The 51,611-nt window shown below is 40.2% G+C and overlaps 2 protein-coding genes across 5 annotated transcripts; one reads left to right on the forward strand and one right to left on the reverse strand.

The window, feature by feature from the left end:
* Positions 1-7,384: 7,384 nt before the first annotated feature.
* On the forward strand, positions 7,385-15,070 carry MNS1 (meiosis specific nuclear structural 1). The gene is made up of 10 exons (XM_058811084.1): positions 7,385-7,429; positions 7,554-7,736; positions 7,940-8,067; positions 8,583-8,685; positions 9,506-9,735; positions 10,476-10,692; positions 10,771-10,878; positions 11,619-11,876; positions 12,765-12,890; positions 14,491-15,070. The coding sequence occupies exons 1-10, from the start codon at positions 7,385-7,387 to the stop codon at positions 14,587-14,589; spliced, it is 1,497 nt and encodes a 498-aa protein (XP_058667067.1). The 3' UTR covers positions 14,590-15,070.
* Positions 15,071-15,679: 609 nt separating this feature from the next.
* TEX9 (testis expressed 9) lies at positions 15,680-37,617 on the reverse strand. 4 transcript variants are annotated; one of them, XM_058811227.1, is made up of 12 exons: positions 37,547-37,617; positions 37,374-37,459; positions 36,498-36,561; positions 35,280-35,350; positions 31,513-31,561; positions 30,465-30,550; positions 28,787-28,965; positions 24,828-24,910; positions 22,344-22,517; positions 18,419-18,553; positions 17,799-17,933; positions 15,680-16,169 (listed from the first exon to the last, which is right to left on the reverse strand). In XM_058811227.1, exons 1-12 carry the CDS (start codon positions 37,589-37,591, stop codon positions 16,092-16,094), a joined length of 1,185 nt encoding a protein of 394 aa, XP_058667210.1. In that variant the 5' UTR covers positions 37,592-37,617; the 3' UTR covers positions 15,680-16,091. The 4 variants fall into 4 exon arrangements, with proteins under 4 accessions (XP_058667210.1, XP_058667211.1, XP_058667212.1 ...); XM_058811228.1 differs by lacking the exons at positions 35,280-35,350; positions 36,498-36,561; positions 37,374-37,459; positions 37,547-37,617 and adding an exon at positions 33,080-33,227; XM_058811229.1 differs by lacking the exons at positions 28,787-28,965; positions 35,280-35,350; positions 36,498-36,561; positions 37,374-37,459; positions 37,547-37,617 and adding an exon at positions 33,080-33,142.
* Between the last annotated feature and the right edge of the window lie 13,994 nt (positions 37,618-51,611).

Raw genomic sequence — 51,611 nt, forward strand, 5'->3', positions numbered from 1 at the left:
AGAAATCATGTACCATGGGATTCACCTGACTACCACACATTAAAAGAACCTGCAAAGAAGAGATGAAGCAGTTTAAGAGACAAGCTTCTATGTTGGAGGGGCAATGAAAAATCTCATTTAACTTAGATACTGTGTTAGTCATACTTTTTGCTTCTTCTGTCTGCAGAAATCAGATCTGAACAGAGCTCTTGGATCCTGGAGAAACCTGAAGAGAGATGTCATTCCAAACCCACTGACAGAGAAGGAAGACGAGTAATAGTACTCACATGTAAATGAAGTGAGGCAAATGGAAAATGCTTCACAACAAGAGGAAACATTGAGGAATTAGGAGTGCCCAAAAGAGTGATTTGTAGTACAGACACCTGTGGGATGGGAAGAAAATACTAAACAGGTAATGGAGATCAGAGAGGGTAGAGATAATTCCTCTGAAAATACTACAATGAGGTCCTTGAACTGCAGTTGTTCCTCTAGTAAACATCTGAATAAATATGGAGTCAGGAAATGGTTATTTATAAGCTAAAGCAAAAAGTCCATGGGTATTGCTTTTAAACATATAAACTATCTAAAGGACAAGCCTGTGTAAAATGTTTTCCAAATGAACTTTAAAATTTCAAAAGTATGGGTGGTTGGGAATGAGAATTTCCAGCATATCTGACAGTAGAGGAAAAGTAGAAACTGCTCATCTTAACACATCTTGTAAAATTCTATAGGTCACCCAGTTTCAGGTTGTGTGCCCTTATTAAAGCACCAAGCATGTTTCTGGACTAATTACAGTAAAAGCACAGTTGTTCAACAGTGGTTTTTATCTGTTAGTTCAGCATAGTGATCACTGATTCTTGCATGAGTGACAGAAAGGTTAAGTTAGAGATCTTCTGAAGGAGGACTTCATTAGCCATAGGGGACAAAAGGAGGGAAAAAAAGGACTGACAAAGGTTGTATACAAAGAAACCTTTAATGAAGATTTGCCATAAGGCAAGATAATAGTTCTTGAGTGTTATGAACTGTAGAAACTGCATGAACATATTATATTTTAAACAATCTGTTTTACAAACTATGTACATTCTTCTGCTAAATAAGATGAATTGGAATTCAAGAAGCAGCACATCCTGACAAATCTTCTCCTGAAGGCATCCATTAATATAAATCAACAGTAGCAATTTTGTTTGATCATTTATTTGCAAGAATCATTAAGGTTTATTAGCATAATTATTCCCTGTGGGACTTCATGTCACATAAATGAAAAATGGCATTATCAATATTTAAAAGATAAGTATGTAATGTTCAGAGTACTTAAACAGTACTCTGCAGGTGGTGTCCAGCTGTAGCAAATTAGATTAGGTTTGATTTCTAAATTCTAGAGATATAACTAGAGACTAAACTAAGCTCCTTATTGTGCAAGGCATAAGCAGGCAGCCACACTCTGTAGTTATTCATTACTGTATAACTCTGTGTGTAATACTGTTTCTGATCTCAAGAAAGCAACCTGTCTTAAGATACCAAGGGGAAGTAAATATTACTCACTGATGGAAATCCTCCTATAATCTTGTCTTTCTTATTTTTAACAGTTCTATATGATGACCTCCAATTTTCTCAATGAAACAAGACAACTTTCTCCCTCATCTCAGTGGAGACATGGAGAAAGGCCCTGCTTTCCTGCAGGAGCTCTGAAACCAAAATCAGCTGGTGCCTCTGTACGAACTGTGATCATCTCAGTACTACCAATGAGCTTGGCTTACAGGAGCACTGTTTGAATGAGACATGAGGATTGATGCACAGCAAAGCCTGTGGGTGATGCTGTGGTGGGAACATTTCACAGACACAAATCTGTGGGCTTTGTGTGGCCCACAGCAATGCAGAGCCAATTCACCACTTCACTGAGGGATTTTTGTTGGAGCACAAAATTGCTATTTTAGGCCAGCAAAATCAGTAACCACTGTGTTCTCTTCTCCTCTCTAAAAGCTCTTGAATAAAACATCAGTGATTTTACTAAACAGGCCCCAGGACTCCTCCAGACACGTCCCTGTGTGGGGCAGGGAAGCAGAGCCTGCACCAGCCTGGGGCTCATCATGATGCTCTGCCAAGGCTGCTGGGCAGGAGGAAATGCCAGCATAAGAGATGGATGCAGGCAGCAGAATGACTTTCACCTTGCTCTCAGCCTTTCTGGGACTGATGTTTGTTTTCTGTTATTGCCCTTCAGTTGCCCTTTCTGTTGGTTGGCTTGAGGTTATGGCTGCAGATTAATTTGTTTAATACTCTGTTGTTGGCAGCAGACATCTTTTTTCTTAGTATTCTGCTCTTTGCTAAGCTCCCCTTTGGAGCTCCTCAGCTTTTTAATTATTCACAAAAGCTGAACTGAACTCTTTGCAATTAATTGTGTTTGGTAGCAGGTTGCAGGAATGAAGGGGTTCTGCTTACTTCTAAATACATTTCCTGGTGCTTTCAAGTCTGCACTCAAGTTAGAACACCTGCCAACACCTGGTTTTGTGCTTCCCAGGAGTGGGCAGGAAGCATATGCCATCTCACCCTTTTGCTCAGTGGATGCTTTTTGTGGGTGCTGCTATGGGAAGAGTAGTAAAGCTTAGCACTTAATAGCTTATTTACAATATGTCATTCAGCCTTGGAAATTACACATCTTCCTTCCAGAGGTGCATGTTCTGGTGGCATTGCATGCAAAATACTGAAAAGGAAACCATGTTCAGTGCTTAATTCCAACCAAAATCAGCTGTGGGGATGATCACTGGGTGGAGGCCATAACTGGTTTTAGTTTTCCCTCTGCCCATTCAGTTGGGCATTTTGGCAGACAAGCTTGCAGGCTGGTTACTCAAATGCCTCCTCTACACCATCACAGAAAAGACAAGGATGGGCTAGAATAGAAAAAAATCTAATCTTTCCTTTCAAATGAAAAGCTACAAATGAAGCTTGTTATCTTGAAGGGCACTTTTTGACAAATACTTGTATAAGAGGTCCCATGTCAAAATCTCAGTAAATAGATACTTTTTAAAAAACCTTTTACAAACAGAACTTTCATACTCTTAAACCTTTAGATTCTTTTCTAAAAATAATTTCCATTCAGTTTCCTAAGTAAGGACTCAGTCCTTTTGTTTGAACTTAGGATACCTGGTCTCTTTCAATGGTTATGATAGGTAAGTGGATAAAGGTCTTGCTGCAAAAAACACAAGTGTCATTATAGCAGTGTTTTACAACATTCTTTGCAGAAGAACTGTATTTGCTGTCCCCAGAGCAGGTAATTCTTAGAGGTGAAGCAGAAAGCCTGATATTCTCAGCAGAAAGCACTTGTGTGCTCCCCTCAGAAAAGTGAGTCCTACAAGTAAATACTTATTAAACCTGCATTTGTCTCATCAGAAACAGATGTATTTTTGTTCCTTGTAATATTTTAGTTTAGAGTCCATATTGTCATGAGTAAAAGATTGCTTCTGCCTACTGCTGCTATGGGTCATGTTTTCCCTATTACTGCAGGATAATTAAAAAAAAAAGTGCTAAGGCTTTGTTGACAGTGATAGCCCCTTAGCTGCTAAATCTGCTGTCCCATCCATCACTAATCTCAAGCAAAGCAAGCAGTAGTTTCTCTGTGACTTATCTGGGTCCTTAGTAGATCAATAACAGAGCTCAGATGTTTCAGTCTCTTCCCTGTTAATTCACATTTATCTTTTCATCCAAAGAAGGTAAATTACCTCACAGAGAAGCTGTGTTTTCCCCAATAGTGGTTTATAATGTTGCAAAGTCAGCATGACCCACATATCTTATCTCAGCTGGAATGCATTTGTCACTGTCTCATGTTATGATCATCTGGTAAAATGCCCTAGAAAAGAGGTAAACCTGCAAAATGGCTTCACCATTTTCATTTAATGACCTTTCCTGCTATGTGTTCCTGTATCACCTTCAACTGAAACTGCTACATAAAGGGAACTTAGCTTTTCCCTTTAATGCTCCATTTCATCATTTTTACCATTAGCATTTCTCAGCAGTCTTCACTTTGTAGTCAGGAGTTCATCAGTGGGTGCTGGTACTGAGTTTAAGAATTGACTCATTAAGATGCTGTGTTAACCCTGAGAAAGGACTGCAGAGTTTAACTCTACATTTGTACAGTTGGCTGCTGATTACCTAAAAGCTTTTCAGGCTCTAGGAAAGTTTAATGCTCTTAGGAAAAAGAAATGAGAATCAGGTCACTGACCTGTAGCTGTAACCAGGCTGCTGCAAGAAGAAATGCTCTGTGAGTTTGATAGCAGTTATGCAGCTGTGGCTCATTCCTTTCCATACTACAGGAAGGTAGATATCTCATTATCTGTTACTCTAAAATCTCCATAATGGAAAGAAAACTTAAATATAAACACACTGGATTTCTAAGAAGTCTGACATAGCTGGTTGCTAAACCAGTGCATTTTTATTCTCCTTCTTTAGAAGAGCAGAACAACACTGCTCTGCAAGTGTGAAATTCTTAGGTGTTTAACGAAGAAATTAATCAGTGCCATCAAGGAGCTGTGCTTTTTGGCATGAGGAGAAGGTAGGTCTGTTTTCAGCACAGTGCTCAAATTCTTCCCAAATAAGCAGGTGAGAGGGAGGCCCCTCCAGGGAGCAGTGACCTGCTGCGACTGCACAGCTGGGAGGAGCAGCAGCAAAACCAGGTGCTTCCCTCCCAGGTGCAGGAGACCTTGAGAGGAACAAGAGGAGACCAGTGAGATGACCTTGAGGAGGATGAGGAGGAGAACAGTGCCAAGGGGCCCTGGCACAGAAAGGCTTGGCCAGGGGCAGGTGAGAGAGAACCACCAGGGAGGTGCAGCCAGAGCTCAGGGCTGGAGAGCAGCCGTGGTTACAGACTGAAATGGGGAGCTTCTGGCTGGATGTAAAGGGAGGAACAAAACAATTAAGATGTCCAAGCTTTAGGACAGCAACCTGCAGTGCGGGGGATGCTCTTAAGAGGTGAAACCAGCAGTTGTGTCTAAGTGGAGGGAAACAATTGTTTTCCATCTCTTACATATTCCATTTAATGGAAGAACAAGGCAAGAGCAATATTGAGTGTTGCTGTGGAGTTTCTGGGTTGTTTTCCCCTCCTTGTTCTCTATGTGGAGTCACTATATGCTGGAAGTTTACTTTCCTTCCTTTGGAAATCTGCAGGCACAGTTTACTGAGCTGTCCCTGTGCTTAATTTATGTTGGGGAAAAAAATCAAGACATTAAAGGTAAGATATTCTGAGCACAAACTGCTATAAGGTAATGAGGATAAAAGTATTCTCTGGTTGCATTTTGTTTTTCTTCTTTATATTTTAAATACACTTCAGCAAATGTGAAATGTATGGGAAATAAAAGAACAGTAAAGGCTCCAAGGACTGGAAACCTCAAAATATTTTTTCCATTGGGAATTTTTCAGGATATTAGCCCTGTGTTATGTCTCTTCTGTGAAAGATACACTGCTAACAAATACTTTACATGCAAATACAAGCCACCTCTTAATTTTAAAAATAACTTTGTGAACTGACCCATTGGTTTCTGGTATATATTTTGCTCAAGCATTTTTACTCCCACTTTTCTGTCAGTGCCCTGCTCTCCTGGAGGCTGACTCAAGGGATGTTTGTGCTCTGCTTTTAGAGGGTTGCTGTTCCAAAAGGAGGATGTCACGTGAACAAAGATGACATTTTACATCTCAAGGTTATTTGCTCCTATTTCCTGAAGTGAAGGGTAGGACTTTATTTTGTTCTTTCCTTTGGTAAGAAAGAAAATTCTGTTTATTTCCAGTGAGGCACATCACTGTTCACGGAGAAGGGACAGCAAAAATATCTTTTGCATCTTTATTCCCCCAGTCCTGCCACCTGCAAACCTTGAGCATTTAAAGTCACTGCTGTGCCAGAGTAGTTAAAAGATTCCTCCTTTCTAAGTCAGTGCCTTGGAATCACTGGGGGGCGTTGACATTTACTTGTTTCCTTGCCTAATGTTGAAAAGAGAAGTGCAGTGGTGACACCACTTGCAAAGACGAATTAGGGAACATTAATGATCTTTTTGGTCTCATCCTCTCCCTGCTTGTATCTTTTAAAGACAGTCTCCTGTAGTTTATTCCTCCCTTCCCCAAGTGTTGTTGGAGAACACTTTTCTCCTTAGAAAGACAGAATAACAAAAGCTTCAGAAAGAATTCCACCAATTTGGGAAAATTTGGAAAAGATTTAAAATAATATGTGTTCTCATCCCAAGAAGATATAGACACATTTATAGACAGCACTCCATCAGTAGAAACAATCACACTTGTTACCTAATTCTCAGAGGTGTGCTTCTCTTAAGCTTTATTAATTTTAATTAATTTTACAAAGTAGGTGACGCTAATTAATTTGAAGTACTGCTTTAAATAAGCTTAAATGTCATTAGTTTTATGCAACTATGTGGAAAAGAACATTAAGGTGAGGAGAGTTTGGGGAATTGGGTGCCACAAGGTTGATTTCCTTCCTCGATCAGAGTCAGTCCGGGAAAAATGTAGGTAGTTGTGCTCTGTATAAGGTCTCTCTGGAATATGGAGGGCTGCGTTTTCCTAAATAACGCATATTCTGTACCAAGTAACCTTATCAGAATCATCTGTTTTGGTGATCATGGGTCTTGTTCTGGCTCTTGTGTTCTGCCCTGTCCCTCTATCTCCCATACCTGCTGGAGAGCCCTCGTCATAGCTGTGAAGGAGATAAATTCCTTATTAAACGCTGCCACCTGGGGTTTGTGTTTAGAGGTGAGCCGGGTGCATTCATTTAAAGTCACGATTCAAGAAATGCGTTTCAATATCACCTTTCCAAGTCACCCCTCGCGGTGACGTCACGCTCCCTTGGCCCGGCCCACTTAGCGACGACGCGTCGGGGTCGGGTCGCCATCTTGGCCAATCAGCGAGAGCGATTCCCCGGAAGTGAAACCGCGTCCTGGAGCCCAGCGGCGCCGCGCGTTGCCACGGCAACGGCCTGCAGGATGGTAAAGGGGGGGCAGTGAGGGGAGCGAGACTGGGGGCGGCAGGGGCAGTGGGACCGTGAGGGAAGCGAGACTGGGGGCGGCATGGCGAGTGGGACCCTGAGGGCAGCGAGATTAGGGGGGCATGGCGAGTGGGACCCTGAGGGGAGTGATATTGGGGAGCCATGGCGAGTGGGACCGTGAGGGGAGCGAGACTGAGTGCCGCATGGCGAGTGGGATCCTGAGGGGAGCGAGCTTGGCGAGTGGGATCGTTAGGGGAGCGGCATGGGGAGTGGGACCGTGAGGGGAGCGAGACTTGGCGGGGAGGGGGGCATGGGGAGTGGGACCGTGAGGGGAGCGAGCTTGGGGGCCATGGCGAGTGGGACCCTGAGGGGAGTGACATTTGGGGGGGGCATGGGGAGTGGGACCGTGAGGGGAGCGAGACTGGGGGCGGCATGGCGAGTGGGATCCTGAGGGGAGCGAGCTTGGCGAGTGGGACCGTGAGGGGAGCGAGACTGAGGAAGGTTCTGGGACCGTGAGGGGAGCGAGACTGGGGCGGGGGAGACTGGGACCGTGAGGGAAGCGATATTGGGCGCGGCGTGGAGAGCGGGACCGTGACGGGAGGGACCGAGGAGGAGCGGGACCGTGAGGGGGGCAGCATGGGGAGCGGGTCCCCGCGGCTGTCCTGCGCCACCGCCTCTCCCTTGTTGCCCGCAGGCGTCCGAGGAGCGGGAGTGGGGCAGGCGGGCGGCCCGGCTGCGGGCCGAGCTGGAGCGGGAGCAGCGGCTGGATGAGGAGCTACGGGCGGTAAGAGCTGCGGGGCGGCCGCCCTCAGGGAGGGGGAAGGCTGAGGAGAATAGTTCGCCTGGCTTTACCTTTGCCTGTCAAAAGTTTTCTCCATTAACAGTCATTTACTGACTCGGAAAGTCTTGCTTCACTGCACAGTCTCCTTGCCTTCTCCCAAATGTGCGTGTGCGAGAGGTGGTACGGAAATTGTTTGTTCTCATCAGGCAGAAGAGAGCAGAAAGCAGAGAGCGCTGCAGCTGGAGCGAGAGCAAAAGCTGGCGGCTGAGCTGGCGAGGCGGGACCTCGAGAAAACGAGAGATGAGAAGATCAGGCAACAAGTCAGAGCAAACAGGTAATTCAGAAATTTCCCAGCTGTATCAAATGGGCTGCTCCTGTTATCAGATTTGGGAAAGCTGTAGCAGGAGTGGAGACGACTCAGACATGGAAGGAAAAGTTACTTTGAGATCGAAGTATAATAAGTTAATTTTAAGCAAATTTTGTCAATAAAAAAGTTGATCCACAAAATTTTCATTTTGAATATATTTACATGTACTAATATATAAATATGTATGTTTATATGTATGTATTTATACTTGGGCATATCTGTGAGCATACATGTGTATGTACATGTACCTGTGCTTAGATAGTTAGAAGTGAAGTATGCAGAACTGTTGATAGCACATGTAGAAATATAGGTTCCTCTTGTTTTCAAATGGATTTTTTTCTTTTTCCACCCTTTAACTAGAGCAATATTTTTCATCAGGGTTGCCCCAATGAAAAGTACTGTGTTTAAATAGTGATGGAAACACAATTTCTTCCCCTAGATACCTACCCTCTTATAATAGGATATTTTTTTTTCCCCTCCAGTCTTGAACTTCGAGAGTTAGAAAGAAAGCTGAAATCTGCTTATATGAATAAAGAACGAGCTGCACAGATTGCTGAAAAAAAAGCTATACACAATGAGAACATGGTAATTAGCATATCCCAGCACCTGACTCACATAATTCTTTTTATGGATTGTGTAGAAGATTTTTCCTTTGACCTTTTCTATCTAAAATATTGTTCAAGCATTCAGTGTTATTGAAAATATATTTTGTGTTATGAAGGATTAAAGCAATAACCAGCTATAAGAAAAAGGTTTACTTTGCCATTGCAGTTGAAAGAGTAGTGATTGAATTAGGTGTATGACTAGTTATATTTGTTATTTTACTGGTTTTGTAGTATTTATCCAAGTCCAAACTATGATACCCTTTGTACAGTAAGTGTTTACAGTGGTGAATCCTTACCTCAGAGTCTGGTTGTTGAAAACAATGTTACTCTCTCCAAACAGTGATCTGGGTAACTTCAGAAGACCTGCAAGCTTATAGTTATCTGTACAAAGATATTGGTGGTCAGGCAGGTGATTCTGATGGTGTTAATGCTTTATACAGGGCTCAGTGCAGGCACTTGCTGTATAGCAGTGTGTTCATTGAGGGTGTTCTCTGTAGCCCAGCCTCATTCCAGTCATTGTGCTGATGTGAGTGAGTCCCACCTGTGCTCCAATGCTCAATACTTTGTTCTTTAAGTATTTTTAGTGCTCCTCCAGTTGGTCAGATCTTGAGGGTGCCCTTCAAGGGTTCTACTGACTGGATTAAGCTATTAAGCATGTTAAGGCTCTGTATTTATAGATTGAGGTGGAAGACTTTCATTTCTGGTAATGCTGCATAATTCCTTTCCATACTGTGTATTTTTTCATTACAAGCTGTAGTAGTGGGAGTGAAAAGGAATCTTGCATTGCCTTTTTCCCACAGAAATGGGAGGATGAAGTAGCCCAAGAGATGAAGGAAGCGTATGACAGGTATCTGAAAGAAGAAATGTCTGCAGAACTGAAGCGAAACCAGGAGAAGAAAACTTACCATCAAGAACTGGAGAAACAGGTTGAGGAACAGGAGAAGAAGAAGCAAGAGGCTTATGAAGAGTTTCTAAGAGAGAAACACATGATTGATGAAATTGTAAAAAAGATCTATGAAGAAGAACAAATGTTAGTTACTTTGAATTTTTATTATTTATTAATTTAAAACAAAGCAACTCACATAATTCTGCACAGAAACCTGATTTGTATGCACCTATTCCATATATATACTAAGCCCATTTTAGTTTCCCTTGGTCACATTTTAGTAACAACAGACTGACTTGCATGGATTTTCTTGTTGAAACCTCAGAATGTCCCAGTCACTCTTGTGTCCTTGTTCTCCAAATATGAAATCCAGCTTATTTGCAGGAGGGCTTCCATTGGGCACATCATGTTGAACACAACATCATATTAGACATTTCTGCCTCTCCTCTTGTCCCTGCCTTACCACCAGATGCTTTGTTTGCGTGTCTTAGGAACAGAGAAGGAGGTGTCTGAGGCCAATACTCTGAGGGCAGAGTATTGTGTCTGTGTGGGGGAGAGTTCAGTGTAAATAAAAAGTTTAGGGGTTGTGGTGCTATTGGGCTTTGTTTTCTTTCTCTTTGATGGGGCATACATAAGATGCAGCAGCAGTGTGTACTTTTGTGTACAGTCTGCCTTCCAGAAAGGTGTTAGACATGAGATTCCCTTCTTGGGGCAGTTTATTACTAAGTAGTTTCAATTCAGCTATCTAGTTTCTAGCTGAATGGTTAAGGAGAGTCACTTAAATCTTAGTCTCAGGAATATGTTAATGGTGAGCATCTGGTTAAATACTTACTTACTTATTATGTTAAATAATTATTTGAACAGCTTTTTTCCATCTTCTACAGGGAAAAACAACGGAAGTTAGATAAAATAAGAGAAACTCAGACATATATTGAAGAGTTTATAAAAGAACAAGCTATCTGGAGGAAGAGGAAACAGGAAGAGATGGAAGAAGAAAATAGGAAAATTATGGAGTTTGCCAACATGCAACGACAAAGAGAAGACAGTTGGATGGCTAAAGTTCGAGACAGTGAAGAGAAAAAACAGAGAGTTCAAAACATGGTATCAAAAATTGAAATTATTAAAAAAATTGTTGTATGTTTTTGTCTTTCATTTAGAAACCTTTCCTTCTTGTACTAGCTTGCCAAGACCATGGAAAGAGAAGAACAGAGGCGTAAAGAACGGGAACAAATCCTCCAAGATCTGTATATGGAAGAACAAGAAGCGATGGAAAGGAAGAAAGAGATGGTAAGTGCTGCCAGGTACATGAAAGATTTTTTTTCCACATGTTGGATTTCTAAGTCTGTTAGTGTTGTTTGTGACTTCGGGGTTTCCAGTTATGTTCTAGCACAAAGTATTTATTTTCAACTCTATTTTCTAAATGTTCTCAGTCAGGCAGTTTATAGATTAGCTTAGGTTTTGGAGGGAAAATTTTGTACTTTGAGTTTCCTTTTCTGTTCCTAATATATTTAATTTCAACCAGGAAGGCAAGTGAATGTTTTGAATACCCTTGTGTCCCCATTTATACATTTATTTATCTTGTGAAGGAGAACACCAGTAACTTTCAAGTTTAGATTTAAGCTAAGCAGTTTAATTAATTGGTTTTTTTCTGCATGTCTGTTTCCTATGGGCCTGGATATACTCTGTGTTACCTTGCTGTGGGTGACAGACAAAATGTAACAGTGTTGAGATACCAAACACTGCAGTTTTCAGTGTTGTTCAGGATGACTGACTGTTGATTCCCTTCATCATAGTGGGAAAAAAATCCCCTTTGGTTTTGGACCTAATTTTGAGAATCTTGTGACATTTGCCAAGCTGATTAATACTGGAGAGCACTGTCAGATATGGAATGTTTGCTCCAGTTAGTTATGCTAGGAGTTAAGAGCTACAGTAAATTTATTCCAACATAAATGGAGTAGATTGGCTGCTGCTGAGAATTTTTCAAAGTATTTTCAGTAATACTGCATTTTACTAAATTTCCTTTCTAGGCAGAAATTGAAAAGAGAATAAGGCAGCGCCTAGACTTAAGGCAAGCATACGAAAAGCAGGTTGCTCTAAAGGCAGCAGAACAAGCAGCTAGGAGAGAAGAGGACAGAGCTCTGGAGCAGCAGATTTTGGCCCAGCTGGCCGAGGACGATCGCATTGAGCAGCTGAATGCGCAGAAACGGAGAATGAAACAGCTCGAACACAAAATGGCCGTGGAAAAAATCCTCGAGGACCGGCGCAAACAGTACATTGCAGAAAAGGTGAGAGTTTCACATGCACCTTCAGTTTGTGCAGTGTTTAAGATAGGAATACTTGTGCTATCCTGAGGGACAATGGTGTTGGTAAGGAAAGGTGATGGGAATTTCAGAGAATAGTGGGGGGAACCAGGACCTTGTTTTGGTTTCTAACAAGAAAAAAGTATTTTAGAGCTAACCTTTTTTGTAGCTCAAGAGGTTGGGGTCAACAACATTCCTGCCCTCCTGTGTAGCTGTGTACTGCACATACCTCTTTGGGAGCCATGAGATCAGCAACACAACTGCTGTCCAGTTTCACATCCCTGGTCAGCTGCACTGGTAATGATGCTTGAGGAGGGGATGGCCTAGTCTTGCTTTGAGGTTAGGTCTCTTTTATTGAGATCTGAGGAAGAAAAGGTGTAAGCTGAAAACAAGACATGGAATCCCATAGTCCTGTTTTCAGACCTCTGTATAGGGTATAAATCACCTGTGTAATGTGAATTGCAATTTCCAGTCATCAGTGTGAGAATTCATAGCTATTGTTCCTTTCCCTGGATTAGAGCAGTAGGGCTGCTCTAATCTGAGAGCCAAAAGGCCACCAGAACTGAACATTGCCTGCCTTCCAAAGGACTTCTGACACCAAACACTTGGATAGCAGACTCACCCCATGACTTGCCATTCAGTTTTCTCTTTTGTTTTCCAGTTGCCAGACAGATACTATTTAAACAATGCTTTGTAGGTTTTCCATACATTTTTCCATCCTTTTCAAAAGCATTTCCTGTGACCAGGAATTAGGAAGTAGAAGTTCAAAATTTATTCCGCTAAAATTTTTTTCTCTTTATGCTGTTGTGGAGAGTGGTGGAAACAAATGCTCACAGAGCTGAAACAGAACTTAGGAAAACTTGTTTATTGTAGGAGCGTGAAATTGAAGAGAGAGAGTTAGAGAAGAAAAGGCAAGAAAGGATCCGTGCAATTATTGAAGAAGAGAGACAGAAACTCTTGAAGGAGCATGCATGGAAATTGCTGGGTTATCTTCCTCGAGTAAGTGAATTGTATTTTAAATACTTTCAATGTCTGTCCTGTAAATTGATTTTCTCCTGGATAGTTCAAGGTGAAGCTGCAAACTGTGCCAGTTCCTGGAGTCAGTGGATGTCCCTTCTGTGTCAGCTCACCTGCTCTCACCTCTTCCTTTTGCCTTTGAGCTGGGCCTGTTTCCAGCACTGCTCTTTGTGCTGAGGGGCTTTGGGCTCTCTGGCACTATTGATACCTTGTACAGAACTCTCTGAAAGCTTCCACAGCACTTTGCATGTCCTTTGTTTGAAATATGGAACATGAGTTCTACAGCAGGGCTTCTCTAGCTAGAAAGGAGTCCACCACACCTTAAAATCCATTTCCACAAATTTCTCAGTTGGGATTTTGGCAGCCATTTCTTGCAGCTCTCTGGCTTGTCTGCCACATATTCCAGAACTATGGACTCTGCAGCAGTGCAATGAACTGCAGCATTTACAGAAGCATTACAGAGCTTCCTCTGTTCATCCCGGTGTTTTTAAAAGTTAAAAAGATGGAAGCAGTTATTGCAATAAACTACAATTTATTTTATATTGTGCTTCACAATTGGAAAGATCTCCTAATAGTACACAAATAAACTGAGAGCTGCCTTAGGGATGTAAAACTGCATTTACAGAAGAGAGGGAACTATCCAGCTGTTAAAGAAATTCTGCAATACTGGAAAACTTTAAGTAGAACAGAGTTTAACATTTATTCAAATATTAATACCATAATTGGTGCAGGAGTGTGTAACACTTGGAGTGAGTTGTTCTCTAATGTGAATTTAATTAAAGGATAACTCATATTGACAAAATTTTGATAAAATTAAACTTTAAATTAATTAAATTGAATTAAAATTAAACAAACTTAAAATTAATTTAATTTTTTCTGGTTTGAATTTTCTGTTGTAGAAAGCCTTGGCAATTTCAGTGTCCAGGGCTCACACATGTGCTATGTATGATGTTCTACTTTTCTGTTCTCTGCTTCAACACTGTCTTGAGTTGCGTGTTCCTACATCTCATTACTTCACTCAAAATTGTTAAACAGCAAAGTGCTACCAAATAGGAAACTTTCCAATATAAATGCAGTTTGTAACTTTTTTCCTCTTTTTTAAATGCTTCAAGGTATGTTCTGTGGGTCATACATATTTTTAACAGTAAAATTAATTTAGAATTAGAAATTTAGATTTCTGTGTGAAGCTCCTCTTCTCAAAAACATAGTTTTTGATTAAGGTGTCCAGCATTACTTGGTTTCCTGTTATTTCTTTGTATGATTTAATTCCAGCACAGGTAAAGGGGGAGACAGAGCCCCAACCCAGCCTGGGCCTCTTTTCACTGCAGTTGCTTGATTTTAACAAACCTGCCCCTGTGCTGTACTGATTCTAATCACTCCTGTGAGCAAGAGAATGCAGCTAAATGTTGTCTTTTGGCAGAAAAAAAGGGGGCACAGATTGTAACTCACCTGTTTGGGTTTTGTGCCCGTTTTCAGGCTTGCTTTAAAGGCACCATAGTATTATGGATACCATATTTTCTCCAAAGAAAATTTCAGAAATTCATATTTTTTACCTTATGATATTTCTTTCCTGTTAATGCAGGGAATACTCAAAGATGAAAATGATATTAACATGCTTGGAGAAGATTTCCGGTTGGCTTACCAGCAGAGAAGAGGTAATGAACTTTCAGAAGAGAGCTGAACCTTCCCCCAGCTCAGCTCCTGCTTTGCCACTAGGTGTCATCGGATTCCCAGTGAAAACTTCATTTGCTTTTAACGTGAGGAATTCCTTTTTAATAGCATTACAGCCTTCATTTTAAAACCGAAGTTCTAAAAGGATGAGCAGTTAGTTTTTTAGAAGTGCATTTGCATTTTTTAGAAGTCCATTTGCATTTTATAGAAGTCCACTTGCATTTTTCATCAATAAACTGTTCTGGAGTTCTCAATTCTTCTCAGTTAGTCATGTAGTAATGTTAGAAATGTTTTCTTCAGCAATGCAGCAGAACCCTAACCTAGCATGTGTATTCCAGTCTGGACTGAAGCGTTCTCCTAATGCACTGGGAAGATGTGGCTGCACTGGCACTACACTACTACAGCCCTCATTCAAATGCAGTGTGTCTCATCTCCATGAGGTAGATCTGAGGTACTTCACTGGTAGGATCTAAGCAGATATGTTGTGTCATTCTGAGGTCAGAACTACTGTTTATACCTTGCTTTTAATGCATAAACTGAATGGTTTTGTTCCATGTTCTTACTCACTTACTCTGAGGGATGAATCCATTGAAATAGCTGAGGTGTGGCAGAGGTTGATGCAAGCAGCAGAGGCTTGTATTGCTTCTGTTCATTAATGTACACGCAACAGGCTCAGCTCCTCTACCCTGAATCTGTTTTCTAGTTATTGATTACAATGATGAATAATGAAATTTTTATATGGATGTGATGCTTGTAGAGCACCTGGGAATATGGAGTCATTGCTCCTGCCTGTATCCCAAAGCAGCAGCTGATGGCCAGAGAAGGGTTTAACAATTCCGCCTTGACTGAAGGAACACTTTTACACAACCCAGCTCCATGGGCCTGTGGAGTCTGTCTGGGTGATGAGGGGCAAGTCTCATGTGTGGTTATGCCAGCCAGGGGCGCTCAGATGTGATTGCTAAAACAAGTTATGGTCATTTCTATAAAAGAGCTGTTGGTGCTTAAATTAGATGCCACACCAGCTAGCTTTGAGGGGAGATCTGTTACAGAGAACAGACCAGGCCAATTTTCCAACCATGTGTTTTAAAAAGGACATGACATTTTCTTCTCAAGTGGATCACTGCTTAGTTTATTTCTGTTGCAACAAGGAATTTTCTGAGACTAAATCCTGACTTCCTTGGACTGAATATGACCATAGGTAAGGTACAGTTTTAAATGCTAGAACAGAGCAAACTGATAACAAAGTTCACTTGCTGGAAAAGTCCTTGCATGGTCTATGCTTCTATGCTCCTTACATAATGGGCAGTTTGGCCTGACAATGAAGTAGAAATTTGTGTTTCATATGACATTACAACACAAGCTATCAGGCTGACAAAAGTTTAACTATTTAAACATAAGAAAAATCAACAAAATCAATTCAGTGGGATATACAGTTATTAACAAGGACTCATATACAGTCTCAAAATAATGTACCATCTGACTCATCTTTCAAACAGAAGTTATTTAATGGGATCAATAATTTCCCCACTCAAGAGCTTTCATGAATTCCTCTTCGGTAAAAGAAAGCATCTTGGCAGCTTCAATGTGCATCTAAAAAAAAAAAGTGAGCAGAAGGTAAAATAGTGTGAATGAGCAATACAAAATCCTGACTAACTGGGATATTTTATGGGTTTTAATAAAGCAATTAATATTTAATAATTAATTCATTAATAAATTCCTGAAAATCTGACAACTCTTGTGACATCTGAAGAACACACATAAGAAAATGTGATCCACATTCTTTCAAGCTGATCAACATACAATTTAAAGTTATTACAAAGCAAATCTCATCCTACTACTGATATTTAATGTCTTTGGGGAATATTTTCCCTCTGTCATTCTTCAGTCTCTGTCTGCTCTGTGCATCTGAAGCTGCCACACAAATATTATACAAATAGCCTAAATCAGGTTTTTCTAATTCATTCAACAAAAGGCCTGTTTGAAGCAGACTTGAATCCTCCCCCTGATTGTGAATACTGAGCACATGTGAGCTTCAGCTGCCCTTCCCCAGTGCCTTCTGCCAGAAGCTGCAAGGGGCAGGGTTAGCCTCAGTCCCTTCAGAAAGGACAACTCACAGCATCCTTCCTCTGTGAGTAACACTTTTTGTAAGAAAAGGTAAGTGGCTTTCTCTCCTATCTGCAGTTCTGATACAGCATTTGTAATTGCTTAAAAATGTATTTAATGCAATTTGTGACATCTGTCTGAGTCCATGGGTTTGGTTCCCAGTCAAACAGAAATGCTGCTCTGTGACACCCATTTCAGTGAATTCATGTTCCAGAGGACAATGAGCTACCTCATCTGGAAGAACATATTTTGAGTGAATGCTGAGTAGTTTTCATTCTCAAAATAAAACTGCAGAGCTAGAAGGGCCAGCCAAAGGCTAAGTTAGCACTATTGCTGTTGGGTGAATCCCCAGGATCTCCTCTGCATCCTGTTACTGCCAGAAAAATTCTCTTGCACTGGAAATACATAAGCAGCCCCACTTCCTTTTTTCCACTTACCTGTCCTCCTTTGCCCTGTGTTGGGGAGGTATTCCAGAATCAAGAGTGTGGTTTCATATTGCAATTCCCAGTTCTTAGGATCAGGGTGCAAAATACTCACACTTAAGTTGCCACTTCATACAGAACTATTCTTCCTCTTGGGGCTCAACAGCTTCAAAAGTGTTTACTAAATGTCTGGTGATCACTGAGTACTCCAAGGGTAAATAAAATATTCGACTTTCTTATCTCTAGGGCTGGCCCTTCTTAAACAGGGTTCTGCTCAACAAGCCACCATACATTGCTTGCTTTAGCTGTCTTACAGCTTTGGTTTGAGAATGCAAGAAGTGCACTGACTCCATCCCAAAACGAATCCCAGGAGATTCTGCAGAGTAAGCAATTGGAAGTGACCCACTCTGTGCTGTTAAGGTCCTGTCCAGCCCATAGCTCTTCATGTCTCATGCTGCCTCAGAAGGAGAACTGATGGAAATTACTGCACACATCCCATGTATTTTAAGTGAAAAGTGTAATGGAACTAGTAAGTGGAAAATAATTAGATTTGGGAAATATCTCTTAGTATAGATTCTTCTCATTTTAATTTCCTTCCATGTAAACTCACAGTTTTTCAGGATTACTTTGCTGGACAGTAGATGCATTTAGCTAGAGGTTGTTAGATGAAATACACCCATAGTCTGCTCCTTACCTTTTGTCTCTTCAAAATATCAATTAACTTTAACTGCTTTTTAAAACCTGTAATCAGCTCTCCTTTTTGTTTCTGCAGTTTCTTGTTTTCTGCTTTTAACTCTTCGATCATTTTGAGTTCTTGATTAGCTACATCCTACCAAAGGAAGAAAAGGAGAAATTATGAAAATGGTGCTTTAACTAATGAAACCTGGCATTACATAAGAAAATGACAAACAGTAGCCACACATGACACTTCTGAAAAGAAATGGGATTAATCAAAATACTCCCACATTAAAGCTTAAAAAAGAAAAGAAAATCTTGGCAACAAGAGCCGTGGTTTGCCTTTGTATGTGTTAGGTGTGTATGTGAACTTCTCCCTCTTTCTAAACAGGTCTCATTTTCACAGAAATGAGGAAAATCAGAAAGGCTTTAACTTAATTCTGTACATTTCTTCTCCCTCCAGAGTTTGCAGTAGTATCCTCTAAGGTAACTTATTGAGGCCTTTTGTGACTTGCTCCAAGTTAATTTTGGGGCTGCCTGTAAGAGATACGAAGCTCCCAAAGCCCATCAAGCTTTTTGTCTCATTCTAGCATTACTGAGTGATTACAGACTGGAAATTGCTTCCCTCAGCCACAGTACCTTGTTGCTTTGCTTCAGTTTATTCAGCTCCACTTTGTACTTCTCCACTTCTTCCAAGGCCCTGTTTAAACGCACCTCAGTTGCACTCTGAGTGGCTGCACCCTGCTTTTGGGCACGCTTTACACCCTCCAATTCCTGTTGAAGAAGGAAAGGACAAACCAAGAAAAACATCATGAATAATGGTGTTCTAATGAATCCTGTATCAACAACACACAAAAAAGGCTCACCCTTGAAAGCTGAAGAGTCTGAACTTCTTTGGCCTGTAACAGAACCTGTCTCAAAGACAATTCTACCATTAAAACAACCCATTTTCCTTTGAAGTCTTGAAAAAAAATCTTTCTCATCTTTATTTTTTTAAGCTTCTCTTGGGGTAAATTGTGAAGCTGATCATATAAGATTGAAAAACCTTGTATGATCAGTCAGAAAAAGAGAAAAAAGTATCAGTATGTCCATTCTGTGACAGATTTTGGAATGGTGGCTGGTGTTCCCAGCTCCTTCTTCCCACCTGCTCCATTCACCTCTTTGCCCCAGGGATTACTACATGCAATTCCCACCAAGAAGTGAAAGCAGCCTGCTGCAGATGGCTGAGGGTAGTAACTATTTCATCTGGCAGAAAAGAGTTCATCAATTGTTATGGCACCAATCAAAGCAGTCATCTCTTGACTCTGCTGACAGGATTTCATAGTGCTGTAAGTGGGGAAATGAGAGAAAGGAACCAACTTGAGGAACAGAATAATGAGACTAAAGATCAGGGAATATAGATAACAAACAGAGTAAAAGAAATAAACAACTCTGGCAGAAAGAGCACATCTTGTGTTTTATGAAAAAAAGAAATAGACTCTTTCTTTAAAATATCAAATATTTTGTAATGGGCACAGGAAGTTTCTTTTAACCAAATCAAGGTAGAGAGGGGGCTTACTGATAATGAGGTGCCCCTCAGACTGCCTCATTTCTGAGCAACTGTTCTATTTTCTCAATTCTACACCTGTTCTGTGGTGGTTACTCAAGACTTCCACATCATTTAGCCAAGAAATACATACTAATTGACCTCTTTGTCTTGTATCAAGATGATGGAGTTGTGAATGAAGTCTATTACATCCTTTGTGCTATATATTTTATTCTGCATTAATATGAAAAGCTTTGGAATAGTCTTTCAAGCATTTAATGACCAAAAAAATAGTCTACATGCAATGCAAATTACTTATCAGCGAATCAGATCATTTAATGAAAGAATTCTAAGAATTCTTTTAGGGATTTTTGACATTTGCTGTCACACATAATACCTTATCAAGGACTTTTTTGCAAGTCATCTAGTGAGGGTATATTGTTAAATGTATTAGACTCCAAGTTTTTAATCTTTAAAATGCCTGAAATAAATGTTTTATTTTGTAACTAGGTAAGGTTTCTGCCATTTCTTCAATACTTTAAGTCAAAGCTGGATTAGTTTTCTCATATAATATTTATCTAAGAGTGGGAGGATAAACTACTGTGGTTTAAAATTGCATCCCATTTAAGTTTCTGGATTTTCCCCACTGTTCTGCCATGGCTTAGGCATTGAGTATCAGCAGGGGCTGTGATGGCCCACAAGTAACCCTCACCAGGCCTTCTGTCCTCCCAGCAGCAGTGCAGGCAGCACTGCCATCTTTAGGGAGCTCTGCAACACCTCCCCAAAAAACAATTTTGAGAGAAGGTGTACTTAACATCAAGCCTTTCTTCAAGGCAAGGATAACCCCCTGTACAAAAGCTTAAAAACAGTAAGAGTACAACTTTGGTGTTTCCCAGACCACTGTGTAACATTAGAGCTTGGCTGCATAAGTGGGAGAGAACACAAAGAAAGCAATGTTCTTGTAGACCACTGGTGAAACAAATGAGAGAGGTGATAGCATTTATAAGATCAACTAGATAGGAAAAAATTGGAATGCTGGAAAGAAAAAGATGGAAATTTCTGGGAGTATCAGAATTCAGTTACTGCCTTAGGTGGGTGCTGCAGCAGTAATGAACACCAAAAGAAGAAAAGGTAAAAATAATGAAATAGTTACCATGTTTCAGGTAAATTGTGAAAAGCAGGTGAGAATCTTTGCCTAGGCACATATAAAAAGTTCCTGGGGGATTAATGAATTAAAAAAACTTGATAATCTAAGGAGTTTGGGGAAGCATGTATCACACCTTAAGTCTACCATCACCTACATTGCAACAACAGAAAAAGCAAAAAAGCCCCAAAAACTGAGGTTACATTTGTGCTCTCAGCTATACAGAAAACTTTGTCCAGACTGAAAGAGTCATGAGAGTTCAGCAGCACAGTAGCACCATTTCAAGCCTGTGTTCACAGGAAATTTCTTTTAAACACGTCTGGAATCGACTACATTAATTAAATAGGGTTGAATAATACTTCGTATCTAAAAAATAGAGCAGTTTTTAGTCTTCTAAATCCACTGGAGATTTAAGCAGTTACTGCAAAATTATTTTTACATGCATGGTTTTTGCAGTTAGATAATTTAATATAGCAGAGAAAATGTGTAAAGTACCTTCTGAATTAGCAGAGAATCTTTCATTACACATACTTGCTTTTTTTGCTGTCATAGTATTTTAAAGGATTACCACTATTTATCATGACCATGGCTAACTGGCAACCTTGACAAATTTTAGAAAACACCATCTATGAGGAACAATTGAAGCAACTGAGGATGGTAAATCCAAAGCAAAGACCAGTGAGGGAAGTGATCATATTCTGGCTATGGTACCTGTGCAGGGGAAGTGAATAAACCTTTCATCCCATTTCCTAAATACTTTCTAACTGTGACTGTGTGCAAGGAAGTGATGAAAATTGCCACTCCAGAAAGCTGTAAGTACAGGTTAAACAAACTTATATCCCAGATGGTTTGAATATAATTTGTCCTGTCTTGCTTTAAGAGAAGGAACTAAATGACTGTAAATCTCTAGGCCCTATTGACTGTGAGCTGATGAGCAGCATAAACACTAGTACTGAATATTTTTCCTCACAATCAGTTTAACAGAATTTAAAACCTCCAAGTATCTGCACAAAAAACCACAAAGACCATGTTAGTTTTAAAATGCCAGAACTATGAAACATTAAGATAAAAGCATGCCCACATGAATCCATACTATGATTAATGGAAGTATGAGCCCTTGATGGGCTGAGCTGTGTTCTGTTTTCCCCGTTTTTTTAACTGAAACATTCTCCTGGTTGTATTACAAGTACTACCCAACACTGTATGCATGCCATGATTTTGAAATCAACCTCTCTAGCTCTGAGTAATTAAAGAAAAACACATGCTGCCCTTAAGATGAAGTTGCAAACAAAGCAAGCTGTGTCTGCAGCCATCTGCTGCACTGGCCATGGCACCACTGGGGGACAGCAGCCACGCTCACCTGGCTCAGCCACCCTGCAGGGCCTGCTTTTCCATTTGGGACAACAAGCACACCCCTTCTCTTACCTGCACAAGATAAGCTTCAGGTGCTTTAAAAAAAAAAGTTCAGTAGGTTCTACACCTTACAACAGAATTTATAGAAGCAATTAAAAATATGATTAAAACCCGAAAAATGAAATTTCCTTGTACTTTTCAGGATTGGTTTTTAAATTTGACAGCAGTTTCTGAAAAGGTAGTTTTTAAATTTGACAGCAGTTTCTGAAAAGGTAGTTTTGTCTCTTGTGGGTCTTTTACATAGGAATTTAATTTTAAAACACAAATATATGACTGTAAAAGCAGAAGAAAATGTTAGCAAAATATATTATTTCTTCCTTAAAAAAAAATTCAGCCATTTAAAAATACAATTTATAAATTAACAGACATTGAAACATTAATGAGATCTTTGTACATGGCTCTATCACTCCATCAGGGAACAGAGGGTAATTTCATGTGGGTTTTTCCCTTTTTGAGAAAAATAAGACTAATATCTGCAATACCTTTTCTAGTGCAGTGACCTCTTGTTGTAACCCTTCAGTTTTTTTGTTTGCTTCTTGTGACAACATTTTGTACTTCTCAATCTGAGACTGCTGCAGGCTGATTGTTCGTTGCAGTCTTGAGTTTTCTTCTTCAGTATCTTTGAGCCGAGTTCCTAAATTCTGATTTTCATCATCCTGTGTGGCAGTAATTAGCAAAAAAACACAGCTAAATTATTGCAAGGGAGCAGGAGGGTAATGCAGTAATAATGTCTTGTAAATAACAGGCAGTTAGAATATATGTGCTGTAGATTTAGAAATAGCAACAAGTAAGACTAAGAAAACAAAACACCATTTCACAGAGATAATACTTTAAAAAACAGTAACAGTTTTCTCATTTAATATTCTGCAGTCTTTTACTTGAAACTGTCTTGTAGCAGTATGTAAAACATTTCTCATAGCTCAAAGGTTTTGAAAATAATCAAAATGTTATAGAATTATATAAATAACAGCAGTACATAGATATTTTGTGACATTTTTGTGAGAACAGCTAAATGCACATATTAGGAAAAATTATGGGAAAAAAGAAGAGACTGTAATTACTGATGAACCACTCCATTGTGTTTCAGGAGATTATCTGGTTTTGACTTAAAAGCAAGCTAATGATCCAGGATACATCAAATATTCAAATTTAAGATTCTCTGAACATGAAGTGAGTCCTGTCTTAGATTCATGACCTACTGGCAATTACATCCCACATTAAGCATTATAATTCAAGGCATTTTTCTTTTATAACCTTTCAAACATTGTAAGTGAATACTAATGTAGATTGTTTCAGAGACACATTATGCCCTGCTTTTCTTTAAGCAAAAGAAACCAAGGCACACAGAGAAATGGAATTTCTGTGAAAAAAAAGTCTCTCTGCTGTTCTCTCAGTCCCTTGGAATACCAGCTTCCCACCTGAGAAATCTGTACGCTTTATCCTAAGTGCTTCTCATGACTTCATGCACCTCACAAACTCCCACCTCTTTAAATTTAAACAGATTTACTGCTTCCTTATAACAAGTGGACTGTGAATTGGAACCAAACCCAGAATCTATCTCAAGGCTTTGCCAAAACGAAATTTTTGTGACCTTCTGAATGTAATAGTTATTTTCACACCAGAGAAACTAGAACCCAAAATGATAAATTTACATACAAAGTGCTAAGGGAGCAGGACTAGAAAAAGTACAAGGTTGTCTTCTGTCATCTGCTACAGTAACTGAATTCTGTCATGATTTTGGCATGGAATGATGAAGTTCAATAGCTTCTGACAAAATTATATTTGATTTGAAAATTACTTTCAAATCTAATGTAACAACATTCTTCTGATCACAGCATAGAAGTATTGAAATGCAGAAGTAACTGTGTTGATAAAAATGAAGTACAGATATAAAATATCAAAATCTAATTACTTCTAAAGATTTTGTTCATGTACTTATTTCAAAAAACCCATTTACTATCATCCTGCTCCTTAATTCTAAATTAAAAGCGTGTAAGAAAACACATAGGTGTTTAGCCATATGTTCTTAATGTCATCATCACTTTTGGGCCTGTGGAATAGGTGGAAAAAAGCATTCTGAAGTTAAGAGACCACAAATAAAAATAGTACAGTTATGTAAAATAGAGAGTTAGTTCAAAAACCTTGCTTGATTACAAATACATGAATAAGAAGTGATCTGTCTGGCAGACAGATATGAACTACTTAAGTTTTAACAGTTCAAGAGCTGCTTGAGCATCACTTTAAAATATCCTGCCAGACAGTGCAGATTATAAAACTCACTTGTACATTCTAACAGTGAAGTATCAGTGTAGCCTCACAATGCCTTAAGTTCAGGCTGATCTGCCCAGGTACATAATGCCAAATACTGTCCTCTGCATCAGTTGTACTCTGGAGAACAGAGAAAGCCTAATTTCTGTTTTGATTACAATATTCCACTTTAAATGGAAGCTCTTTCCACACTTGGATCCACTGATGACACTGAAAGCACCTGACTATTTCTCAAGATTTTCTATTTCTCAAGCTAGTCTGTTTCTCATTTTCCCCTAAACATCCATCTCATCCCAGCAGCCAGCTCTGGGCACACTCCCCTTCTCTCTGCACTCCACAATCTGCATTTCACCACCACTGTTTCTCCTCCTTTTTCTCAGGCTCCCTCTCCTTCCCAGCAGGAAGGAGATGGTTTGAGACTTTGCAGAACCACAGTGGCCCTACAGCTGGGGCCTGTCATTGTTCCCAGTGGTTCTCTCCTGCCCCAAATTATTTTCCATTAAGTGCATTTTGAATGCTTTTAGCCCAAGATCACACATACAGAAATTACCACCCCTAACTCTAAATCTGTACAGTATTTAAAAGAAATAGAACATTAACTCTTAATACTTGAAACACAAAAGTTGAGAGAATTCTGTTTTGGAATTATTTGTTAAAGAGGCCTATTCCATTTCTAGATTAAAAAATTAATCCCTTACCTTTTTCCTGCATTCAAACACTATATTTGCCAGGTCTTCCTGCATCACACGTAACTTTGCCTTAAGAAATCTGATTTGAGCTTCTGTGAACATAAAGAGTTACATTTAATATACACAAGTCCTCATTATTCAATGCAGACAAGAACCAAAACTGATGCAAGAACTCACTTTCATCTTGTATTTAAAACCACATGACATTGTTTATAATTATTGAAGAGAAATAGGCAAACAAAAACCCAGATTTCTAAAAAAGTGTTTGCAGATTTCTCACACATTCTTAGGCAAAGCTTTGTATAGATTTTTTCCTTTTAATGACTGAACTTGACATCTTTAAATTGTAAAAGACTCATAATGCTGAACACTGAAACTTACTGAAAACTTGCATCATACCATGCTGTACATGGCAGCACTTCTTGAGTTTGAAGTCAACAAAACTGTATTATAGGGCATGTCTACATTGCAATCCAGCTGGAGCTACAACTTCTCTAGTTACAGCCAAAGTAATTTTAAGCTGTGCACAACAAGGAATTTGATGTAGGTTGCAAACCCCTCCTAACAGGTAAATATCCCTCCCACACAGTACTCTATGCTTTTTAAAAGTACACTGCTAACATTCTTCAACTAATAGTTTAAAATTAAATCCATGTAATCAGATGTTTTTCCAAATGAAATTCTGTCTTGCTCTTGGACAGCTAAGGAATGGACTGGCATGACAAAACAAGCTGTGTAGGAACAGTCTGTTCTCATACTTCCTATTCCCCAGATCATTCACAAGGAACTTCCTCTGGAAAGACTTCCTTTTGACAAGCATCAAGCATGAAAATAGTCTGAAAATCAAGCTGACTAACATAGGAATAACCATTATTCCCAGTAGTTACAAGAGGAAAAGAATAAAGTGAAGGAGAAGGACCTAGAGCTAGGAGTGGAGGAATAGATGGGTACAGGTGTTCATTTGCTGTAATAGGAATTTGTTTCATTTCACCCATCTTCCCTCATCAATTGCAGCTTAAGCTTGAACTCTGAAGAGGTCAACAATAAGTACAGTTTAGGAAAACACCATGAAAAAATAAGATACAGGCTGACTTTCATTCCTCCTTTTATATCCTTGCTAGCTTCTGGTAACTGGTGGCTGTCAAGATGGAGACCATAATGAAAACTTCATGTTTAATCCCCTTGCAGGTACTTCTATACTATTAAGTTACTTGATTTTCTTCATGAAACATACTGTAGTTTGGCATTTACCACATCCTGTGGCAATGAGCTGGCTAATTTAATTATTCTTTATGTGAAAGAGAAACACTTTGTGTAGCTTACTTTAAATCCAATTTAATGTGGCATTTACTAGTGTTTGCATTAGAGAAAGACAGCTTTCCCTTCATTACTGTTTTCATTAGAGAACTTTCATATTGCCTTTGTTTTATTTTCAAACTGAAAATTCAAATTCAAGCTCTTCTACACTTCTCATTGCACTGTACACTCTGAATATGTGTTTTTGATAGTTCTGCATCCTACATTTGAGATCTGTGAGAATCTGAGAACTGAGGATCTGAGAACTGTGCCATTCTCAACATGGGGTAGCATTAATTATATAATAGTGTGATGGTAACAGCACAATATTCTGTTTTCTGCTATCTTCTGAAGGATTTCTAAAAATTCATTGCCTTTTCCACTGTGAACAGGCAGTAAGTTTGTACTTTTGGAGATTATTTAGTTATCACTAAATTAAGCTATTTTATTTAGTTATCATTAAATTTAGTTATCAGTAATTAGGGAAATTCCAGCTCAGTAGTAGGTGTGACTGGAGTTCTGTAGTAGGTGGGACTGGAAAGCTGTGTTTTCTGTCAGTGTTACTCTGCACTCTTTAACACAGAATATAAACTTGTGCTTCACCACCTCACTCAGTACATGAGATTCTTTTGCGATACTTCATCAGTCTTAACTACCCTAAAATCATTGTTACATAGACAAATTTACCAGCTATCAATGTAAGCTCTGTGACAAATTCCTCTAGGGCTAGACCACTGCCTGTAAAAACTGGTTCTTTTTACCATTTTGTTTCCTCTTTTACTCAGCTATTAGTCCACAGACAGCTTCTGTCTTATTCAGCTGTGTGTCATTAAGAGCACTTAGCAGTAAAACCTGTGAAAATTCAAGTGCACAACTAGAACTGGATCAGTCTTGGGAGGTGCCCATGATCCAAATCATCTGAATTCTGACAAGGGGGAAAGATAATTAAACAATTAGCTTCCTAACTGGTCAATTTTAATCACCTGATGAGGGTGATAAGGGGGAGTATCACTTCATAGGATGGTCTTAGGTTATAAAGTAACCAAAGATTTAGGGACTGTAAACAAGAAAAGGACATCAGAGAGACACTGATACCCTACAAGAAAGAACAGATTTTTTGAATTCTTGAGATAAGATGAAGATTAACATGAATTGCAACAATATATTCAAGTATTTTATTCCTATGTGTAAGGGTATATTAGATAAAAATAGAGCTTCATGTTCAGCCATCTCTATGTCTGTGTGCTTCTGTCATTGCTGGTTACTGCAGAGCTGAATTATAACTCTCCCAAAACAGTCCCAGACTAAAATAATGTCTAAGCTACTGTGTTGGCAGCACTGTGGTAACCTGTGATCCTGAAATAAAGACAGGGAACCCAATTCCAGGAAGAGTGCTGCAAGAGGCTCAAGGAAAGGACAATACCATGGAACTTTATCAGCACATTGGCCTAAACAGCTGGGCACAGGCACACAGGCCTAAGGAATCCATGACAGAGATTCCCACTGAGCCCTCTCTGTAACAGGGCCTGCTCAATACCTGTGCTGCTTCCTTGTGAACACCCTAACTGAGAGTCTGACACTGCTGGGGTGCCCTGCAATAGCTTATTTACCACATTAAGGAGGCATTCAGAGTGTTCCAAACAGTCAACATCAAATTCAAAACTCAAAAATCAATCCAGAGGATTTTTATTTCATCATTAAAGTTACAGAAACAATCCTCAATACTCCAATACATGCCCTTGGTCCCTGATTACAAGGCACCAGTGATAACTCTTCTTGAGTTGCCTTGAATTGATTTGGTAGAAGTTTCCAATGCAAGCTAAAGCAATTTCTTTTTGGTTCAGGAAGAAAACTATAAAAAAGTTATCTGAGGATCTGTTATGGGAGACTTGGTAACAGAAGATGTGCAAAGAATTACATGAGGTTAGAAACCAAGCTATTTCTGTGTTGGCATGCTTGTTGACATCAAGCTGTTAGATTACAAGGAGAGGGCTCAGGCACTTCCAGCTACTGGGGTGAATCTCTGACTTCATGCTCGCTTCAGCATTGTAAGGAACTACACAAACTCACTTTTATCACACCAGAGCCAAAAAGACAGATGTGTGTCATGCCTTTAGCCTTGCTGGCAAATGCTCCAATCCCTTCCCTGTTCTGTTTCTAGGACAGATATAAACACACCATTTGCAGTGGGAAAATATCTGGAGGATTCTAATTCAAGCACTGTAGCTGAAGCATTACCTTGTTTCAGCCACTTGCTGAGATCCACAGCACTGCTCTGAGGAAAGGCTTTTGCCTCCAAAGACAGAGTCTGTGCAAAGACTGAAGCTCATCTTTTTGGAAATACAAGCTGAGCATCCTGTACTTCTGTTTTCCCAGTGAAATGAATCAAATGCTATGCACTTATTCAATATATGTAACCATCCAAATACTTTCCTACAGAGGTGGAAAGGAAGATAAAAATTCACTTTTCCATGTAATCAGTTATATGTGAACTGATCTTCCTCTAGGCCTATATAGAGAGGAAAAACTTTCTTTCCCTTTTCCTTTAGGTTAAGGGCTATAGAATTTTCCCTGTAATTTTTACAGAAACTCCTTTTTTCTCTCCCCAGGAAAACCCATTTCTAACAGTCATGAAGCAAGAATAAATGTACAAACCATGGAAGGAAACTTACCTGCTCCCATCTCATTTCCAACCCTTGGAATAATATCATCATCTTGACAGTCTGGTAAGACTCCTTTCTTTAGTCTTTCTTCAACTTTGCTAATTGTTTTTGCTAAAGAAAAACCTATGCAATCTTCCAGTACTGCAACACCATCAGCACTTTGTACTTCCACATTTCTTATTTTTGAACTAAAAAAAATGAAAACCCTAGATTTTAAATTTATGATACATCATATTTTTGTAAAATATTTTTAGTATTTGCTATTTTTAAGAGTGTACAGTTATTTACCTGCATTTAATGCAATTTCATTACCTGCATTCATATGGAAGATGCATCGATGGCAATTTCTCATTTGCTTTCTGTAAGATACCTTTACCATATTCCACATAAATAATTACAAGATTTTACATACTATAATGTAGAAGGCAGAGAAACCACTACCATTTTCAACTGAGAAGATTCTGGCACGGTCTTCTCATCCAACAAATCCATAACTAAATCAGAGTAAAGCAAAGAAAGAGAGGGATGTTCTATTGGCTTTGGCTACTGTCCTGGTGTGATCTTCTATCCTCTGTTGTCATTTCTGCTCTTTCCTCTCCCTGCCACGTTATCTTGTAGAACTCTGTTGTCCCTGGCTGTACTCCTACCTTATGACAATTTCTACATCATTATGACCAGCCTAGGAAACTTCACTGATCCTAGAAACTGCATATCAACATTTTCATGAAACCAAAATGCAGGGTAACAAATCACCTACACAGCTTTCTCCTATAGAAAGGTGATCTCAGTTCTCACAGGATCTGAAGCTCCTAAATTCTTATTCCAACATATCCTCATTCCAGTCTCCAAACCCCTCCTAAATTTCTCCCACAACTTTTGGGTTGTTCCACAGGCTCTGTATCAGCACAATTCCACTTCCAAACCTCATGAGGAGATGCCAGCATAACAACCTCCCCTGAAATGCCCAAGATAGGTCTGAAGGGTCTCCCCAGGGATTTCCAACTCCTGTAAGACAGCCTCAGCCTGTCAGTTCCATGTCCTGCCACCTTGCAGACAATCTTCATCTATTTTGGTATTATGCCATAATTCAAGGCTGTTTTAATTTGCTTCCAGGCTCTTCTGGATTTTTTGATGCTTCTCTCTTTGTCCAGATCTCCCTTTCTTGGTTTTACAACCTTGAATTTGCTACCTCCAGAGCTGAAGCTTCTCAGCTGGGAGCCCCTGGAGGCTGTGTTGTATTTCTGAGCCTCTTGTCCTGTGAGCCCAACATTCACTACAAGGCCTCACGTTCCCCAGCACCATCTGATCACAAATCAGGCTGCAGCACCCAGGTGTGCTGGCCCAGGCTGCCTCAGGTGCTCCATTCTTGCTCACTGGGCCTCCTTTCACTGAAGGAGTTTACAGAATTTACAGTTTAGAGATTGTACAGATAGAGAATGTACAGTTTACAGAGTTTACAGAATTCAGCTGGCAGCCTTGAGAAGTGCTAAAGCAGAAAGCAACTGTTTCATTGCTGCAATATTAATCACATATATTCACTGATAGTTTTTGGTGCAAGTAAACAGAAATAGCCACCTAGGGAGCTGACTGAGGAAGTTTGATACATTTATTTGTATAAATATAAAAGCATACATCCATAAAATAAGTTGATAGAGAAAAACAGCAATGAAAAGATTTCATTACATACCTTGAAGTTGTTCTTTTTCCCTTACTTGCAGAGTATGGTCTGTTCTGAGCTGTAGGCACAGAAGGAAATGTCTTCTTGTTTTCTACCTAAAAGTTTTTTCAAAAATTAGTGGGGTATTATTATTATTATTGAATTACTTTTTTTTTTCTATTTTTTTTGTGGGTTTTTTTTTCTTCTTCATCTATCTATACTTGAGGTAGTTTTCAAAGAATGCTTTTCAAACTTTCCAAATGACTTCTCAAGTTTATTTGCACTCATCTTTAGCTTGCAAACTTTTATGTCTCTACACCCTAACTGTAATACACCCAATAGTCATTGGCTCGTGGGAGTTTTTCCACACGTACATGTATAAATCTATGCACAAGCAAGACTCTGAGCTTTTATTAATTACTGGACTGTCATCATGCCTTCAAAAATATGGTATTTTATGCATTATTTTAGTATTATAAAGTCCCCACTGAAGGAAGATATAACAATACTTCTTTCACTTTCAAACAAATATTCTAAAAAAAATAGAGGGTTTTCTACTGTATTTTGATAAATAACTGCAGATGTATTTTAGAAGCTCCAGCTCACCTCATAAAAGTTTCAATATAGTTGTAGTTAGAGACTACTGAGATTGTTCTTAATCTCATTTTTCCATTACAGTTTCTAAATTCAGTTACTCTGACTACTTGTTTATCTAGACAGTTATTATTAGAAGACACTAGTACTGCCTGTAGAATTATAGAGGTGAGGGAGGGAAGAGAGCAAAAAGCTAATTATTTTCTAATATTTTTCACTTGGAATTCTTAATTTGATGTTCAAAACACTGAACATTTCTCTCAATGCTGAAAAGAAAACAGAATACAAAAATTAAACATTGGGTAAGTCCACCTGACCACCAGAGGCACTGAGGAGCTCTGCTAACAGTGTCCCTGTAGCACTGCTCTGGGCATCACTTCCCTTTGGCTTGGCACCCATGTAAGGGCAGGGTAGCCTCAAACCATGAGCCATTATATTTTTGAAATTATGCTAGAAAAGAATTTAACCAGGATAGTTTTGGTACCTTTGCAAGTGAATTTGTAAGAGATGAAACTTCAGGACAGTGAGGATCTCTGCAAAAAAAAAAAAAAAAAAAAAAAAAAAAAAAAAAAAAAAAAAAAAAAAAAAAAAAAAAAAGTAAAAATTCACTGATCTATAAAAATGTGAACACTTTGCAGTTAAAATACAGCCCCCCTGTCAGAATCAGGAGAATAACATTTTATAGGTCTAGAATAAACAATACAGCTAAGGTGGGAACATATACTGAGTTCAAGCATAAATTCAGTCTCATCCATGGTCTGTCCAGTCTACCTCATTTGCAACCCAAATCACCTGGTGAGTCTATGGTTTCTCATACAGCAGTACTCATGTACCAGAATCCTGACCTTGTCTCTTGGAATTCAGGCTCCTGCTAGTTAGATAATGATTCCCTGTAGCAGGGAGTACTCAGCAAAGCAGAGTTACAGCTTCCCCAGGACAAGCCAGACCCAAAGACTGCCAGCAGCTCACTGGGTAACACCCACATGACATAAACCTGCGAGCTCACACAAAGGAAGTGCAGATATAACCAGGGTCCTCTACATCTCCACCTGTCCTGGCAGGATCAGACTGACTGTTCTCAGGTCAATTGACAGGGACTGTCAGAGGAATATGAAGTGGAGCAATTTATACATTAAGCCTCATAGAATTTTCTCTGAAATAAGTATTATAAATATGGTATCTATTTTACAGTCAGGGAATAAAACTAAGAATAAAAAAAAAAAGAGCAGCTTTCTTATCTGCTTATTTGGCTGAAAACTGTGCTTCTTAGTAACTGAATTTTAGGTTAAATGATTACTTTTCAAGTCTATTGAAATTAAGCAGAAAGTTTTTGCATGCTGTGTACTATTCAGGTCAAATTCCTTGTCAGATAGATATACAGATATGTAGATACAATTTTGCTTTCAAAATGAGTTACGAGTGAATGTATATTATTGCAATGAAAGGCTGTTTTTAAACTGCCCTTTATAATTTTTTTACTTCAATTAAAACACTGGCTTATAACAGATTTTGAATAAAATTTAAATTTCTGGCTCATTAAGTCACTTAAGTTTTTTTGTCAGGCTGATTTGAGCAAATGTTTAGCTCTTGCCTTTAAAAATTTCATTGACGTTCATCAACAAGAATTATCTGCACAAAGCTCTGTATTTTATTAATCCAAAAAAACCCCAACAACATCAACAAAAAACAAAAACAACAACAAAAAAAAAAACCAAAAAAACAAAACCAAATAAAAAAACCCCACAAAAACAACCTGGAGAAATCATCTGTGTGTGGCTGGCAACAGACCTTAAGAATAGGATGATTAGTTTTTGTCTATTTACCCCAGTTTCCTCAAGCTTTCTCCCTATTGGCTAGCTCTAGGAGCATGCAGAAGGTGAGGATTTGCTGCCACAGAAATAGCAGTTCTATGTTATTCTGAAAAATATGAAAACGCAACACGCTCTATACTCAAGAAAACAAATATATTCTTTCCCTCAATAATCTGTTCCTACTGTATCTGTTGTCTTACGGTCGTCTTAAAAAAACCAAACCAAAACAAAAAACCCAACCTCATTGTATCTCTCAAATTCTCCTAATGGTTCTTCCCTGCTGCCCGCCCCATTTTGCCAGCCCCTTGTGCATGTGCAGCCGCAGCTCGGTGAGAGGCGGCGGGCACCGGGCACAGCCCCGGGCCGGGCACCGGGCACAGCCCCGGGGGCGCAGCCCGGCACTGCCCCGGGCCGGGCACAGGCACGGGCACAGCCCCGGGGGCGCAGCCGGGCACAGCCCCGGGCCGGGCACAGGCACGGGCACAGCCCCGGGGGCGCAGCCCGGCACTGCCCCGGGCCGGGCACAGGCACGGGCACAGCCCCGGGGGCGCAGCCGGGCACAGCCCCGGGCCGGGCACAGGCACGGGCACAGCCCCGGGGGCGCAGCCCGGCACTGCCCCGGGCCGGGCACAGGCACGGGCACAGCCCCGGGGGCGCAGCCGGGCACAGCCCCGGGGGCGCAGCCGGGCACGGGCACAGCCCCGGGGGCGCAGCCCGGCACTGCCCCGGGCCGGGCCCCGGCGCGGCCGCTGCAGCCCCGGCGGGCACCGGCGCTGCCCATGCGCGGCCCTGCCCAGCGCCGCCAGCCGGGCCCCGGCTGCAGAGGGAGCGGGTAAACAACAGCTCATTGCAGCGCGCTCTCACCCGAGCTGCTTTGTTGCTAAGGAATTCAGATTTCCCTGCAGACAATATGCTGCAAGTACTCCAGAACAAATTCATTTAAAATATACGTTGACTTGGAAAGTGACTTAAATATTTGTTGTCTTTTTTCTACTTTGCTTACTCATTTGTTTTTTCCTTTCAACTTATCATTTTTCCCCTTTCTTTGCTTCAGTTCCTCTCTCCTTTCCAGATGATTTTCATTCTCCTTAAAGGAATCAACAGAAATTTCAACGAGATAGTTCAAAAATATCTCAAGTGCTTCCTTGAGATTTAAGGCCTATCCTCTTGCACAATTCCAAAAGAAAAGAATTTTTAATTAAATATTAAATACTTTGAACTAATCTAATTGAATGGCCTCAATGTTCACTCATGGATAATCAGTGTGCCTAATTCCTAGCACACATTTCTAATTTTTTTTCACTGCAGCATGGGATTTCCAGTCTTCTCTCTTGTAAATGTTTACCAGAACACCATGTTTACCAGACTGTGGTTGTTTTAAGGTGTTTTAATTTAGGTTGGTAATTGGTAGGTCAGCTGACACTCTGACGTGTTAGTTACCCTTTTTGTTTCTTTTTTTAAAAATTCTTCCAACATTTCAATTTATTCTAATGTGTACCATCAAAGCTAATAATTCTCTTTGTGGGGCTTCTTTCACAGAAGCTGCCTTGCTGTCGCACCTTTTTGTGTACTGGAAACCCCTTTTATTTTCAGAAAAACTCCATGTCTTTGCTTCTGTTCTACACATAAGTAACTATTTGATCATCTTTATCAGACCTTCATATACCCTCTTTGAAAAGATTTCTAACTGCAGCTTAACATTTGAAGCATTTTGTTGTCTGTTCCTGTATCTTTCTTAGCCAGATTAGTAGCACCATAAATTTAGGAACCTACAGATGAGATCCTTGATAAACTGTGTATTAATCTATCTTAAATTCACCCATTTCCCACACTCCCAATACAAACCCCTTGAACAGCTAAGGCAATAATAATGCCCCTGAGTGACAAAGGGAATTCAGCCCTGTCCCCGCTGGGGGGCCGTGGACACTCGGGCTGTGCTCATCCCGGCCAAAGGCATGCAGGCCCCAGCACTGTAATGGATCCACATTCCAGAGGGTGGCAGCTCAATGTTTGCCTGTCTAGGGCTTTGTGTTTGTTTTCATCAGGCATTTCCTGTCCCAGGAACATTTAGGCCAAGTCAGATGTGAACCAGTGTCTATTCCTTCATTTTGTCAGTTCAACTGTTAAAAACCATCCACTGCCAAGTGCCTACTGTTTGGTATTGCAAAGAAACCTGTGACCTTACTTTGCTCTTTTACAAAGGTCAGCACTTCTTAATATCTTAGATAGAACATTCCAGCAAAATTAAGCCTTCCTTGAAATAACAAGGAATAACACTGCTTAGGATCACTTTTTTTTTTTAATAATAGGAAAAAAATTAGACTCCACCAATGCAGTATGCAGCAAAGATAGATAAACAGGAGCATGGTTAGGACACAAGGCATGCAGGATCAGTGTGAGGCTCCCCACCAATTATACACAGCAGTTGTAAAGCACATACCTCTGTCTGTCATCTTCAGGTGACTTATTCTGTGCTGAAACTGGCTGAGGTAGTATCTTCTGTTGGCCTTTCTTCATTAAAAAAAAGGAAAAAAAAGTAGTTGATTTTGGGAGACTATAATCCATTCAAGATGAATTACCTATTTGTAAATCACAAATCACAGTAACTACAGTCTACTATGGAAAAGAATGGAAACTAGTCTACTGTGGAAAAGAACTTTTGAAACACAGGAAAAGATGTCTAAAAATTAAAATGCCATTACTGTTTTGTTGTTAAATGTATATCTGTGCAATCTGGCTGTGCCATGTGGTATATTAAGTACCCTAAGAATATTTCATCTTCTGCTATATTTAGAGAAAAAAAGAACAGTGGTTTTGTTGTTGCTGTTTTCTAAAGGAAAGAGACTAGATGCTATTTTGGCTGTTTCATCTGCTCCTGTTCAAATGCCAAGCATTTAGCCTCAGCTTGTCACTGCTCAAGAGAAGAATATGTTTTCACAGCCCATAAAATTTAAGTTTCAACAGTAGGAAAAGTGCATACAAGCACAGCTTTCCAGAATACTTAGTAATTTGCTTTTTAAGCCTTGTTTATTTGAATGAGTGTACTTATAATGAATATTTCTAATATGCAGAACACCTTCTCCAAACTGTTTTGGGTACAAACCATACCTGTCCCGTTCTCTTTTCATTCATTTGTCCAACTTTTGTATAAAGTGTTGATTCCATCTGGTTAAACAATAGTACTGATAATGAACAGCAACTTTTTCTGTTTTGAGAAAACTTCCTTCTTACTAAATTCATGTTTTCTATTTGTGTTGCTTATTCTTTGTATCTCTTTCAGCTTGAACAATGTAGATCATATTTCACTAGGAGGTTACTGTAACATTATCTGGTTTTCAAATACTAATTTTTAGTATTTAAGGCATAAAACCACCTACAGATACTTTTCTTAAACAACTAAAGTTTTTAATGTGGTTTTAGGTATGTATCTGCACAAATGCTGTAGGCAGGTGTGTGAATACCTACCTGATGAAATTACATAGAAACTATTTTTAATGTATTTTTAATACAGGTTTACAACTTCGAAAAGAAATAAATTAAAGCTTACCTTGCATTTGAAAGCAACATGCTTTTAGTAGTCAAGGTCTAAATTTCTTTTGAAGCTCAACCCTGTGTGCATGTGAATCCAGACTAAATTACATAACAGTCTGCTACTCACCATTAGTTCTTCAGCCTGACGCACCAGTATTTCAGTTTTGGCTTCTAATTCTGCATTCAGTCGCCTAAAAGAGTAAGAATTTTTTATCACTGAGTTTTTGAAAAATTTAAAAAGAATAAATGTCAGCGTGACAGTATTTTTGCCTGAACTAAGTGAAATTTTAATGATTCCTACAAAGGAATGCTGAAACACTTCAAGGTATTAAAGTTATGTTTCAACAATTTCCTGTTTTTCAGCCAAATGAATAGTAATAAAACACATACACCCATTAAACAGCACAGTTTAGACTATTAAGTGTGAGAGGTGAAGGATATCTTTAGCTTTGGACATGCTATTTCTTAATGCAGTTTGTCTTTATTTCCTAAAAGTTTTCCATGTTTAACAGAGTCCTTCCTTTCAGTACACCCAGCAGCAGGGGTTGGGGAAGGACTCGTGTAGGACTGCATTGCTCATCAGGTATTTTGAGATGTGTTGCTGTATGGATGTGCGGGTTACGGCACTGGGGTGTTCCTGTGTGCTCTCACACAGCCCCTGGTGCTGTGACTGCCGGAGTGTGACATGCGGCTCTCTGTTCACTGGGGCTGGGCACTAACAGGTAACAGGGACAGGCCGCCCATTTAAAACCTTTACAGCTTTTAAGCTGTTTTTAACAAGCTTAAGCTTTTATACAGTCGTAATTTAGAACTAAAGTCAATGTCCAAAGTGCAGAAGAACCTCGTGTCCGGGCCTAGAGCCTGCCTGAGGCGCGGTGTCCCGGGGCGTGGGCGCTGTCCCGCGGCCCCGGACAGTGCCATCCGCCCTCTGCGGGGACGGGGCCGCGGCACCGGCTACAGGGGACGAGCTGTGCGCTGGTCCCACGGGCCAGGGCCTCCTTACTTGTACTGCTCCTCCTTGGCCAGCCATGCTCCGCTCAGCGCGCCGGGCCCCGCCAGCACCTGGGGGCTGCCGACCGCTCTCTGCACCTGCGGGGAGGATGCCATAGTCAGCGGGGCGGGCTCGGCACGGCCCCGCCGCTCCGAGTCCGAGCCCAGCCCGAGCCACCGCCTTACCCGGGGCAAATCCCCACCCCGCCGGGCCGCGCCGACCGCCGACATTTTGTCCGCGCCGAGGCCGCTGTGGCGTCGCCTTCGCCCGGGCAACCGGGGGCCGCCCGCCCTCGCTCCCGCCCTCCCTCCTTCCCTCTCTCCTCCCCTCCGTCCAGATCAGGGCCCCAGCGACCGCCGCGGGGACAGGCCCGTGCGCAGGGACCAGCTGGCACCCGGCATGGCACTGGGCTGCCACGGGTTCAGGTGAGGGGCAGGTGAAAGCGTCTGAGGGGCCATTACCATTGTTAGTGTAATAAATATTTATTACAGCCCCTTCTGACCTTGCTACACTTTGTCCTGCCAGCGTCCCCTCATTTCATTGCAGTAAACTTCCTGTTTGCGGCATGACAGTAACTGTGCCCCGCTCTGTACAGCTCTTTGGGGCTGCTGTCCCTCTGCGTTTCCTATACACACATTTATGTGATTGTTGCCTAGTTTAAGTCTTGTCCTCCACCACTTGTTTGAATCCCTCCATTATTTTTGTCCCTCGCCCCCACACAGTTTGATTTTGCTGCATTTCTCCTTCCAGCCACCCATGAGCCTGTTGCCACTCTCATCTGTCACAAAATCTGACAGACACAGAACGGATCAGGTTGGAAGGAATCACAGCAGGGTCATCTGGTCCACCCTCCCAGCTTAATCAGGGTCATCCCTGAGCACATGGCACAGGATTGCATCCAGATGGTTCTGGAATATCTCCAGGGAGGGAGACTCCACGCCCTCTCTGGGCAGCCTGTACCAGTGCTCACAGCCTTTTCCAGTGCTCACAGCCTGTTCCAGTGCTCGCTCACTGCACAGTAAAGAAGTTCTTCCTCAGTTCAGCAGGAACTTCCTGTGCCTCAGTTTCTGCCCACTGCCTCGAGTCCCATTGCTCAGCATCACCGAGTAGGTTGCAGATTACTTGCCCACTCCCCTGCTCATTCACTCCCATCTCCTTTTCTGACTTCCTAGTGGATTGTGCCTCTGCATGAGACAGTAGCCCAACTGTCCTGCACCAGGTATCTATAGAGCAAGAATAATGTGGGTCTATACTGAGTTATGTGGGCTGTATATGATTTTAATTAAGAGATTTGCACAAGGGAAATCAGAAGGGCTTTGCTGGCTGGAAGTAGAAGGTCTGTGCTGAAGGATTTCTGCAGAAGTATTACTTGCAAAGTAGAAGAAATACTTGAGATTTTGAGCATCGAGACAGGCAATGTAATGGGATAAATGAGGTGAAATGAAAGACAGGACTAATGTGATTAGTGAAAGGCAAAAAATAGAAATATCAATATAGAAAATGAGAGTGATTAGCACTAATGTTAATTCAAAAGTATTGGCACACAGAGAGAAAAGAGTGAGCCTGTGAAAAATGTTATGGGGACTTTGAAAAAACATCCATCAAGAAGTCAGTCCATTTCCATAATTTTTATGTTTTTACTAGTAAGAATAGTAAGGGGTTAATGGTGGCATTAAAACAAACAAACAAAAACAAAAAAACCCAAACCAGAATTTAACTCCATCATTTATGTTTTTGGTTTCAAAAAACTAAAAGGGTGAGGTCAATAGTAGAGATCTAACCTCCATGGGAAAAAAAACTGACTTTGTTAAGAAATAAATCACAGATTCTAAGAGACATTAACACATCATAACCAAACTCATGTTTTAGAAATATTTCTAGTGACATTCTGGGGGATTTGAAGAGAAACAGGGGAACTAGAGAAGGAAACAAAGGTTGGTGGGATGAAAGCTAAGAGGAGAAATATGCTCTTTCCAAACAGGAGTTTTTTTCCCCCAAAAATATCATTTCTTTTTGCAGAACTAAAATACCATCTTATTAGTACTTTTACTTGTTTTAAAGTTCTTGCACAAAATAGCTATAAGAGTGCAACACCTTAAAATGCCAAAAGTATTAGCTAGAAGATCTCTGGTAGTTAGATACTGAGGCAACAAAATCACTGGTTGAGATTAGAGAGATTAGAGCAACTGGTTTTCTAGCCAGCTTTTAGCTAAGACTTAATAAACAAAAGAGGGGTAATTTATTATATCATAAATTATTAAATATGTTAACAAACACAGCAACACAAGGTTATTTTTGTTTAAAACCCCCTGGGATTAATAACATACATACATACTAGGATTGCAAATTTGCACAATATTTCTAAGATCCAGAGCATGATTTATTTAATATGATTTATTTTTTGAAATATTATATCAATTGGATTTAAACTGCAGCTGCCTATATTTGAAGTAATATGAAAAGATCAGTATATTTGGAAAAGTATTTCTTAGTAAACTTTAAAGTATTCCTCCAGAGATGTCGAAAACAAAATTAGAAAGAATAAGAGATTTTCTTACATTCTTGATCCCTTACTCCATTAAGGTTTTATCACTTTGAAGTTGACCTGATGTGACCTTAACAGTTGTGGTTAATTCTCTAATACATAGTTGGTAACTGGGTAGAGAATAGGCTTATATTGGAGAACCCAACCAATAGCAAGATACATAAGGAGATAGGAAAATTTATCTCAGCATTTATCTGGGGGGAAAAAAGGCATTTGAAAGCATAACATTGGTATATGGTATAAGACTTAGCCAGCAATATTTGTTAGCAAATTCCAGTTTTCCATTTTTTAAGGGTTGACTCAAACATAAGTGTCTGTAAAATGAAAATGTTTTTGTCGTTTTGAGGTGAAGTGTACAGCAGGTTAGAGACAGGTTTTAACCAGAGTGATATTTGTGATCATGATCTGTACTTGGCACCTCTTTCTAGGGACCTCTGTGTTTAGAACAGTACATCATCACTCTATTTTTTGCAAGTGTTTCAATTTTTGTTTTCTGATCATTATAAGATTGCAAAATTAAATTACTCCAATAGAAATGTTAAGTTCAAATTGAAGTTGTTCACTGTGTTGCCATTGGTTTTCTTCCAGCAAAGGAGGAGATAGGTGAGAGAACAGAAGAGCTCCATCATTACAGCTGTTAGGAGTGCTTTGGGACAGAAGGGTGTGTGTAGCTGCTGGGATGTTAGCACAGTTTACTGCAGAAGACTGCTGAGGATCGATATACAGTGTTTACTTTTGATTAAACCAAAGCACATGCATTATTTAGTTGTTACTCATGGTCCTCTTCCTTCTGCAGGCACAAATTTTGTGATCTCTTTCCTCCTTCAATAAAAATATAAAAGCATGAGATTTTTATATGAGCCTAATATCTTCATGCTTTTAGACAAAATTTTTGTTCATAGTATTTTCTTATTTGCTTAAAGATTCATTATACAGAATTTCCCTCTCTCTTCATAAAAGCTGTGATGTTTAGTAGAGACCTAGAAAACTATCAGCAGGAAAGGACAGGATTTCACTGTATCTCACATTACTTGTCAGAACCAGAGGAACAGCAGTGGTTTGGCACAGTGTTTTCTTCCATAAAAATTATTGCAAATGTATCAGGCCAAAGAGATAACAGCTGATATGCTGGCTCAAGCTTTTTGGTTTTGTGGGATTTTTTTTCTTGTAAGACCCATTGTAAACAAATAAATAGCGCATATAGATGCCACAAATGCTTACAATTTTTAGATCAAGAGTCATGTTAAGGGCTGTAGATTGTCATTGGTATGTGGTAGAGCTAGATTGGATTAACCTGCTGTCACTACAGGCCTCTCCCATTTATACATCTGTTAGTTCCACCTCTAGAAGAAAATGTCTTTCATAGGACTTGCAGCTGTCTGCTGGACCTCCATCCTAGGAAAGAGGGATGCTTCACCAAGGCAGTATGACTCAAAATGTTCATGCTTCCATGCCAGCAACTTTGTTTGCCTGGGACCGTTTTTAGTGCTTCCATTGCCCTGCTGCGGGTCTGGCAGCCCCAGAGGGGCGGCCTCTCTCAGTCCGGCCATGGTGCTGCCCTCAGAGCCGCCCTGATTGCAGGCACGGGGCCACACAGCAGAGCACTGCAGCCTTGCAGGGGTGTGTGCTGCCATGGGGCTGCTCCACTGCATCACTGCCATGGGGCTGCTCCACTGCATCACTGCCATGGGGCTGCTCCACTACATCTCTGGCGTGGGGCTGCTCCATTGCATCTCTGCCATGGGGCTGCTCCACTGCATCACTGCCATGGGGCTGCTCCACTGCATCTCTGCCATGGGGCTGCTCCATAGCATCTCTGCCATGGGGCTGCTCCACTGCATCTCTGGCATGGGGCTGCTCCATTGCATTGCTGCCATGTCTCTGCTTGGCGTGAGCTGCTCTTCACAGCATCCTCCTCCTCCCAGCAGGGCATGCCCGGGGAGCCTCTCGCTGCACAAACCCCGGGCAGGCTCAGCCAGCCACAAGGAAGGGAACCAGAGACAGGCTGAGTGCAGCACTCGCTCACGAAGGCAAATAACGTCAAGCTAGCAGGCAGTTGTTTGTTTACTTATTTATTCTGAATGTGCCAGAGAGGATGTCAAACTTAAATCCAAGGCATATCACTGTAACCTAAGCAACTGTAACCATTACAGCCATTTCACACTTGAATAGTTTCCCTACCTTTAATTTTGCCCTCATTTTTCTAGTTCCAATTTCCTGGAGGGGAGAGAGGGAAGAGCAAAATTTGGAATGAATTTTAAGTGGAATTTAATACTTAGCAGATTTCTGGAAACCAGTATGGGTTAGTATTTTTGTTTTTGTTTTGGTTGGGTTTTTGAAGGGGGGTGGTTGTTTGTTTGTTTGTTGTTAGCTTTTCATCTTGTTTTTTACTTTAAAAGATAACATGTTTCTGTTGTATGGAGTGTATTATAGCTAATCTTGAATTCAACTAAAAATCAATAAAATACAATATTATTGTGCAATCATAGGAAAAAAAAAGCAAAACCAAACTTGTTTACTTCATTTTCAGACATTAGTGGAATGGCAGGATCTAGACAATATGTTGCTATTAAATCAATAATCCAGACATTGAGGGAATTCCCCAGACAGCTGTTGGATATTTCCCCCTAATCAGTAACAATAATCCAATGGTGTTTGAAATGGCATGATTGTATATTGGAATGTATTTTTCTGCTGATATTTTCTCATGCATCTCTAATGGCTCCCTAAAATATGAAAAGGGCCAAGCATTATTCACAGCCGTGGATGTCCTGTGAAAAAGCTGCTGTTTGAATATGTGAAGTGTGTGCAAGTCCTTTAGCCCTTTCTGACAGACATCCTAAGCTGGTTTAGCACCACTATACCCTGGTATCTTTTGTTTCCTGGCAGGATAACCCTGATGGATGTCAGTGGTGTTTGCCAAGCTTTGTGTGGCAGAAGTCAAGGAGGTGTGTGAGAACCTGGTACACAGATTTTGAGGGACAACAGACCTGGGGCATGGGCAAGCCGACCTATTGAGTCTCTTCCATCTCCAGTGTCTCCAGTTTTGTCTTCATATAGATTTCAGTGCCATGGAAATATTTTCTTCCTGTTTCTAGTAGTTGTGTAGACATATACAATACCTAGTTTTTAGGCTGGCCTATGTTATTTTTTTATATAGGTATAACCAGCACACTTGTGCTGTCCAGATTCCTGTTTACTAATATAAACATTTTTCTTTGTTCTTCTCTGCTTCACTGCACTATTGGGGCTTACTTATTTCAGTGTCATCCTTCCTAACCTAATCCAAACAATAACCTTGGCTCAACAATTTAAACATATTGAATCCCCAAGCAGAGTAGTTTTCCCTAGTAATACTCTGATTACAGCAGCTTTTATGTCTGAACAGGAAAGGACCTTAAACACTAAATCTCATCAGCACTGTAAAAAATAAGTGGTGAGCATCAGTCACATTTTCTTGAAATACCACAAGTCTTTCTTGAGGCCTAATCCCTTAATCTCTGGATTTTGGGCACTTCTGTTCTGATTACTAGGGATCAAAAGGTTTGGCAAATACTCTTTAGACCACTCTTCAAAGTGGCCACTGTAATATTACCAGGTTGTTATGACAATTGTATGAATTTTTTGTTATAATGGTAGCTGGAAAAAAACAGAGAAGTCAGTTTGCCAATGCAATGGTCTGCCACACTGAAAATTTTTGAAAAGTATGTGGTCCTCTGGTATAGACGTTCAGAGGATTTGAGAACATGGCAATGTCAAAGTAAAGGACACTTTCCATCTTTCACTGATGATGGAAATTCCTCCTACTGTGTAAGAGGCAACCTTTCTAATGGAGGGTACCCTCAGAGGGCTGCTGCAGCACACAAAGGCTTTTCCAGCCTGTTACCAAAGCTGCAGAGTGACCTTTCATTTCACTGCAAATGGAAATCTTATGCCATTTCCTGCCTGAAGTACTGTCATGCGGGAAGTTACGTAGGAAAAAGGAATGGACCAAAATCTACTTCTCAGACCCTCCTGCCAGATAGTTTTGTTAGATGTTCATTGATCTGCTCTGGAAGCATAAAGTTTTTCCCTAAATGAGATAATTCCTTGTCCTGTTTTACACAAAGGCTACATAAGTTGAAACAAATCAGTGACTTCTCCTCCACAAATTTCATTTTACCTCTTGCAAACTAGCAATAAAATTAAACGGAATATATCCAACTATATTTGATCACTGGGATTCCAAAAGGCTGTTAATTTATGTGTTAGATCTCTGTCTAAGGAAGACAACCCCACCTGACTTAAAGATAGCTGCCAAGGTGCTTTTGAGAAATCGCACATTTTCAACAGAGAGGCTTTCAATTAATGGGGCAGATTTGGAACTCTCTTGTCACCTAGATGGAGGGCCCTGCAGTTATAACAGGAGCAAGTTCAAATCTCTCCATGCTATTCCTGTTTATTCCAGCCTTCATTGCTGGGCTGCCTTTATTGCTCCTGTCCCTGCCGTTGTCTGTAAGAAATCCAACTGGGTATTTAGAACCAAAACATCAGAGCCTGAAAGAGCCAAATACTCTTGTGCTCATCATGAATATTTTATCTGCATGGGTGTGTCATCACTTTTATCCAGTCCTCTTTACTTGGGAGATTATGTTCTGCTACACAGCATAAAATTCACTTGGAAAAACCATTTTGTACTGTTGCTTTCATGGGATTTGTCACTTTGTATATTGGAGTGTATATATCAAGGGTGAATGCAGGTGAGGGCTTTCAAAGTTACTTTGCTGTGTCGTCAACACTAAAACAGATCTGGCCTTTACTATCAAATTGCATATTTTTAGTAATTTTTCATTCTGTGAAATATTCTGAAATATTCAGTGACTGTAGTGGGCTATGGCCAAACAAATTAATATTGTGTATCAAGTATAAACAAGTTCTAATATTTTCAATGTGCTAAAGTTAGCATTCAATGTTGGCCTTAAACTAGAATAACACATGTTTTTGTGTATAATGTGTTGCTTGATAAAAGAAATGCTCATTGAGTCTGTAGTGCCAGTTCAGCCCATGGCTTCCCTGATAATGCCTGCTCTCTGTGAGGAACTTGTGCCAGTGTAAGAAAAGGAATTAAAAGTCAAGCTCTGTGCCCCTGTGCTCTGTACCCCAATATGAGCACACATGGCTTGTTTGTGTATTAAACTGCACTGAAAAGTTCTTGTGGCTTAGGGGAGGTGGGAGCTTTTTCACTAGCTGGAGGAAAAGATGTGTAGCTCCCTGTCAGCTAGGGGAGAACGCTGGTTTGTTATCTTTTGCCTGTTTTCATAAACAAATGCCGACAGCAATTGTTGTTTTTGCAGAGCCAGCAGAAATTCACAGGGGGTTTCTTTTTGTTGTACTGCCACACTAAAAAGAGATGTTATTTTAACAACAGAATGTTTGATAGCTTTTAAAAATACAAGGCCTCATTTTTAGGCATGCTGAGCCCCATAATTTCTATTGAAGTCTGCAGATGCCCAGAGCACACTAAGGAGTCCCTCAGACTCAAGATCCAAGTGCAACATTAGGGAACATCTCTGATGTGAGCACAGTCACCAGGAAAAGCACAGAGGCTTTGTTTTCTCTGTATGAACATGAATTGGACTGAATCTTTTGGAAGGTGCATTTATTGAATGTGTTCATAAACTTGTGAAGTTACCATCTCAACAGTCTCTCTTAGTAAAGGTGCAAGTTAGCTTGCACTAAAAGGATTTCTCTAATGGAATTGCTTTGTGAGATGAAATGCAGAGGTAAGATTGCAGCATAACCACTGTGGGACATTCAGGCATAGGGAAACAGCTGTCCTATGAAGAAACTAGCTATGGCAAAAATAACCCCAGACTGAACACTGAGCTCAATTCCCAGGCTAGGCCCTTCTGACTTTGTAAAGATTTCTGTTGGGTGCTCAAAATGGGTTTTTTTTCCCATATTGCAGCTAAGGTTTTCACAGGATTTGTTCTTCATGAGGTAATAGTTAATGGAGAAAGTCTTCTGTTAAAAAAGAAACAAAACCAACAAAAAACCAAACCAACCATCTGAGCTACAATAGAACAAACTTTCTACAGTAGAACAATTGAATATGTAAGAGATTTGAGAAGCATACCTAGTTCAGCAAGTAATATGAGGCACTCTGTTTTATTGCTTTAACTATGGCTGTGCTGTACTTTTTGAAATTAAAAAACATTTCTCCTTTTGCTTTAAATCTGTTCTTAATGTTTTAGTTTGTAAAATGATTCTTTGAGTTAGTAACATGGTATGAAATCATACTGTCTCTTTCCATGTTCTTTTAGGCTTTACTTTTTTACGTGAGCTTAGCTCCATTTTTAAAAGTGTTCATGTTAACTGTTTTCTGCTTGCACTCCTTCACTTGCCTTATTTATTTCTCAAGTTTTCTATTCTATATAATTCTTCTGGCAGAGACTAAGATGCAGAGACCCACTTTGGGACTGGTGCTGTGTGATCTGGAGTCTTTGCAATGCATATTGCAGCCATTGACACAGGGTAGACCTGAGCTCACTAACTCAGCTTTGCACTCATACTGTGATATTTGTGTGTCTAGGTGACTTTAAGCTTTTACTTTTAAAATATCTCATTGTTGCCACCGCTGGTTCAGCTTCATGAGAGCTTTCATCCACAGACAGTACATGTAACAACCAAACTTTTGTGTTGTGGGTCAGCTGGTGTTCAGACATTCAGCACTAAAGCAGACAAAATAGTGGCAGAAATAGGGCGTTTCATTATCTCAAACACCAGAGAGTGCTGACACTGTGATGTGTTGGCACATGCACACAGTCTGACAATAACAGCTATCATGCCCAAATTTCCATGGCATTTATTCATAATAATCCCTCTTTCTCAGTAAAAAAGCCAGGTTTTGGTGACTTTTCAGAATTTGTTTTCTGCCAAAAACTATCTGTCTTAAAATGTGGATTCAGGTGAACTCCCTGGCTAAGATCAATCTGTTTGTTTGTTTGTACTTTGACCAAAGGATTACACCGATGGTTTCCCAGCATCCAAAATTGTATTTAATCTGTTCACAGAGCTACATATATTATTTGAACGAGAAAGAGGGAAATGAAAGTGCCCATATCTACATGAGCTGGTAGCTGTTCGCAGGAAGCAGCAATGACTGTCTAGCCTTCTTCCCCGGCAAAGCCCTCCCGCCTGCTTCCCGTGCCATGGAGCTGCGCCGTGCATGGCCACACAAAGTAGCAAATAAAGCACCAGACAGCAAGAAAAACCCCTTTGGGGGGGTAGATTATTAAGAATGACAGTAATTCCCACATAAACAGGACTGAAGCCAATTTCAGTTGCAGTTGTCAAACTGAGCTAAGCTGGCAAGGGAAGGAATGTGTGTTTGTAATCAGTAGCTGTGCACTTGCAGTGGAGCAGGGACTTGGGCATGGCACTCTTGGCCAGTCTCAGCTCTTCCAAATTTGCTCAGCCTGTACAGTATCCTGCATTTTCCCTCTTTGCTTTGTTTGGTCCCAGCTCACAGATGTGTGAATCATCCAAGGGGAAAGTTTGAGAGATGCTGTGTGTCAGGTCAGTCCAGGTTCATTCACTGTTTATCCTTAGAAAGCCAGAAACACTGGTGTGTAAACAAGGGGGGAGGGGAAAGGAAGGTTTAATAAGACAATCAGGGTTAATCTTTTCTTTCAATATTGCATGTAATTTGGTTTTCTGATTATACACTAAACAACAGTTGTATTTTCTTTAATTCAGTTATACAAACACAGCAGCCAATTAATATTCCTGCACTCTCTGTGTTGTGAAGAGTGTGCAGAGAAAACCTTTGTTATTTTTTTAGTGCTAAATCTGTCCATGTTAAACCATATTCCTCTACACAGCAACAGCAAAGTAAATGACAGCATCAATTCAATCGAGAATGCTTGATAAATTGAGAGGGGTTGTTTACCTAGTGTATGAAAAAGTCCCTTGGGGATGGGTTTTATTGCAATCTGCATAGTCATCCATATTCCTGTACTGTCTGTGCTCATGTTTGTGAGTTAAACATATACAGTAATTTAGCATTCAGATAATCCCACGGCTATAATCCAGACAGATTTAGCTCAAATTTCTCTGGGATTTCTGTTATCTAGATTTAGCAATGTGGTGTTGACTGGATATTTTGAATTGCTGCAAATGCTTTTTTTTTTTTTTTGCAATAAACAACATATTTTGATGTTCTCATAATTGAAGCTGTAGATTCTTTCTGGCATTAACCACATATAAAAATGTATCTTTGTGAGGACAGTGATTGCACAGCTGGAGCATGCTTTTAATGGATTCCAGCTATTTGACTATATACCACATAAGATCATAGAATGTTTATATGAAAACCAGGATAACATATGTGAAAATATTAATAACAATTATCTGAGGAATGTTCATCTCCACACATCATCTCCTTGAAAATGAACTCAACTGCTTCAATTTTAATCATGTTTTATTACAATATATTCAACAATATAATAATACAGAGCCTGGCTCTCCTACAGCACTTTTCTTAAGTAGACCAGAGCATTTATTGTTTTCAGTTTCCTCAGATGGAACTTCTAGTCTTTCTCACTCAGCAGTTTTGAGGAAAAGAGGGAATCTAGGGGGAAGAAAAGGCATCATTATCCCATGAAATGAGGGGATATTAAGCCCAAGTGCACTGGGTACCTTTCACAGCAGACCACCCTTTGTCATATGTTGCTCTGATTAAGTGCAAATGTATTCAAGGGAGCAGAGCAGACACTGTAAAGAGGGTCCAAATGATCTTGTACCAAAAATGCCAGCCCTCCCACATGTGCTAGCATTGGTAGGGCTGCAGGAGTAAGAATGCTTGTGTGGGAGACTTTTAGGAGGGATGTACTGTGGGAAAAATTGTAAAGCTGCTTCTTCTACCAGAGTAGCTGGAGTGAGAGTGTCTGAATCGAGGCAAACGGAGCAGGGCAATGCATGCTCTGTGCTCTGCCTTGTAATTGTGTTGCAAATGCACCAAGTACATTATTCACCCCCAGGCCAGATCTTCTGGGAAGAGGCTTGTGCACACTTGGCAATAATTTGATGCTAAGATTGTGTCATCCAGAAGTGTCCCAGAAATTCAAAATAAGCAAGCCACTTAGAAATATTTGGAAAACAAACTATTTGGAACTATTTATGGGATTTAGCAGCTGTGTGTCATATTTTAGTTCCCCAAACTGGAGGATTGAGACACCAGTTCAGTAAGTGAGTTCAGGTATGCTGCCCCTTAAAGCATCCCCATCATGCTGTATTCCAAATGCCTTCTCTGACTGTGCATTACTGCCAGCCTCAGCAACTGTAAAAATCTTGAGAGGTATCTTCAATGTGAAAAAAGAAAGAGGATGTTCATTAATTCAGTTGTGATAAAATTGTTCCACATATAAAATTTATTTGCTTAGTCCCCAAGCAGCAGGTTCACAAGAATGCTGGAAAAAAAAAAAAAAAAAACAAAAAAACAAAAAAAAAAAAACACCAACAACATGAAAAAGCATTATGAGAAAGACTTTTATAGCTATCAACCATAATTCTGGGCAAAAACCCTCTGAAAGAAATATGCTGTGTCTGTGTGGCAGCACTTTTGGTTTCAGGCTTGCTCTGAGTTCCTCTGCAGCACTCCAGCAGCTGGGTTTCAGCAGCAGCAGGGCTCACGTTCTTGCCATGAAAAGGAGACTGTGTGTTCACTGTCCTTGCTTCAGTGCCCTGCTAAAGCAGTGGGCCTGCTCCTCTTGCACTAAAAGCTGCTCTGAGAAGTTCTATTTATGCCCAGATAGCTATCAATATCTGTGTTTGATCCCTAATAAGTCAGAACTATGAAGCTGCAATGCCAGTGAGATGGAAAAGCCATCTGATAGCTCTTAAACTGCTCTTCTTCCAGACTGTGCCTCTGGCACCAGCTGTTGGAACTGGGAATTTTCAAGGCCCAATTCTTTTCTTTCTCAGAAGAATTTCTTCAGGCCCCTAAAGAGTGATGTCAAAACCCCAGATGAGCAGAAGAGTTTAAAATGGACCTGACATAACTATGTATCTGCTGCATCTTATTTGAAAAGAGGTATAAATCAATTTCAAGTTTTACAGTCAGTGTCTGAGGAAGTTGTCAGTGCACCCACAGGCCTTCTCATTGCTGCACAGAGCAGCTCGACTCACCGGACTCACCAGTTGGGTTCTGGCCACCTGCTTTATTTTCTTTTGCATTTATTTTCATCCTACTATAGCTTGACCTCTCATCCAGCAATTATTTTGAATCATGCTGAGGACACTTTTCCTTTCCCTCTTTGGATTTACTCCAAATTTGAGATGCAAATGCATCTAAAAAAACCATCTTCCAAAGTTATTACATCCAGAGTTGGTGATGTGTACTGGGTTTAGCTGAAGTATCAGACCAGCAAAGAAAGAGCAAGAAATGAAAGAGCACCATGTAAATATTGACAGATTGTTTTTATGAGTAAGCTATGATTATCCTTCATTAATTTGTCTATGCTTTCAGAAAGAGAGGAAATTGCTCAAAAGCAGAATAGTATTTTTTGCAACAGACAACTGTGTGCTCAGATTGTTAAAATTTCTATTCAAGAAATCCCTCAAAATGAAAGAAAAGTAAGAAAATAACCCACTCTCTTACAGAGAGACAGGTCTGCATGTTTAAAAGTAACAGCAGTGTGTTCTATATCTGTGTCTGTAATTTGAGATTAAATACACTGTGGATAAGGTTAAAAACATAATCTTTTCTAACCACCTACCAGGCATTTATGCAGTATATTGTTTCCTTTCTGACAGTTAAATTACTGGTAATGAAGCTCTGTAACTGTGCCAGGACAGTGTTTGTCCTCTAACATGGCTGGGCAACTGCTTCACCTGCTCTGAGCTGCACCAGCACTGTGAAGGCAGAATCTGGGCCTGTAACATTTCTGCCTGATTACATTTCTGTAATCAAACTGTGTTCCAGCAGCTGAGCTGATACCTTTCTACCCCCTCTCTTACCTTGGTGCTGGAGGAATAAAGGAGCTCAAACGAGTCAATTGCTGCAATTCTGAAAACAGATTTTCTGTGCACAAACTTGCCATCTGCACAATCATCCTTTTCCTCTTCAAGCAGCAAACAGCCAGAAGGTACTGAGCCCCCTCTCTGTGCTGCAGAGGGAAGAATCCCACACATGGCTTTGGTGGCTGAGACCTGCTGACTTTTTTAACTCATTGAAGTATTTTCTAAAGATGCTCTTCTTTCCATGTGCTTGGCTGGTGTTATGGTGACCATGAGTGAATATATCAGGTTACTGGTATGGGAGTAGCCCTGCCAGGAAGCAGAGGGCACGGTCAGTGCTGACTGTTTTTAGATGCCTGAACAGGCACAGCTCTAAGTTGGGTGCCTGCTAAGTTAATAAAAGGACTAAACATTATTTCTCCTACCTCCTGTGTGTGGACAGAACACAGCCTGTATCTGAGGCAAGCCTTACTCCTGGGCTAATTGGCCTTAAAACATTGTGTAAATAGCAATATTCTAAAACTACAGTTAGAATTTTTGAGTTTGAGTTCTGCTAGAATTTGAGGAGAGGACTTTAGAAAAACTGAAAGGGGAGAAACTAAGAAAAGAAGCAAACAGAGAAATGCCCCACCACGAAAAAAATTATGAACAAAATGTGATCAGTTAATTCTCAAAGTTAAAGCAAATGAGCAGAGAGAATCTGCCCC

The sequence above is a fragment of the Ammospiza caudacuta genome, chromosome 10 (assembly GCF_027887145.1).
Source record: "Ammospiza caudacuta isolate bAmmCau1 chromosome 10, bAmmCau1.pri, whole genome shotgun sequence".
Taxonomy (NCBI): Eukaryota; Metazoa; Chordata; class Aves; order Passeriformes; family Passerellidae; genus Ammospiza; species Ammospiza caudacuta.

Excerpts from the sequence above, each read along its gene's own strand:
- TEX9 (XM_058811227.1), bottom strand. The coding sequence starts at position 37,591 with ATGTCGGCGGTCGGCGCGGCCCGGCGGGGTGGGGATTTGCCCCGG. Across the intron at positions 31,562-35,279 it reads CCTGAAGATGACAGACAGAG|AGATCCTCACTGTCCTGAAG; the intron begins GTATGTGCTTTA and ends TTTTTTTTGCAG. Across the intron at positions 30,551-31,512 it reads TTACAAATTCACTTGCAAAG|GTAGAAAACAAGAAGACATT; the intron begins GTACCAAAACTA and ends AAAAACTTTTAG.
- MNS1 (XM_058811084.1), top strand. The coding sequence starts at position 7,385 with ATGGCGAGTGGGATCCTGAGGGGAGCGAGCTTGGCGAGTGGGACC. Across the intron at positions 7,430-7,553 it reads CGAGCTTGGCGAGTGGGACC|GGACCGAGGAGGAGCGGGAC; the intron begins GTGAGGGGAGCG and ends CCGTGACGGGAG. Across the intron at positions 11,877-12,764 it reads AACAGTACATTGCAGAAAAG|GAGCGTGAAATTGAAGAGAG; the intron begins GTGAGAGTTTCA and ends TGTTTATTGTAG.